General features: G+C 38.8%; 2 protein-coding genes across 2 annotated transcripts; both read left to right on the top strand.

Moving 5' to 3' along the window:
• Window positions 1–644: 644 nt before the first annotated feature.
• On the top strand, window positions 645–17,913 carry LOC109087281 (neuronal acetylcholine receptor subunit beta-2-like). Its single transcript, XM_042716179.1, has 7 exons — window positions 645–1,391; window positions 5,805–5,950; window positions 12,054–12,098; window positions 12,348–12,457; window positions 14,690–15,650; window positions 16,479–16,621; window positions 16,847–17,913. Exons 1-7 carry the CDS (start codon window positions 1,328–1,330, stop codon window positions 16,860–16,862), a joined length of 1,485 nt encoding a protein of 494 aa, XP_042572113.1. The 5' UTR covers window positions 645–1,327; the 3' UTR covers window positions 16,863–17,913.
• A 19,598-nt stretch (window positions 17,914–37,511) lies between these two features.
• Window positions 37,512–52,346, top strand: LOC122135832 (neuronal acetylcholine receptor subunit alpha-3-like). Its single transcript, XM_042716176.1, has 5 exons — window positions 37,512–37,975; window positions 44,596–44,640; window positions 45,928–46,037; window positions 46,210–47,269; window positions 51,131–52,346. The coding sequence occupies exons 1-5, from the start codon at window positions 37,730–37,732 to the stop codon at window positions 51,254–51,256; spliced, it is 1,587 nt and encodes a 528-aa protein (XP_042572110.1). The 5' UTR covers window positions 37,512–37,729; the 3' UTR covers window positions 51,257–52,346.
• Window positions 52,347–57,094: the final 4,748 nt, after the last annotated feature.

Genomic DNA, 57,094 nt, shown 5'->3' with positions numbered 1-57,094 from the left:
ACAAAATTTTCATTTTGGGATGGAGTATCCCTTTAAGGGGCTCTCTGACAAGCTTTTTAAGTAGAGATTAAAATTGAATCTTTCAGTAGGTAACAGAATATTTGGTTTATTTATTTATTTATATTTGTCTGTGTGTGTGTGTGTGTGTGTGTGTGTGTGTGTGTGTGTGTGTGTGTGTGTGTGTGTTCTCTGGAACTGAGAATGTCCAAATGTGAATTGGAGGACATTTTTGACAAGTATGTGTTGGTCAGCAACTAATGGAATGATAATACTTAATGTAACAAGCTTAGTTAGGCCTAATTGATTAGTTAATGCATTATCTAATGTTAACTATGGGACCTTATTGTAAAATGTTATACCACAATATTTTATGAACGTTTTGAAGCATCAAAGTTTTGATGGAATAGACTTTTAGTGGAGGGAAAGAAATCTCTCAGATCTCATAAAGATAGGCTATATCTTTAAAAATACTATGGATAACAGAAATGATAACATCATTAATATGGCATAGCCTACATCTGAATGAAAACGTGGGAATAAAACTCGGAAATAAGATAGACAGAATGGGTGAAATAAAAAAATAAATAAAGTGAAGCATCTTTAAATTATCATGCTAAATATTTAATAAAATTACCTGTTATTATGTCGTTTCCTTCACCTCGCTCGCGCTGTCTGTCACGTGGTCCTCCCAGAGCGATGTCCCATATGAGAATGTAGCTATTTCTCACAGATTATTGCACTGCATCCGAAGATCACTCTGCCAGGAATACACAAAATAACAGTGCAATAATCTAAAAATATTGTCACTACCTAAGCATGTGAGATGAAAATATCAGACGTGTGAGGGAAATTGAACAGTCTCGTCGGAAAAGGCAGTTATCGCGCATCATCGCTTAAAAGTTTGCCCGGAGCCGCAGTCTACTGTCATTTATTTTCTTGTTGTCGGGAAACATGTTTGCAAATGCAACAATGGTGTTTCTTTCTTGTTAAGACATGCGTACTTACTTGATGAATGTCTTAAACGTGCTTCAAATATAAGCGCGCGTAATCTGACTGGAGTCTGTGCACGGTTTTGCGCTTCTCTCGGCGGACTGGAATACTTTGTATTAACGCGAGCAAAACATCTGTCGATGACTGGGAGAAGGCTGCTGAATACTGAGGGAGGAAGAGCAAAGCCTGGAGCACAGAGAATAAGCCTCTGTAGGGTTAAACACGACAGTACCCGTCCCGGAGAGGGCGAAGGATTCTGGAGGGTGATAGTGGCTGTGGACTGGACATCACTGTGAACCTTCACCCGGGACACAGAGAGAGAAAGAGAGAGAGAGAAATGGTCTTCGTGATGGCATCAAAGTGGCTTTTATGTTTCTGCCTGCTTTGGCTGTGCGTGACAAGTAAGAAGCTATTGAATACTTGTATTCAGAAAAGCCTTTTTTTTCTTTGTTTTGTTGTGTTTGTTTTATGGTTTGTCAAATGTTCAGAAAATAAGCATGCAGTATTTTTTTGTTACTGACATTGGTAACAGTGCTCTCTCTCTCTCTCTCTCTCTCTCTCTCTCTCTCTCTCTCTCTCTCTCTCTCTCTATCTCTCTCTCTCCTAATGGAAGACTTGTTGATTAAGTTTATTTTTGTTCACTGTGTAATAAGTAGGTCAGATTCAATTCTTTCAGTTTCCATGTTTCTGAAAGGTCATGAAAGTCATATGTAATTTTTTACACTGTTTGAATCGCTCTGCAAATCTATCCTATTGCTTCAGAAGACTTGAAATATTGTGCTTGAGTTGTACGAACTGCTTTTGATGCTTTTATTATGCTATTTTTATTTTTTATAATTTTTTAATCTAGACAGTGCCTGGTCCCCATTCACTTTTTATTTTATGAAAAGGAGCAGCATGAACATTCTTTACAACTTCTTTTTTTGTTCCATGCTAAAGTGTTTCAAGTTAAGATGTTTTCCGAGCTGAATTATTATTTTTTTATTTATTTATTTCATTATTTTTTGGTAGTCCATATGGACATATACTTTTATTTTCAGTTTTAGAACGTGGCAGTAAATTGAGTTAAAATAGAGTTAAATGTAAGGCCATAGCAAAAAACTTTCCACTTGCTATTTCTAATGCCAGGGTTATATAACACAAAATACAGTGCTATAAAAATATTAAAAATAATATACATAAAGAGAGAAAACATGTTCTATATTTAAAGGCTAAATGAAGTCAAACTTTTAAAAGAGTCCATAGATTTAGATTATTTTACTGTAATTCTGTAGATACATTAATTTGGATTCACTTTATAAGCATTCTGTTTATTTTACTGAAATATTATGGTCCAAGTCTTTGTGATTGTTGGTTCCCACAACCAGGCAGAAAGACTAGCCTATATACTGTCAACATCAATATCTTGAAAATGATCAGCTGTATATGTAACAGATCCGAAAATACAGAATTAAGATCAATGTGAAGATATAATCTAATAAAGACAATGTAATTTGGATTTATTTGCTATTTTCATTCAATTACATCTGCACATTGAAAAAAAGATAATTGTAAATTAAACCAAAAGCAAGGGTGCAACAACAACCATGATGCCACAAAAATTGGCCATGGAATTGCTGTTAAAACACAGTATACAGGTACATTTTTATTTATATAATAATGATAATAATAATAATTATTATTATTATTTTTTTTGGTGTTGTGTGTTATGGTTATGCCTGTGTGATGTTATTACTATACAGTACTGTGGGGAGATAATGTGAGGGATGAGAGCACTTAACATCCATTAACATCAGAGCAAACATGACAAAAACACACAGCCTCTTCACAGGCAGTTCAGTCAAATGCACATAAATTACAGCTCAGCTGAATAGCCACAAACACACATAAAGTGTAAATTATAGCTTCATGACTTTTTTCAACTTTCAGCTCTTTTAAGAGTTGTTTCTTATGTTGATGTGTGTCTTTTACGCAGCCTTTTTACTAAAGAATTGCACAGTGTAGGAAAAGAAAAGGATCTACAGGCCTCATAAGTAAATATGAGATCACTGATGACATCAAGAAGAGTAAAGATGATCACTCTACTGTCTGTAGTATGATGTAAAGACTGGCTAACAGCCTAAAAGACAGCAACAGACTCCGTGTTCAAACTGACCCACGTCTTACTGGTCAATAAACTGTAATTGAAAGATACATATCAATAGCACAATACAATTCTAAAATAAACCTAGGTCTTGTATAAATAACCCAGATTTTTAAAATCAATTGAATATCAGAAATATTATCAATAATTTTGTAACATTTAAATCACAAAATTTTCCAATTCATGGCTACTTAAAACTAATTACTTCTGCCATTATTATTTTTGCTATTACTACAAATATATGAGGGCACCCCCAAGTCTGCTGGTGTATGTTAGGACATTGTGAATTCTCCTTAACATTATAGTAATAGCATTTAGTTCCAGGCTTTGGTCAAGAAGCGTTTTGATATACAGTCCAGTGTATCAGTCAGCTTGTCTGTGTTTGCACATTGTATAAAGCCTATCAGTCTGTGCAAATTTTTAGTGACACTTTCTGTAGTTAATAATAATAAGAAAATCATAGGATGACCTAGGATGACTTGAGGGTGAGTAATTTATGGGCTAATTTTCATTTTTGGGTGAACTAACCCTTTAAAGTATACAGTTTAGTATACTAAAAGTACAATTGCAAGGTATTTTTATTAAGTACATAAGCGTGTGAATGTATTTGTACTATAGTGTCTTTTAAATACATTTTAGTATATTTATTTTCATTATAGGGTAATTCAGATACAAAACACCGCTTATATTTAAACTACTGTTCAAAAGTTTTGCTTTGGTAAAATTTTAGATGTTATTGAAAGAAGTCTCATCAAAGGTGCATTTATTTGATCAAAAATATAGTTAAAACAGTAATAGTGTAAAATGTATTAAATTTTTTACAATTTAAAATAACTGTTTTACTGTTTTATCATACTTCAAAATGTATTTTTCCAGTGATGGCAAAGCTAAATTTAGCAGCCATTACGCCAGTCTTCAGAGTCACATGACCATTCATAAAACATTATTATTTGCTGATTTGGTTTAGCATTTCTATTGAAAACTGTTGTGCTGCTTAGTAGTTTTATTACATTTCTGTTGTGATATTGATGAATAGAAGTTCAAAGGAACAAAATTTACATGAAATAGAAATATTTAGTAACATTGTGAATTTCTTTACTGTCACTTTTAATATATTCTTGCTAATTAAACAATTAATTTCTTTAGAAAAAATACACAAGTTGATTCTGCCTCATGTTTGTTTGGAACAGTATTCACTGGTGGAGATAAAATAAATGTGGTCTAAAATGTAACATATTAAATTCTTGTTTATTTATTATAAACATTCTCATAATTTTATATGGAGATTTTGGTCTTTTGGTATTTATTATTTATTTGAGCCCACTATAGTACATATAGACACTGAAAGACTGACAAATAGATTGAATCAATAAAATGGATATTAGAGTCAGATGCTGCTGCAGATGTTTTTTCTGTCTGATGAAGCACTAAGCTGGAAATGGTGGTCACACACAGATGGGTCTGAGATTAAAGGTAATAAGTCAGACACACATATACTCACTCATTGATTGTCTTTAGACTTGGACAGATGAGAGTCATCTATGGCTTTTGCATGGGTATAACATCCCTGAGGATTGAGTTACGCTCAAACACAAACTGATATGAAGTGGATCTGGACCTTGCTTTGCTTAATGGGACAAGCCATGCAAAATGACTAAAGCTCAACACAGCCACAAAAGCTCAAAGGTGTGTGTGTCTTCCTGTGTGGAACGGATCACACCAATTGAGTCTGACACAATCTTGGATTCATGATGGAAACTAGGTGTGTGTGTGTGTGTGTGTGTGTGTCAGCATTCTGTTTTGAGAGGAGGCGGTCAGTCACTGGAGATCTTATCCCACATGCAGTGGGGAGGAAATGGCGTGTGCTTTGTGTGTGTGTGTGTGTGTTGCTACCGTCTTGGCAAGTCATTGTTTTGCCATGTCACTGGCACAGCCCCTCCACAGCATCGGTGAGCTTATGAGTTATGATGGGATAAGATGCAGAGGAAAATTATTCTGACATATTTGTGAGTTTTTGCTCTGCAGTGAAAGCAGATTACATGCAGCTTAGCAGACACTTCTGGCCTTTTCATGATATTCTCAAAAACTCCAGAACTATATAAAAAAAAAACTGCAGTAGATGGCACTGCTTTGTGACTTCAATGTCTTATTTGACATGTAATGACACAATTTCAAAAGGTTTTGGCAAACAGACGCAAGATACAAAGCTAAAAGAGATCATATTGTACACTTTAAAAAGATTTCTTGAATAGTCATTTATAAATAGTCTTGTTAGCACAATAAATAGTCTTGTTAACACAATAAATAGTCAACACAATAAAAATAAAAGTCAAATGTCGTTTGAGCTGTTTAGTCTGTTGAGTCTAAATAACACATCTTCAATCAAAGAAAGTTCTCTGTCAAAAATTCATTAGCACATTCATTGATCACAAAAAAAGGAAAATAAAATAATAATAATAATAAAAGTTTTTTTTTCTTTGTATGTTCCAGCCAACAAAACATAATACTGAAAAAGATTGGTATTGTATTTAATTTGAAATCATTTTAATTTAAAAATTGCTTGTAAATTTCACAAATATTTCCTCACAATATGACCTGTTAAATGTTAAAGGCATTTACCATGTGTTTATCTTTAAACATTTTTCAATCTCCATGTATGTGTGTGTGTTAGGGTCTCTTGCTGCTGATGCTGAGGAGAGGCTGGTAGATTTTCTGCTTGGTCCTGAGCGCTACAACAAACTTATCCGGCCTGCGGTCAATAAGAGTCAGCAGGTCACTATTGGCATCAAAGTCTCTCTAGCACAGCTCATTAGTGTGGTAAGTGTTCCCTTTCAGTCGGTCCTTTTCGACATCACGTCGGTGACCGATGAATTGGGATATCGGTTTGATAGACCAATCTAATTTGAGTGTAAACTAAACGAGCCAATGCACATTGGCATGCAATTATTGTATCCAGCTGCCCCTGATCACAGTGTGAGTATAATAAGGCAGCAGGTGCGATGCATACTAGCTTTTTGCTTCGGAGCCGAGCGTTAGTATCATTCTGCTCAAACTGTGTCTAGCTGTGAACTACGAGTTCAGCACGCTCTCGGGAACTTTGTGTGTTGGCGAGACGGTACTTCAGCGGTGGTCGTTCCCAAGTCAAATGGGTTGCGCACTTCAGGCTGCACTACCCCCTGTCGTGTTGCACAATTCCCCTGTGCGCCTCAGCACTAAAAGAGCATTAACCTAAAGAACAAATTTCTCTAAAAGAGCTTCATGGGTGCATCTTTGTTAAGACGATGGATCGTCCTCATAAGGATGCCGTTTCACCCATGTGTTTCTAGGTGTGGTCGTTACCTGGCAACGGGTGATGGTCACGATCCCTGCCTCACATGTCTGGGCATCAAGCATGCTGAGGTGGCCTTCTTGGATGATTCAATGTGGGAAGATCTTGAAGCTGCGAACCAGCCTCCTCTACCTTCAGGGGGGCGGAGTCCCATTGCCGCTGCCACAATCGGGGGCACGTTCTGGTGGCCAACAGATGAGAACCACTTCCAGCAGTAGTGAGCCGCATCCGCAGCAGCCTCCAGCAAGTGGTGCTGTAGAGCTGGGCTTAGGCAGGCCCTGGCAGTGAGCAGAAGAGCAAGAAGCCCAGAGAGAGGTTGGAGGAGGGCCGGGTGGAGAATCTGGAAATCTCAACGGGAGAGCAGTTTTCTCTATCTCTGGGTCCCAGGAGTGCATGGAGAGTTGCGGACAGCTAAGCACCAGACCTCACTCATCCTCCTCCTTCACCAGATGGCAGCAGCGGGTGGTTTGAGAGCGCCAACAAAGGCCCTACTCATGCACCCTCTAAAGGATGCATAATTTCATGTGTCGACAGTTCTGCGCCACAGACCTTTTCTGCAGTTTGCGTTCGAAGGACGGGCATATCAGTACAAGGTCCAGCCCTTCGGGCTGTCCCTGTCTCCCTGTGTCTTAATGAAAGTCGCAGAGGCAGCTCCTGTTCCCCTCAGAGAACATGGTGTTCGCATCCTCAACTATCTGGATGATTGGCTTATACTAGCACAGTCTTGGGATCAGTTGTGCGAGCACAGGGACCTGGTGCGCCGGCACTTCAGCCTGTTGTGCCTTCGGGTCAACTGGGAAAAGAGCAAACTCTCCCCAAACAGAGGATCTCTTTTCTCGGTATGGAGCTGGATTCGGTCAAACGGACAGTGCCTCACAGAGGAACGTGCGCGGTCAGTTCTAGCCTGCTTGAATATGTTCAAGGGCAGGACAGCGGTACCACTGAAACTTTTCCAGAGGCTCCTGGGTCATATGGCGGCCGCAGCGGCACTTACACCGCTCAGACTGTTACATATGAGACCACTCCAGCACTGGCTTTATGGCCGAGTCCCGAGGTGGGCATGGAAGCCCGGCACTCACCAATTGCCTAGACAACTTACAAGCACTATCAGGGGTTTGGACGGGCCTGGAGCTGCATTGGCACATCAATTGCCTAGAGTTGTTAGCAGTGCGCCTTGCCTTGAACCATCTCAAAGGGTGCTTACAAGGCAAGCATGTGCTGGTCCGAACAGACAACACAGCGACCATTGCGTACATCAGCTAACAAGGTGGTCTGCGTTCCCGTCACATGTCGCAACTTGCCCGCCACCTCCTCCTTTGGAGTTGGAAGGTTCTGAGGTCACTTCGTGCTGTTCACATTCGGGGCCTGCTCAACCATACAGCCGATGAGCTGTCTCAAGCAATGCTCCCAGGAGAATGGCGACTCCATCCCCTGACGGTCCCGCTGATTTGGAGGTGTTTCGGAGCTGCTCAGGTTGACCTGTTTGCTTCTCCAGAGACCTCTCACTGCCAGTTATTCTACTCCCTAATCGAGGGAACACTCGGCACGGACACACTGGCTCACAGCTGGCCACGAGGCCTACGCAAATATGTGTTTCCCCCAGTGAGTCTTCTGGCACAGACAGTGTGCAAAGTCCGGGGGAGGACGAGTGGCGAGTCTTGCTAGTGGCACCGTATTGGCCCACTCGTGCTCCCGAAGAGGTTTAGTGCTCCTCGTGACAGCCCCTCCTTGGCCTATTCCTCTGAGGAAGGATCTACTAACTGACTGCCGTGTGGCACCCGCATCCAGACCTTTGGAAACTCCATGTCTGGTCCCTGGACGGGAGGTTCTAGGTGACCTACCCCAGGAGGTAGTGAACACCATCACTTCGGCGAGAGCAACGTCTATGAGATACGCTTACGCTTTAAAGTGGAAACTGTTCGTCCAGTGGTGTTCTTCTCGCAGAGAAGACCCCCGCTTGCTCCCGAAGAGGTTGCTGCTATTGCTGCGTACCATGACCCTGTGAATGGGAAGTCTTTAGGCCACCATCAAATTCCAGGTTGCTGCTATTGCTGCGTACCATGACCCTGTGAATGGGAAGTCTTTAGGTGAGCATGACCTTGTCATCAGGTTCCTTAGAGGGGCCAGGAGGTTAAATCCTTCACAGCCCCCCTCCATACACTCTTGGGACTTGACTCTAGTGCTAAAGTCACTGCAGCAGGGCCCATTCAACCCTTTGCATTCAGTTGAGCTAAAGTTTCTTTCATTGAAAACTCTGCTCCTGCTTGCACTGGCCTCCATCAAGAGGGTAGGGGACCTGCACGCATTCGCGGTCGACGATTCATGCTTAGAGTTTAGACCGGCTATGTGCCCAAGGTTCCCACTACACCCTTGGTGAACCTGCAAGTGCTGCCCTTGGAGGAGGCAGACCCAGCCCTGCCTTTGCTCTGTCCCGTCTGAGCATTGAGATGCTACGTAGACTGGACACAAAGCTTCAGGACCTCAGACCAGCTCTTTGTCTGTTAAGAGAAGGGGAATGCCATCTCTAAGCAGAGGATGGCCCACTGGATTGTAGATGCCATCACCCTGGCTTATCAGGCACAGGGTGTGCCCTGCCTGTTCAGGTTGCGAGCTCACTCAACTAGAAGTGTTGCATCCTCCTGGGCGCTGGCTCATGGTGCCTCGCTGACAGATATTTGTTGTGGGCTGGGCGACCCCTAACACATTCGCTAGATTCTATAGCCTTCATGCAGAGCCGGTATTCTCTTGTGTTCTCACCTCAAACGGGTAATGGCACCCAGAGGCCCTGGTTAGTTTCGGCCTGCTAAAACTGCTACAGAGTGTCCGTACTGTAGACACTTTTGAGATCCTCCATCACCCTCGGCAGCCGGACGTGGCGGAATGTCCGGCACTGGGCCTTCACGATGAATCCATGAGAACCATGAAAAGCAGGTTTCCATATTGAGACCTAAGCGGTATTCGTATGTGTATCCCCGCAGACTTCTGCCTTTACAAGAGGGTTACAATCACCTCCAATTTCTCCATATACACCTAAACGGATGCTATATGTGTATTTGCTCCCGAAAACTCCTTCGGGAAGGATGGGGCTTCCGCAGCGTCCCTGTTCCAGGTGGAATGAATGGGTACGTTTTCCCAGTGTTATCCAATCTCACCCAGTGAGGTAGTGCTTTGACAATGGTGAGTGAAACTACTTGTTCCGAGCCCGGTCTACACCAAAAAGGGGCACAGGTGGTTCGCACAGGGCACTGGAAGGGGCAGCACCCATGGTGCTTTTGTAGGGATCACCGACATGACGTTGAGAGTGACCGACTGAAAGGGAACGTCTCGGTCACGTATGGTAACCCTTGTACCCTGAAGGAGGGAACGAAGACATCACGTCCCATCACCACGGTTGCTGTACCACCGCTGAGCGGCTGGGTCACTGGTTTCGGCTCCTCAGCGAAAACCTGGTATGCATTGGATCTGCTGCCTTATTATACTCATGCTGTGATCAGCGGCAGCTGGATGCAATAATTGCATGCCATTGTGCATTGGCTCGTTTAGTTTACACTCAAAGTAGATTAGTCTATCAAATCAATATTCCAATTTGTCGGTCACTGACGTGACGTCTCCGTTCCCTCCTTCAGGGAACGAGGGTTACCATACGTAACCGAGACGTTTTTCATATACACGCACACCAAACTCAAAATATTAGAGCAGAGGAGGGCAACTCTGGCCCTCAAGACCTACTGTACTGTACTGAGTTTAGGTCCAACCCTAATCAAACACAACTACCTGTGATTTTCAAGTAATCATGAAGACTTGGTTAGATTTTACAGGCGTGTTCAAATATCATTGGAGCTAAACTCTATATTAGAGCATATAATTTATACAGAATGTGTGATTTATTCAAATAAATGTGTGATATCAGCATCAGAAATATACAGTATATGAGAGTCAAATATATTTAAATGTCCGCATCAAAAGAAATTTTACAAAAGTGATTTTATACACATAGAAAGCACATTAATTGCAAGTAAAGTGTCTACTTTTAAGGTTTCAAATAAGTCTTGGGAGAATAAAATGTCAAAATGTGGGTGAAATGATGTTCCATTTTCATTCAGTGTAACACTTACATTTATGTAAAATATTTACTTATTCTGACATGTATGTATTAACATATATAAAAGGAAAAGTGAGCATGCTAAATTTTATTTTCATTTTAAGTGAGTAAAAAAATCATGCTGACAAATGGCCAAAATGGAATGGTGGCAAATTGTAAAAATGTAAAATTACAGGTAAGCAGTATTTGAGTTAAAAATAATAAGTCTTTTAATATGCCATAAACGTATTCTTGTGTTAAATATTCCTGACAAGATTGTTACACTGAATGACATTTTAGTGGCTGTTTTCTGTAAATCATGTTAAAAATGTATGATATTTATTACATATGACAGAAATGTACGGAAAAAATAATTAAAGATGTAATCAAACAGACGATGAACACTATTAAAAGCAATTATTATATGATGCAATCAAACTTATAGCAAAATTTGGTTCTGTACTATATGTTGTTTCAAGGTTGGCATCATCTGAGGTCCTCTGAAGGGTTGGCATCATCTCTTCTCAGGTGTTCTGGATCCAGACTGAAGCTTGTGTAAATCCTATGACAAAAACAGAGAAACAAATAGAGACATAATTAGCGTAGCTGCTGTTCCAACCAAGTAAAATTAATTTGTTTAACCCAAGCTAAAGAATAATGATGCGCATTTGATCAGATATAATATGTCATTCATTACTGTTTAAAAGTTTGGGGTTAGTAAGTTTTTTGGTAAAACTTTATTTTAAGGTGTCCTTGTTACACATGTTATATGTAGTTATTATAATAACAAAAAATTATGCATAATTACATGCAAATAGCCCCAATCCAAACCCTAAACCTAACCCTAACCATATAGTAAGCACACTAATTAATATTACTCTGTATTGAAGTGTATAATTATACTGTAACAAGGACACCTTAAAATAAAGTGTAACCAGTTTTTTTTTATGTTTTTGAAAGAAGAGTCTTATGTTTAACAAGGTTGCATTTATTTGATTAGAAATAGTAATATTGTGAAATATTCACAATTTAAAATTTTACACAATTGCATTAGAGTTATGGTGCAGCAGTAACATACCCTTTACACATTAGAGACTTAAGGTACATTCACAATGACAGGTAAAATCACATTGACACTGTGTTCTAACCAGACGCAGTGCCACTGCGTGACAAGCGACAAAACAATTTGGTACTATTTTTGTCATGTTGGACTGGGTAGCCCCGCCCACTGCAGAATCTCATTTGTTCAAATCTGTGCTTCGCACAGCTGTATATTAAACAGCAAATATATTCAGACTGACTTTTATCTTCAGTAATAACAGAGACGCTGGAACCCTGTCATGTCATGTCTGGTTTGAGCACATTGTTAGTGCTCACACGGGTGATGCAGGTTTGAGTCTGGATTGTGTCATGTCCTGATCTCATCATATCCCTGTCACATTGGCCAATAATTTTCAGTTCCCTTTTCACTGTTACGTACAAAAACATGCAATGTTCTGTTCTTTTTACAGAATGAGAGGGAACAAATCATGACAACGAATGTGTGGCTGACTCAGGTAAGCTCACCTGCTATGCCTGTGCGCTCATCTGGATAGTGTTATAAAACACAGTCAAATGAGCTTTCCCACATGAGTGCACTCACAGCACATGGAAGATTTGAGTTCTAATTCAATTATAGTTCACTTTAAGGTCATTTCTAAAAGCCGAGTGAATGCATTTAGCTGTTCTGTTTTAAATGAGTTTGGTACAAATACATCGTCTGACCCAATTTAAACAGTTTTAATGACATCCTACTTTCTTTTTAGGAGTGGAATGACTACAGACTGGTGTGGGATCCGAATGAGTATGAGGGCATCAAAAAACTACGAATACCATCGCGGCACATCTGGCTTCCTGATATAGTACTCTATAACAAGTATGCCATAACTGTGACCAGTACATTTATACTAGTAGCACATATACTGTCTAGAAATCTATTCAAAAGTTTGAGATCAATAAGAGTTAAAATTTTTATTTTTACAGGCTCAGCAAAGCTGCATTTATTTAATAAAAATACAGTAAAACAGTAATATTGTGAAATATTATTACATTTTAAAATAGCTGTTTTCTATTTTAATATATTTTAAAAATGCAATTTATTCCTGTGATAGCAAATCTTAATTTTCAGCAGCCATTACTCCAGTCTTCAGTGTCACATGATCATTCTAACATGATGGTAACTTTTGATCAACTGAAGGTATTCTTGCTAAATAAAAACAATTTCTTTCCAAAAAATTACAAATTTTATTAAATAGTACTGAGCCTATTATTTTGAATGATAATATGAGCATAATATGATAATATGATTTAAGTAGTACTATTGGTTGAGTACCAACATTACATTGACCACACCACAAAAAAAAGAATTTTTATTTTAGCAATTTATTTGATTACCCCCCCCCCCATGTATATATATATATATATATATATATATATATATATATATTAAATATTTAGATATTATTTTCTTTACAGTGAAACACTTTAAAACACTTTGGTCACATTTTATTTTAAGAACCAATTATCTGTATTTACTAACTTCTATGACTTTTGCCTCAATAAACTCCTTATTTGCTCTTATTTGCTGCTTATTAATAGTTAGTAAGGTAGTTGTTAGGTTTAGGTATTGGGTTGGACTAAGGGATCTGAATATGATCATGCAGAACCTGTGCTTTATAAGTACTAATAAACAGCCAGAATGCTAGTAATAAGCATGTAGGCATTCAGTAAGCAACTAGTTAATGGTGAGAATGGATCCTTTAAATAAAGTGTTACCTATAGTTTTGCTGGAAAATGATTAAATATGATTTAGGCCACTGATATCCTGTATAGTATATATATATATATATATATATATATATATATATATCCTGTATATTGTTATAAAGTCTCTGATGCATATCATAGCGTCTGATTAATGAATGTTTGATTTGGAATAGCTCAGAGCAGTAGCTTTGGAAACAGTTATTATTAGCACACTTACATGTGTTAAGACTTCATTTTTGCAGCTTTTATCATTAAGCTCTATTACTGGTCTTATTAAGGCCAAAAGCTTTTGTAAACTTTTGGGATGTTTTGAGATTTTGATACACAGTCAGTGTAGTGACAAACTCAATACAACAAGCAAGCTGTCACTGTTCCAAGAGACTGACTAATTATGCTAGAAAGTTGCCAAAAGCAAGAGCAGTCTCCTCCCTTGTTGCTGTTCTTTCAGGTCGTTCATGTCTACACTCTTGACAAAGCTCAGAAGAATGAAGAAAAAAATAAGATGAGTGACAAGCAAGAATGTTTAAACTGTTTGATCTAGGTCAGATGTGTGTGCCTAGTGGAAGCAATGTGTGTTATATAATCCCCAGTTTAGTTGATAAAAATGGAGGATGCACTTGTGCATGTTCATTGCTTAAATGGATAAATTGGGTGGGATGAGACTTTAATTTGCTTAAGAGGCATTTCCTCATGTAAAGAGACACTGGTGCATGTAATCCTTTGCTAAAATAAGCATTGAGTTTCTATGCTAATTTTAATTGAAAAGCTGTACACTAATAATTTTTCAAGGGCACAAAGGGAGAGAGATCCTGGATTAAAGATCTGTTAATTAATGCATACTAATCAGCAACTGAATGTGATGAGGAGGCGTTCTCAACATCTCATATAGATGGGTTTTTCAAACTGGGGGCCACGAGGAAGTGTATTGGAGAATTTGAAAGAAAAGATTTTTACAAAATGCTTAGAACAATCAAGGTTAACTTATATTATATACTTGTGATGCATGCAATGCATCATTATTACATTATTACTGCATGCAACATTACTCTTATAAAAATAGTTTTCAAATAGTGTAATAGTTTAATACTAATTAAGATATTAATTTTCATATAAATTAAAAAACATTTATCAAAATATAATTTTTTTTGGAAAACATTTATTTACATAAAAAAGGTATTTATAAATAATAAAAAAATGTTTTTAGCAATGCTGTGCTAACAAATTGTTTGAACATCCCTGTTCCAATGCCTGCATGTTGCTATTGTAACTCACTTTATACTCTTTAGCAATATACAGAATACATTTCATTGATATTTACAATGTATATTTTCTTGTCTTACAGTGCAGATGGTGTGTATGAAGTATCATTTTACTGCAATGCAGTTGTCTCCAACACTGGTGATATTTTCTGGCTCCCTCCTGCCATCTACAAGAGCGCCTGTGCTATTGAAGTCCGTAACTTCCCCTTCGATCAACAGAACTGCACGCTTAAATTTCGTTCTTGGACCTATGATCGCACAGAACTCGATCTTGTCTTGACGTCCGATTTTGCCAGTCGTGATGATTACACCCCAAGCGGTGAATGGGATATTGTGTCACTCCCTGGCAGAAAAAACGAAGACCCCAATGACCTCACGTATCTGGATGTCACGTACGACTTTGTGATCAAGCGCAAACCTCTCTTCTACACGATTAACCTCATCATTCCATGCGTCCTCATCACTTCTCTTGCAATTCTGGTTTTCTACCTTCCTTCAGACTGTGGAGAGAAGATGACACTTTGTATATCAGTTCTTCTGGCTCTAACTGTGTTTCTGCTCCTGATATCGAAGATCGTCCCGCCGACATCCCTGGCTGTTCCATTAATAGGGAAGTATTTGATGTTTACGATGGTGCTGGTCACATTTTCTATCGTGACGAGTGTGTGTGTGCTCAATGTTCACCACCGTTCTCCATCGACACACCGCATGCCCGAGTGGGTCAAGCGTGTGTTCCTGCATAAGCTTCCTATTTTCCTTCTGATGCGACGGCCCGGAAGGTCTAATGTACGGGAAAGGTTTCGACGGAAGCATCAGCGGAAATCATTCTCATCTGAAGCTAAGGGCATAAAGTTGGAAGGAGACTCATTCTTCTTAAGTGATGACCCTGGGCGTGTGTGTGGGGCCTGGAGGGTCGGTGACCTTCCTGAGGGTTCAGAGTTCAGGCAGAGAGTGAAAGTCAGGCATGACCCAGATGTGGATGAGGCCATAGAGGGTGTGAGGTTCATTGCTGAACATATGAAGATTGAGGATGATGATGAAGGGGTGAGAAGTATTTTTATGTTTTATTGATTAATTGATTAGTTGAGTTTTAGTAGATGAGTTTAATCAGTTTGAGATTTCAAAGTGAATCACTCTTAAGAACCAGTCTTTTTGGTGAGTCAAAAACATACTGAACAAAAAGTTTAGTCTGATTCTTGATCGAATGACTCTTATGAGCAGATTCTTTTTAGTGAATTAAAAAACATGAGCGCAACCTGTGTAGTTAGATTCTTGAATGAATGACTCTGAGCAGATTCTTCTTAGTGAATGCATTAACATTCAGGACTACCAGTATAGCCTGATTCCCAAACAAATGACTCAAAAGAGTCAGTCTTCATTAGTGAATCAAACACATAGAGATTGCACCTAACTATAAGATTACAATTTGTGTGTGTGTGTTTTGTCAGTACAATTATATAAAAATGAATGAATAGTAATGAATTAAATGTTTGTTTATTGTTTCAAATTATTAAGTTGCATTTATGCTGTCTCTTAAAAATGAAAAGTCATTAAAAATGGAAATAAATATAGTTTATAAATATTAATCGAAACTGAACTGATCAAATATTTCATTAATTAAACTGAATTCGTTTTTTTTTATATTTATTCATTTTAAATATTAAAAGATTCATTAATGGAACTGTTTGGAAGCTGGTTAATTCTTTACAATTCCCATGACCTGAAAAACTAAGTCTGAAATATAAAGTAAAATTGCAGTGCTGAATTGTATTAGTGAAAATACCCGGCAGGCATGAAAACACTGTGCTAAAGCCCATGACTCTGCATATATGTTGTAGTAATGAATATTTTTTGCTTGCATGTGCCATGCAGATCATTGAGGACTGGAAGTATGTAGCCATGGTGATTGACCGGCTCTTCCTCTGGATTTTTATCCTGGTGTGTGTCGTCGGCACACTCGGACTCTTTGTTCAGCCTCTCTTTCAGAGCTACAACACCCCCGTGGCAGAAGAAGTGTGAGTCACATATTTCTTTCTCTTCTCCTTCTCTTTAATTCATGATAGAGGAGTGTTTGGAGGCAAGTGCCTTCCGGATTTTTGTAAACTTTTTATGAATTTAACAATAGCGTCACCTCCAATGTGGAAAAGTTTACTGACGTTAACTGATGCATCTGGTTCTCTCTGTCCCTCCCTGCCTTTTCCCATAATATTTTTTCTCTTTCCTGTGTCTTCCTTTTGCAGGTATGGGGATTTCTAAAATATCTGCTGAGTGATCCTGTGACTTTTGGACGAACTTGTTGACCGAGCTTTGACATATCACAAACACATATCCACATTAACCTTCCGCAGAACAGAACCATTGTGGGAATTCACTAAACAGTTTGCATTAGTCTATGGTATTTTAGCACAAACATGTGAATCTTATTCGCAACCCAGTTTAAGCAGGCACAAAAATTTTGTATTTAAATTCATCATTTTCAGCACAAAATCTGTCTTTCTATGCAAATTAGGCTTCTTATATGTGTATTCAAAAAATGAATGCTGTGTGCCTATAGTACAATTTATGTTGCATTATTATTGCCCATGGAAAGCAGGCTGTAAACACAATTTTATGTAAAACTGATATTTGCTTACATTTTCTATTGATCATGCTTGCAGTAAATTATCAAATGATGATTAATTGGAGTAGAGCATTATAATCAGCCATAAAATCAGCCGTAACCTGATTTGCATAATTCTTTTAGATGCAGACAAACACATCAGCTGGTTCAGATGCTTCTTAGTGAATTCCACCTGTGTCACATGACAAACACTCTCAAAGCTATAAACCAATGATCCTGTTTCTTTAAGATTTTTTCATTTAAACAATAATAGCAATATATGACAGCTATCAGTGCCATTTAGTCATCATCTTTGCAGCCAAATCATTGTATAACTATATTTATATAGCTTATGTAGTGTTCACTTTTATTTTTTTATTTTGTAAGGCACACATTCACTTCTTTCAAAGTAGGTTTACAGGGTTTCAAGAGCAGATGATTATTGAAGACCTTGATGCAAGGACTGATTTTATAAGACATTTCTTTCTCCTCGCACACAAATGCATTGACAGACAAACTGTAGTTCACACAGTATTGCTTGATATGAACGTTTGATTAATGGCTGTGAGTGGTTTTCCTGAACTGAATCACATTTTAATTGCCTTAAAAGAAAGTTTCATACAGTGATTGAAAAGCACTTCACCACCACAACAAAATGATCAATATACTTTTCAAAATAAGAATTGTAATTATAAAAATAATACAATAAATCTTTTTTCCTTTCCTTTTCATGTGAAAGCAGTTTCTACATTTTCTGTTCCTTTCTTTTAAAGCACATTTAATTTTTATGCCCCATCTTTGAGTCTAGAGTGTCCATTTACAGGGTGCACAATTGCACAATCCCTAGAAGACAACCCTGCATTGTGGATATATGGTTTATATATTATATGACACTGTGGTGCATATCTGCTTGAATATGTCTATATGCCCATGTCCCCAGGTACCAAAACGAGGACAAACTTTTACCCTTTTAACTGATTCAGTAAAATGCAGGCGCTGGGTAAAGTAAAGAGTGTAGATGCCTTCGCTAATCTTTCTTCCAACATTAGCATGGAAGATATTCCATTGCCATGGAAACCACTAAGACATGGGTGTGTGTCCATTGTAAAGTGGCCTTCCCCATGTCATTCATATTCAATGTAAAAGGATTAATCTTTCAAGTGGTAACACTCAAAACTAGATCTTTGTCATTTATTCTTAAAAAATAAAACATTTTCCTTTTAAAACTGCAAGGCCTGACAAATGACTGAAAAATCAATGAGATCTTTCTTTTATAGCAGTGTAATAGACTACTTACATAAAATGCATATAAATATATTTATTTATTTCCCATTATTTCCCAGTAATGTCTTAGCAAGGTGATATTAAAATGCTTTTTTTAAATGAAACTCTAGTTTTAATAAAGAGGGGCAAAACATATAATGCAATGCAATACAGTAATGACTGAGAGATGTACAAATGAACATTCCTCAAAAGACTCATGTGTCATGTTTGATACATTTTAAATATATATATAAAAAAAATGATATATGGATAATCATGTAAACCTTTCTTCAGTCCTTTCTCCAGTCCTCTCAAGTGCTCATCTTAAAATATTACTAATAATCCAAAGTTATTCTTACTTTTTTCTTTTCTTACAAATCATTAAAGATTTTTTTAAAAAAAAAGAAAAAAAAGACATGCATACCACAACCTAAAGGGAGAAGCTTTCAGAATTATACTTTTACTTGCTAAAAAAATATACACCATCAATCACAACAGAAGGCATGTAGTAGTTTGCTATCATATTGATAATTTAGAAGGCTTTAGAATTTTGCATATAAAATATGATACAGGAGGCTTTATAAAGTTAAAGCACATAGAATATAAATGGAATATGGAATTTTTTCAAGGTCTGTCTTCCAGGAATAATTGGTGTTCTTACCGAAATGCACCTACAAATGGCGGTTGCTGAGCCACTCAGTGGACTCTGAGTAGTGATGCTATCTGGAGTGTAGCCATTGTTAGTGAAAACTGTTTTGCCTTGCTAGGAAAATGCCTAAATGTATTTCTAATGATCCTTGAATTTGCGAGAATGCAATACTGGGATCCCTGCCATGAGGCACCATGCAAGACAAATGAACCATCTTAGTGAAAATTGGCACCAGCATTTGACCCAATAAAACAGAGGCCAAAATTGGACTGTAATGCATCAAAGCTGTCCTCACCTTCAGTTTAACATTTTTTTCCCTATAAATTGAAACTATTCTCTTCTTTTGTCACCCTTGAAACATTCTAAGTGTGTGTGTGTGTGCTTTTTTTTTTTTTTTTTTTTTTTATGTAAATTAATTAGTCTGTGTGTGTGTGTGTGTGCGTGTGTGTGTGTGTGTGTGAATGACATTCAATACTTCAGTATTTCATAAATTAATTAGTCTTCTTTAGAATCATGCTTCCATGGTCACAGATCTTTTTCCATCTGTAGAATCCTCAAAGTATTCCTCTCTGGTATGTAAATGAGCATGAGTAAGCCTGTCTGCACATGTCTTTTCATTACTCATTTCACTGCGAGTCATTAAATGAGCACATAAAACATATAAGACCTAATCGAATGTCCTCTTCTCAACAAATTACACCCACTTCTCAGAGTGGACATAAAACATTACTGATGTGTTGTTTAAATCTCTGTCAGGTTTACATAACATCTAGAGAAGTGTCACAAGAAGCTGTTTTGTGGTAAATACGCACTTAAGCGGATCTTAACTTGACTGACTAAAAATTATTTAAAATGAGACAATTAGAGCTATATGAGAATATTGTGGCTGTAAAGTAAGAGGAATGAATGAAAATCCATGAAATATGTTATTTGTCGAGAGCTGAAAGACCATATTTTGTATTGCCTGTCGGGTCAATTTATATATTTATTTTTTTATTTGCACATATATTTTCAGCTGCCCATAGTGATGATGTCAGGGGTGGGGGGGAAGATTTAACATGGTGGAAACTTCATTGCCTCAGCAGAGACAGCCGCTGTTGTCTGCAATGCTGCTGATCAGCAGAAATACCCCTCCACTGCTTATGGCGTGCTGAGATATTGACGTCTCTCATATTTACTGTCAGATTCTCACATATGCACTAGTGCATTCTGAAATGTGGAGAAAGGAAGGACTGCGTTTGTTGGTTTCAGTGTATATCTTTAATACAATAATATTGTATAAATGGCAATTATAAAATAGTAATAATAATAGTAGTAGTAATAATAATAATAATAATAATAATAATGATGATGCTCAAATAGTGTGTTTATTATCTAAACAGAAAGACTAGAAGTGTGTGTGTTGGTGATATGGCCTTTAAACAAGGTCCATATTTTTTTGAAAAAAAAAAAAAACTATAATTTTTTGCTGAATTTATATGCACAATTAGACTTTAAGAAAAAGAAGAAATAGTTTGACTTGACCTTTTTTTCAAAATATGTTTGAAAATTTGTCAATTTAGAAAATGTTTTTATTACAGGATAAAATTCATTTTTATGGAATACTTTCACTAAGTTTATAAAAGTTCACAAAGCCTCCAGAGCTCTTCAGATTATTCCAGAATGTTTGCTTTGGTTGAGCATGGCATTTCTGGGCTTGTTTTGCCAGAATGATCAGTGCAAACTGCTTGGCCCTTTGGCCAAACCAGTCTTCTGCACATTTGTCAGACGACTCTTTGCCTGTTGTTTTGTTCTGATTTTACAGCTGTTATACTGCCCATCTTAAATGTTGAGGGAGAGAGAGGATGAGAAAGAAGGAAAAAATTAAGAAAGCATGTGACAATGAAAACTATAAATACCATTAGAAAGGGGTAATGTGAGGAGCCTATACAACACACACACACACACACACACACACACACACACACACACACACACACACTGAGAGAGAGAAAGAGACACACACACACATACAAACATAATTTCATTAGCTTGTGAGCCTCTCCCAGATATCTCTCATAAAATATTGTCTTAAGGTCACATGTCCCCAGAGGCTTATGGAGAGACTAGCTGTGCTTGCGTTTGATCACTCTTGCTGCCACTGAAGATTAAAAATAACAGAAAGTAGTGACTTTAAAAGGATACTCCATCCCAAAATGAAAATTTATTCAAAATACAACAACCCACTAAAACTTACAAACCAGTAAAAAATTCCATAGAATTCAAAAAACAACATAATACAGAATATATTAAAACAGGGAGGCTTGAGACTCTCCCATAGACTGCAAAATAAATAATACTGTCAAGGTCCAGGAAAGTATGAAAAGCATCGTCAGCTATGCTGATTTGGAGAGACACAGAGGAGAGCATTTGTTGAATAAAGTCATTATTTTTGTTTTATTCGTGAACAAAAAGTATTCTCGTAGCTTCATAACATTACGGTTGAATCACTGATGGCAGATGGACTATTCTGACAATGCTCTTCATACTTTCCTTGGACCTTGACACTGTTATTTATTTGGCAGTCTATGGGACAGTCTCAAGCCTCCCTGTTTTCATCCGAAATATCTTAAATTGTTTTCCCGAAGACAAACAAAGCTTTTACGGGTTTAGAACGACATGGGGGTTGTTAGGACTCTATACTCACAAGGTCAAATTTGCAGGAGTAACCCTTTGACTGCTAACACTAACCACACACAGCTGTCATTTCAAAACAAGCATAAGGACTCCTTAGCACTCTGTTAGGACTCTATACTCACAAGGTCAAATTTGCAGGCATGCTTTGATTGGATAATTGCTGCCATTTTGCTGCATTTCTGCTTGATTAAAAAACATTTTGATTCAGGAAGAATCATTCAATCAAATTCAAAATGAATCCTGTCTCCATTTAAATGTCATGACTCATGTGGGTGTATCCTGTGACTTATCAAAAAACAATGTTCAACAGTGGACACGCTTGCATCATTTATGTAATTTCTACCAGTGTCATTTTCACCGCATCTCAAATAATGTGTTGTGTTTGGAGACCTGTTATGCCCTTTTTACAATATAGAATATAAATCTCAGGTGTCCCCAGAATGTGTCTGTGAAGTTTCAGCTCAAAATACCCCACAGATCATTTATAATATCATTTTTAAAAAATATAAACAGAAACAGGCTGTTTTCGTGCATGTATCTTTAAATGCAAATGAGCTGCTGCCCCCACCCTGTTTTTCCAGAATAGGGATAAAGGGTTCCTTTACAGCTCATTACTCAGATACTCTGAGAAAAAAAAAAAAACATCTGTTTGGTTTTGATTATTATGTCTATTGCACAGAAATCATGCGTTTTAAACCATGTAAGTTTAAACTTCTGATTTACGGTTTCTGAGCGCACACATCTGGAGCACGCACACAGAAAGCGGCTGTCACATGGCATGTGAGTACTAAAATAAGTTATTTTTATGTCTTATTACGCTTAAACTGTCAAATACACACAAGTTTATGTTAAAAACACTCATGAGTTACAAAAACAGTTATATTTGTGAAGGTAAACAGCTGGGAATGAAATTACATGTTTATATTAGATCTGTGTGGCAGCAGAGTAATATACAGTAAATATATCAATAAATCCACTGCTCTCCCGTCTCCTCTGAGGCTGAGACTCCAAATAGTGTTCTATGATTGTCAATGCAGCCAAAGACAGAACAGTTAGGATGCTTTGCTCTAACTTTCACCATGGTGTTAGAACTGTTACGTTATTGGTGGAAACTTGCAGTTTAAGGGGCGGTCATAATAAGATCCCCTTTCTACGTCACTTTTCACAAGTAATTTTTTCACAAGCTTCCAGATAAAGGCTTACCAAAAAAAAAAAAAAAAAAAAAACTGGGTTGTCCCTTTTCATGTTTTCTGGGTTGGTAAATGTACCAGGGACCTGTTTATAGCACCTAAACCTTAAATATCCTTCTGTTATGGAAATGACATTTTAAACATTCTTTCAACTCCACTTTTCTTGCTTAAGCTAATTTCATAGCAAGAATATTCCTTGCTATAAATACACAGAAATGTATATATCATAAATGACAATTGTCACACCTTTTGCATTATTTGACAAAATTACATCCATCCATCTATTTTCCACCACTAAACCTGGGACCGGGTCATGGTGGCAGCAGGCTAAGTAAGAAGACCAATATGTAATTTTCCCTGGCCAATTCCTATATATAATATATAATGATTCCCCCAGAGTTCTCTTTCTTCCCCGGGGCGTCTTCCCAGTTGGACCAACCACCAGAAGGCATCCAGGAGGCATCCTTACCAGATACCCGAACCACCTAAACTGGCTTATTTCAATGCAGAGGAACAGAGGCTCTACTCCGAATCTGGGTCTCTCCTGAATGTCCAAGCTTTGTGCCCTGTTCCTCAGTTTTAGCTCAGAGACCCTGAGGAAAAAAACTAATTTCAGCTGCTCATACCGGTGATCTCATTCTCTCGGTCATTGCCCAAAACTCATGACCACTGGTGAGGGTTGGAACAAATCTACTAGTAAATCACCACGACTGCCCAGCACAATGACCACATTACTGCTGCTCCACTGCTTACATGCTCCAGCCTACCCTCACTTGTTAACAAGGTCCTGAGGTACTTGAACTCCTCTACTTGGGGAAGCAACTCAGTCCCTACCTGGAGAGGGTAATCCACCCTTTTCCAGTTGAGAATCATGGCCTCAAATTTGGATGTGCTGACCCTCATTCTTGCCACTTCACACTCGCTGCAAACCAGCCAAGTAATATTTTAAATATATGTAATATATTTGCCATGAATTATCATATTGTAAGATTACAAGTCAGTGTCTGAGCCAAGGATAAAACAACAAAATCTATACAAAACATATCTGAAAAGAACAGTAGCAAAAATATGTTGAGCACATAGAAAATTCTAAGACAGTTTTGCAATCTTCAGAAAAAGAAAGGAAAACGAATCTGTTTGTTTTAATAAAAATTGTCTGAAGTTTAAAAAAAAACTAAATATTTTGTACAACTAGCATAAGCTCTCTTTCACCTTTAAAGGGATAGTTTACCCCCAAAATGAAAATTCTGTCATCATTTACTTACCCTCATGGAACTCCTTGTATGACTTTCTTTCTTCTGCAGAACGCAAAAGAAGATATTTTGAAGAATCTTACTGACCAAACAGTTTTGGTTATCATTGATGTCCATTGTATGGACAAAAACATTTAGACAGTTCTCAAAATATCTTCTATGTTCTACTGAATAATATCAGTCATACAGGTTAGAATGACATGAGGAAACAAATAAATAAATTACATTTCATCTTTAAGCGAATCATTCAATAAAAACTAAACATAAAAAAAAATAACAAAGACTTAATTCATACATAATATAAAATATAATAAAAAAAAAAAAAAAAAAAAAAATTTGTGTGACTTCCATGCAAGCCACTACCAGTTCAAAATGTCTTTACAGGCTATTTCACTGTCTATAAAACTTTTATGGCGATTTGGTTCTCTCCAGTTGCCCATGGCAAGAAAAAAAAAGGGAACAGAAAGTGGAAATCCACTTCACACTCTGAGCTTCCTGTAAGCTGGTTAAAGAATAGCAATACTTGAGGCAACAGACTCCGAGTCTCACTCTATTATGTAGCTGCAAGATTGCATTTGTCTTTGCATGTCTTAGTATGTGTGTTTGTAGTGTAATGTTGTTCTCCACTGACTAAAGAGATTTGTTATTCAGAAATAGTTCTGGTCTTTAGGTCTTAATGTGGTGACTGGTCAAAAAATTTTAGTGCCTGTGAGAAATTCTAAATTATGGGATTTGAAGACAGACTTTTTTCTAACAAACACAATGGACCAGGTGAGTTTTCTTATTACCAATGCTAAATGATGTTAACAATGTTTATGGCTTACCTGGAACACAGTTAACTGAAAATTACAGGATTACTTTGAAGTTGACAAAACCAGTCCAATCAGGCTTTGTTGGTACCATGATGTCAACTTTCTCTGTCAACTCAGGGTTTGATCCTGAGTTCATGAATAACTATGGAGCATGTGCTCATGACATGATATTCATTTCCTGAAAATGTACTCACTCTCTGGCCATTCAAGATGTAGATAAGTTTCTTCATCTGAAAGATTTGGATACATTTAGCATTACATTTAATCACTTGCTCACCAATGGAGTGGTTCACTGCAAAGGATCCACTGGTGAGCAAGTCATATGATGTGGAATGTTTAGATAATTTGAGAGTCACACCTGTTATTAAAAATGCCTTTCAATTCCAAACATTGACACTGTGAATGTTGCCTAAAGCAAACAGGACAATATCAGTAAGTAACTGGTATCAGTGTCATTCAAAAGATCATTGTATTTACCAAGATCTTGACAGGAGCAGCTGGATTTGTGGGTCTGTCTGAGGCTGTGACGATGGTCTCTGCTTTTTCCGGTTTTCTACCCAACACCAGGCAAGCAGTGCACCCATAATGGATGATCGTGATTCCAGATATTCCTGCTGTACTAGCAAAGAATAAAAACACTCAGGTATAATAATCTAGGTATTTGTGAGGTGAATAATTTACAAAGCCATAAAAGTCCTTTTGGGGAATGCAGCTTTATTTTTCTATTTTTAATATGCACTAGAAGATGGCAGTCCTGTTTCAAAGAGAGAAGAAGCTTTTAAAAGAGTGTTTGGGACACGGAAGGGCGGGTGGAGAGACAGGAATAGCAGTCACACAGATTTAAAAGAGAAGGACAGCGAGAGACGAGAAAAGAGTGAGACATTAATGGCTTTGTGACTCACTACGTCATGCTTTTAGGAAGCAATGAATTAAAGATGCAGAAAATAGGAAAGGAGGAAAGAAAAAAAAATCATGGTGAGATTCTAGTTCCACTGCTGATTTATGATGCACACATCATCCATGACCTATTCACTCTGTCCACCTCTGAATCCTAATGGCAAAGGATGAAAATCACTCAATCCTAAATAACACATTATTTATACATATAGTAGACCAACTCCTTAAACTCCAGTGTTAATATAGTAATATTTATGTACCATTATACTATTTATTAATATTTTTAAGCTTTTTGATTTATTTATTTTTTTATTTTTTTTAAATTTTAGTTTACAATTCAGTCATTTTTTGTGTCCTTTTGTCATGTTTATTATCATTATTACTATTTTAGTATTTCTTTTTAGATGTAATTTCATTTTATTTAAATTTTAGTCATTTTATTACTTAATCCCATATTATTAGTTAGTTGCTAAGGCAACATTTCCAATTTCCATTTTTTAAGTTTAGGTTTGTAATTTAATTATTTAAATTTAATTTTCATTTTATTTAATCTTATTTTAATTAATGAATTTTTTTTTTATAGTTTTACTTTCACTTTTACAGTTCACCCAATATTGAAAATTCTGACATCATTTACTCACCCTTTGTTCCAAACCTAACTTTAATTCTTTTTCAGAACTCAAAATACATTATTTAAATAATAATAATAATAACTGGTAACTAAACTCGGTTGCCAGTGATTTTCATAGTAATATTATTTTTTTGTCCATAATGCATATTAATGGGGACCATTTGGTTACCATCTTGTTTAGAGGTTACAAGTTTGGAATGACATGAAGGTGAGTAAATGATGACAGAATTTTAATTTTGAATGGACTATCTCTTTGACAAAAACAACACTGTGCCCACACTTTTTCCTCCATTAGTTGTGTCCTACTGTAGCCAAAAAGAAATATGGGACATGATTATTTTTTTTAATGCTTTAAACACTACAGACATCCTGATAAACTATGTAGTACTTTTGCATAATAAAATTAGATTTGAGCTGTCATTATTTTGAAGGAGCTGAAGTGCTCCTGGAGGGTGTCATATTCTGACCCCCCCCCCCACCCCATTTCCAGGCACCACTCACTTTATTGTCTAATTAAAGGCGAAGAGCTGAAAATATAAATATAAAAAGTATCAATAGTACCCCAAGGTATTAGCCAGTTTACATTAACAAACACATAAATATTCCTTAAAAAAAGGAAAGCTTCATGGACACTGCTTTGATCACAAATCAATGTTTAGCACCATGGACAGCGACAGCACCATAGCCATAAATTGGTCTAACTCTCCCAAAATATAGACAAAATATTGACCATCTTGCATGCATACACACAGTGATTCCTTAGCAACACACACATTTTCTCTCATACAGTTTTTCCCCATTTCAAAACCATGGACAGGGATTTTTATGCTGTTGTATTGCTAACTACTGTATCTAAATTATTGTGTTATGTTACTACCGCAGATTACTAAACAACAAAGGATTGAATTAAGTAACATGCATGTATTTACAAAAGATTTTGTAAATATTTACGACTGTTTATAGTAATGGGGATGGGGAATATATAAAAGACTGTGTAATTACATAAAATTATGTACAGTTTCAGTTTACTAGTCATATCCATCTTTATATTCTGCTGAAATAATTACTTGAACTAAATTTGAACTGATTTGTTTAACTGAAATGAAAATAAGTGTGTGAGGGAAAAGACAAAAGCTCCTGATTGAACTAACAATTGTGTAAAGACTGATACAGGCCTCCAAATTGCTGCACCTGCTCCCTCTAGTGTACACACACTCAGAGAGAGAGAGAGAGTGAGAGAGAGAGAGAGAAAGAGAGAGAGAGAGAGCTACCAAATGAAGACAAACTGTTCCCCTACTGCACACAAATTGAGTTAGAAACAGAATTACACTTTTTAACCTTGCACCCAAACTATACACAAATTAGGAACATCTTTTTCCAATAAAGAATTTCAATGAAAATTCAACACAAACAAACCCCCAACACTTGTGAAACACCGTATTGTCAAGATAATCAAAGCCAAACGAAAAGGGGTGGGACATCCTATAAATAAATACCTTTATTCTATGTGTACATTATTATAATATTACTGTTATATTATATTATAATTATTAATGTTTAGCCATTTAGATCCTGTTATTAATCTAATTAAAGGAATATTGAAATTAAAATTTAAAAAAAATTTAGAATGAAATTAAAACTGCAAAAGATTGAAAGTAGATGTTAGGTAAAAAATGTTAGTTTGTAAATGTAAATGTAGTTTGAATGCACTGTAAGTTGCTTTAGACAAAACGTCTGCTAAATGCATAAATGTAGAATAACAAGAACCAGAGTATGAAATTATTATGTTTTAATGATGGATTTGTTTCTTACAAAACACATATTTCTTGCTTCACGAAATGTTGATGGACTGGAGTCATGTGGATTATTTGTGGATTATTGTGATGTTTTTTCAGATGTGTGAACTCTCATTCTGGTGGCACCCATTCACTGCAAGGGATCCATTGGTGAGGAAGTGATGTAAAGCTAAATTTCTACAAATCTGTTTCAGTTAAACAAACACACTCATCTACATCTTGGATTGCCTGAGGGTGATTTCTATTAGCACTTTGATGGATGAATTGAACATTATATTTCTGTGTGTCCTGTTATAATGCAAAGATTTAATTGTAAGGTCAAATCTCTCTCTCTCTCTGTCTATTTTTTCTTTCTTTGTGTAAGCATTTGCACATGGATGGTTTTACAGTCTCTTTGCTTTGTGCACATGTACTGAAACATCAAAATGTTTCTCTCCCATTATCATCACAGCACACATACACATATAAACACAGCTGTTTGATGGTAAAACAATAGCAACAGCTGCTGAGCTATGTGTGTCCTTCTGGCCTATACATTTGTGTTTAAGGTTTAAATGTTAAATATGGATTTACACAAATGAAAGACCTTCATTTTTAACTCCTGTGATGTCTTTGTGTTTGCTCTGTATTATTAAATTGAGGTTTAAACTATATTTTCCTAAACACTGTTTGATGATGTCAAAGGCAAGGCTTTTATAATGGGAAGCTAAATTTAATCAATATTCCTGAGGCTTTTCCAGAAGCACTTTGTTAGTCACCTGCTGTAACCCGGAACCCTTTATCGACTGCTCTGCTTTTAAAACTTTACAAAAAAAACTTTATGTAGCCTACCTCAGAAAGCCTCTTCAATGTGCAATTAAGCGAAGATAAACCTCCTTCATAGAGGTCACATTTCTGTCTGATTTTCTGTGATACCTATGGTGATATGAGAGTTTTATTGTGATAAAGGTACAAAGGGAAGAGAATGTGTTTTAAAGAAATAGTAAGTAATTCCGTTGACATTTTAAATTACTGTGTATTTGTTAAAGTGATAATTCCAACAACAGAGTATGTATAACAATCGTTAAATGGAAAAACTTGTTGTTGCGTCACAAACAGCTGAAATAAGTATTTTAGATGACCATTTTATGAAGTAAACATATGTAAAAAGATAGTCCCCCCAAAAATGAAAATGCTGTCATCATTTACTTAGTTCATACTCATCCTGTATGGCTTACTTTCTCCTGTGAAAAGCAGAAGAAGATATGGTTCATTTAACATCGACTTTCTATTTAATTAATAAATTAGTTTATTTATTTTGACCATACAGTCAAAATCAAAGGTAACTGAAATGGTTTGATTAGCAAAAAAATAAAAAATAAAATAAAATAAAATAAAAAATCAAATTTTTTTACTTTCATACACTTTTTTTTTTTCCATACAGAAAGTCATACAGGTTTGCAGCAACATGAGGGTGAATAAATGATGACAGATTTTGCTTTTTGGATTGACAGGTTATTCTGACAGCATTACACTGTTCCAAAACTATTTGTTTTTGTTTTTCTTCTGTGAAACACAGAAGGGGTAATATTGAAGAATATACTGGTAAGCACAAAGTAGAATTATAAAAGTGGTCCAAATTAAGTCTTCTGGAGCCATACCAAAGCTAAAATTTAAGTTTCTATTCACTGAAAAGTTTGGTGCCTTGATGAGAAAGAACAGTGATTTCTGAATGAACCAGCTGAAGGAACAGTTCATTTGAGCCGGATCGTATCAATGAATCGATTGAGCCATTTCACAAAACTCTCAGTGATTTGTTCATGAATTAGAATTTGGGACTGTTCATCACACAAAGCTATCGTATGGCATTAGAAGTCAGTAATTATGCATGGACTACCTACTTTTGTTGTGATTTCGCATTTGCACCATTCATTTGCAATACGTGCGAAAATAAACAAAGAGGACATTTTTCAAAATGCCTCCTTTGGTGTTCTGCAGACAGTCTAGCTGGACAAGAAAAACGTCAAGTTGAGTAAATAATGACGGAACTGTCATATTTGCAAGAACTACCTCTTAAAATTGCTTTTTTAAAAGACACTGTAATTGTGTGGCTCATTAATAACACTTGCTTGAAGACGCGCGTGGGGAAAGATGCACGCGCCCAGGGGGAGGGACGAAATCAAATCCACCTCACGCGCTTCTTCTGCTCGCGGAAAGAACACAACTCCAGTCACACAACCGGGATCCACAAACATCCTTTCTACAGTTTGCTCCTTTTCGACTCTTTCACGAATTTGTTACTTTCTTTTAAAAAGGCAGACACACTAACTTCGACTCTCCATTAAATCTTCCTGAAAACTCAATTTAGTTTCACAATATATTTGACATGATAACGCAAGGTAGGTTCAACTGTATTCAAGATATTAATAGATTTTATGAACACAAAAACTTTGAAAATATTACTCGCTCTGTGTCTTTTGTGCCCACTGACCTCAATAGTAGCCTAGTGAGATCAAGTGGGGAAAAAAGTATAGATCATTACTCATACGCTGGCAGTCGTGAAAAAATGAACAATCATATTGTAGCCTACTGCCCTACCAAGTTTGTTTAAGGGCATTTTCTCAGTTCGCATGTAATACAAATAAATAGTGCGCACAAAATGAAATTTCTGTCACCATTCACTCTGATGTTGTTCTAAACCTGTATGACTTAGCCTATTTTCTTCTGTGGAAAACAAAAAGATGTATTAGGCAGAATGACAGCTCCAGTCATTTACTGCACTAGCATATGCAAAAAGATGCAACTAAAGTGAATGGCAATCGATCGCTGTCAGTCACGGATTTTCTGCCCCTTTTGGTGTTCCGCGTAACAGACTAAGTGAGAAAGGGTTTGAACAAAATGGTAATAGATAATTAATGACATATTTTTTGCTTTTGTTAATGTGAAATATCCTAAGTTGACAGGTTTGTGCATTTAAATTAGTAATTAGTCTGTTTGCGTGACCGTGGCATTCAGTCCGTATCTGTATATAGGTGAGTTATTTTGCTTTGATAATAATCTTAATAACGATTTATGCCAAAGCGTTACGTTTTAATATAGTCAAATCCGTTCTTCACGCTGTTGGCTTGGGCGCATATTCGTCTCGCTCGGGAGACACTAACTGCGGGGAATCCGAAGGCTATTTTAGACAATGCGATAGCACAATTTTGTTTAATCACTTTAAAGCCTTTTATCGGCAGAATGAAACCGGTAGTTGAGCCCAGTGGCATTGTTGTAATGAAATGCGTGTTAATCACTTCGTTTTCCACTTTCGTCAACACCCGCTTGTGCGTCACAGCGTTGAAATATTTAGTCTTCTCGACTCAGAGAAAGCGGTTTACGTAAAATTAGCAACAAGTCCACGTATGGTCGTGTTCACTTGTCACTGAATTAAGTGTGCTATAATTCGTTCTCTTCTTGTTTGGTTTAGCTGGTAAATCTGAATCTAAATAAGAAAGAGGCTTCACTTTTTTGTCACTGCCATGCAATGTGTCACTCAAGAGTGAGTCATACGTTTTGGAGATAAACTTAGAAGCAGGCAAACACTCAGAAGAAAGACACTGTTTCCATCCTGTTGAGTTTTCACAATGCTAAATTCCTTATGCTGTTCTGGGGTTGGAAAAGAGGAGCTGTCTGAGGATGAACTTGTGTTCAACTCCAGCTGTATGCCATTCTCGCTGCAAGCATTCTCTCCATGCTGGACTGATCACAAAGCCACCGCATGAAGTGAGGAGCAGGGAAGAGACAGAGAGAGATGTTTGGAGAAAGACACCAGAGGGTCTAGGAAAGGTTTCACAGGAGATACGCACAAATATAAAGTGAAAGTGATGTGACATACTGTACAGCCAAGTATGGTGACCCATACTCAGAATTAGTGCTCTGCATTTTAAGCATCCAAAGTGCACACACACAGCAGTGAACACACACACCCAGAACAGTGGGCAGCCATTTATCAGGAGTTTGGTGCCTTTCTCAAGGGCACCTCAGTCATGGCATTGCTGGCCCAAGACTGAAACCCACAACCTTAGGGTTAGGAATCAAACTCTCTAACCACTAGGCCATGACTTCCCCCTAAAAAGTTTGATATAGTTAGCATTATAGTTAGAGCAAGGGAGAGGCGTGTTTACTCATATCATTTGCAGTCATTTGTGTACCAGTGATTTGCAGTGGAATCATCGTTAAATTGTCTATTGATTGTCATCAGTGAGGGTGGACTTATATAATATGAACTATAAAATATAATAAGCAAATATGAAAGTACCTTTGACAGTGATATTTTTAATGTATTTGTCACTTCTGCAAAAACAACACTTATAGTAAATAAATATTAATTGTAGTTTTTTGTGCATTTTATTGACGTTCACACCAGGTGTTACAATGTATGATACTGGTGTATATATATGTGTGTGTAAAATCATACTGTAGGCTTTACACATATATCCAATGTTAGATCTCTCCCAGATCTCTGGGGAGGAACATCCTCTGGGGAGGATTGCTCTTTTATCCACCCAAGCGCTATTTTTTTCTATAGCTTCACATCTGTGTTTTGGTGCTGAGGAGAGAAATCAATGAAGTTCCAGCAGGGAGAATGGTTATGGGAAGTAAACCCCTCTGCTCCAAACGAGAAAAAGAAAGAAAGCTAGAGAAACTAAACAAAAGAAAAGCAAAAATGATTCCCCTCACCCCAAGAATGGGTGTAAAGACATTTAGAATTGTTTCCAATTCGTTTTCTTTCTTATTCATCCAAGCTTTGCCACCTCTCTTTCTTCTGCCTTCCTGAGGCTGGTTCATATAGATGATGTCAAAGGTCTCAGAGCCCCAGGACCCTGCAGTTGCACAATTTGATATGTTTCAGTGTGATATGGGGTTATGCTCCAATTCATATGTAGGGTGAACTGAGAGAAGAAGAAATTCTGATTGCCCTAAGTTTGCCTCACGACTATCAGAGAAGCTTACCTCTTAAAGAATGGATGACAGTGCTGAAAATATGAAGATTTCCAGGTGGCTTAGTGTCATTCTTCCTGCATTTGGAATTAGTCACAAACTCATATAGACACACATGTCACCCATACTCTTTGTTCCAGATAGCGTGCACACACACATACACACTACATGCGCAGACAGTGACGCATGTCCTGACAGCACCTCACACACATACAGATGCACACAGTCTGCTGTGGGGAACAGGCATGTGTGTGTTGCTGCAGGCTCAAGTCTCTGGGCAACAAGAACAGCTCACCTGTCTGATTCTATCTGTAATGCCTTTCCTCCACTGACAGAGAAAGACTCTTAGTGTCCCGCTCACTTTATGAGGAAGAGCTCACTCTCTCACTACTTCTAAATGAGGGCATATGTGCTCAGCAGCAGTTCACAAGTGACTTACACACATGGCTTTATATTATCACAGATAACTCTTTAGTCTTTCCAACCAACTGAACATTCTTCATAGTCATTGCCTCTGCTTGTGTGTTTCTCTGATCTTCAGCAAACCAGTTTCTGGAAACATTAATGTATTTTGGATAATATGTTATTGTACTAGCAAGGTTGGGTAGTATTGTTAAAACATACAGTATATAGCATTTTTATGATATTCAAGATATCTTGAGATTGATGTATTTCTTCTAAACTTGCTTTAAAAGAGTAACTTTAAATGAACCAAAATGTTTAATTCAAGAAAAATCCAGGGTAACACTTTATTTTAAGGTGTCCACGTTACATGTACTTACTATTATAATATCAATAAATTATGGATAATTACATGCAAGTAACCCTAGGCCAAACCCTGATCCTAACCCTAACCATATAGTAAGTATGTGTAGTTAATTAATATTACTCAGTTCTAAAATGTATAATTACACTGTAAGGAAAGTGTAACCAAATACAGTTATAAATAACTAACTATTTTTGCCACTGAAATTTAAAATACTGAAACATGCACAAGTTGTGAGATATGGAAGGATTACAAAACAAACTGAATGACTTGCTCTTTTGTAAATTTAATGACCAAAAATTCCACAGTGACTCATACCTTTTTTGGATGTAATTGCAATTTTAATGGGCTTCAGTGCTGAATCCAGTGGACCAAATCAAATGTGATGGGTTTAACTGTTATGAACTGTAATTTCAACATAAGTACCGCTGCTATTTTTGACCAGCCTACATCCTCATTGGCCACTGACAGCTCTCTTGCAATTATGATAAGGTCTTCTCTGCCCCATTCTTACGTTTTTATGTGAATTGGGCTCTGAAATGAATAAATACGATGTAATTGACAGATTTTGTGAGTAGTATCTTGGACATAAAATATGGATTCATCCTGTTTTATTTTAGTTTTTGACTGAGAGTGTTAATCCAACATATTATCAATTGGCAAATATTTTCCTGTTTTGCAAGTTTTAGTAAATACTCATCATCTCAGTTACATACACAATCTTGTTTGGGAACAGAGATGTTATGTTGAAAGGGAACCTCCAAACTCACCAAACTCACTTCACAATAATGTATAGTTAAAACATTCCTTAAAGAGATTGTGCACCCAAAAGTTTACTCACCCTCATGTCATTATATACCCTAATGTGTATATTTGAAAGATATTTATTTTGACCATACAATGGAAGTCAATGGCAGTAAACTTGGTTATCAACATTTTTCGAAAATATATTCTATTTTGTGTTCTCACAAGGTTTGGAACAACATGAGGGTAAGTAAATCAAAAATCATTTCATTTATGGTGCACTATCCTTTTAAGTTTCCCACAGGGTCTGTTTAAAAGTTCAACTTTAAGGAGACGTTATGGTCCATGTGGACAATGTTCTACTTTAATTTAAAAGGGTTATCTTAAGCTTGATGGGGTTCAGAAAAACTAACTCTAAACTTCAACTCTCCACTTTGTATCTTATGTATTTGAATGAAGGTTAAGTCTGTTTAATTAATGGAAGCAGGGCCTTGCAATCCTTGGCTAAACCCATTAACAGAGGGGGCCATTGGAGAGTTAACTAGTTGAAGTAATTAGAAGAGGAAAGTAAGAGCCATACACGTGTGAGACAGCAGAACTGAACTCTCAGTGCACATGAATGTGTCTGGGTGTTTAAATTCACGGCACATGATTTTATAACAGACTCACTGCATGCAGTCCTATTCTGTTTTTTTCTAGAAGTTTACAGAGGTCATAACTGCAAAGGATTGTTTACAAAATGCAACTGAAGTCAGTTTATGGAGCAGTTATGTCGCCAAAGCTTACAGAGGGCATAATGCCACTTATTATGATTACATTATTTCTTGAAAGCACATATAATACAATTTAGTATACTGTCTCCACACATCTTGTGTTTTTCACATGACAACTATGGTAAACCATAAGACTTCATAATTCTTAACTTAAATCTTAAAGGAACAGTTTACCCAAAATTGCTGAACGTTCATGCCAACCAAGATAAAGTTGACTTTCTTTGTTCATTGGAACAGATTTAAAGAAATTTAGCATTATATCACTTACTCACCTGTGGATCTTCTGCAGTGAATGGGAGCCAAAAAAAAGAGAGTTCAAACAGCTGATAAAAACATCACAAGTTGGCGCCGATAGCCTCATGGTTAGTGCGCTGACATATACAGCACAACTGCGCTCACGGCGACCTGAGTTCAATTACGTCTCATCTGACTCAGGAGAGAAATATGCACAGATCAAGCACCATTCTAAACAGATATGATGGTGGATTTTGATGTGAAAGCACAACAGACGACTGACTTTTTCACCTGAAGGAAGCATTATTATTAATTATTATGTATTTATTTATTAAATTATTATGTATTTGGCCAAAAGTGCCAGTAAAAAATTCAAATGCTTTAATAATAGATTTGTTTCTTACAAACACAGATTTTTACTTTACAAGGCATTCATTGATGGACTGGAGTTGTGTTGATTACTTGTGGACTATTGTGATGTTTTTATCAGCTGTTAGGACTCTCATTCTGATGGCACCCATTCACTGCAGAGGATCTATTGGTGAGCAAATGATGTAACTTACATTGCTTCTGTTTATACTTTTTGCATCAGTAAAATTAAATGTCATATGTGATTGCACGTTTGACCAGCATATCCTATTAGATTTGCCTTAAGAGAAATTGGTGCAAACAAGTTAAGTTTAAAGTTGCAAACTAACTAGTCCTTGCACTGTATGCATGGAAATTTTATATCCCGTTTGAAGTAAACGTTTGACACTAACCTGTTCTTGACTTCTCCCGTATTATTTAGCATTCCTTCAGACTTGTCTAGCTCCATCAGAGTGCATTATTTTAAAGTGATTCCATTTTCCACTTGACTACACCTGGTCTCTTTGGTAATAGTTGATGATGACCTCTAACCTTGAGAGCTATGTTTGGTGCACTTAGAGTGTCTGCTAGGACATTGGCTCTGACCCTGAGGAATGTGCTAAAAGCAACAGAGTGCACACACTCACATATTTACAAAAACACACATTCAGAATATAAAGAAAGAAACAGAGTGTGGACATAGCCTCAAAAGCAACACAATTTTGCCTTGTTAAAGGGTTATTTCACCCAAAAATGAAAATTCTCTCATTAATTACTCCCTTATGTCGTTCCAAACCTGCAAGACCTCCGTTCATCTTCAGAACACAAATTAATATATTTTTGATGCATCCCGCGAACTCTTTGACCCTCCCATAGACAGCAAGGATCCTTACACGATCAAGGTCCAGAAACGTAGCAATGACATCTTTTAAATAATCCATGTGACATCACGGGTTCAACTGTAAATTTACAAAGCTATGAGAATACATTTTGTGCACAAAGAGAGAGAGAAAAAAAAAAAAACTTTATTCAACAATTTGTATCCTCCGCGTCATCCCCTGATGTCACTTGGATTATTTTACAGGTCTCCTTGCTACGTTTCTGGACCTTGATTGTGTAAGGATCCTTGCTGTCTATGGGTGGGTCAGAGAGCTCTCAGATTCCATCAGAAACAACTTAATTATATACCCAAACACAAAAGACTGATTTTAGGGTTTAGAACAACATTGAGTAATTTTCATTTTTGGGTGAACTCTCCCTTTAAATGCATTATTAATATAGTTGACCACATAATGCTGATTGTTTGAAATAGATGCTTTTCAGTATATACAGGTATACAATTATTTGACAATTTTTAGATTCTGACTGAAACCAACAACTGTTGTTGGATGACTGGCAGCTTTGTTAATGGATAGTGCACCGGATATCACTCAACTACTGTTGCTGATGTATGGCACTCCTGATACTGTATGTTATATTGCAAGCTTCTCGTTCTCTGTAGTTCCTATTTCGCCACCCACTGTATTATGAATGAAGTCTATCCCTGGGTCCCACCCAGTGCACTATATACTAAGGTACATTTCTATTCCTTTGTGTGTGCATGTGTGTTTATCTCTGTATGTGCATGTTTGTGCAGATTGTTTCTCATCTAAAGGAGAAGACAGGCTGTTTCGTCGTTTATTCAGGAGGTATAATCAGTTCATTCGGCCAGTGGAAAATGTGTCTGACCCCGTCACAGTGGAGTTTGAGGTCTCCATCTCACAGCTTGTTAAAGTGGTAAGAAAACCAGTGTCCACTTCCTCAAAATACTTAACCTGCTTCTTGTCCAAACACTGGGTGTGAGATGAGATTTAAGCCTGTAATTTTTTTTTCTTGACCTGAATTGCTATTGTTATTATAAGGGTTACACAATATATAACAGTATCAACCAATATTAGTGTTTTTATAGTATTAGCCATTATTAGATATTTTTTTTTTTTTTTAATAAAAATATGGGATATTGTTCACATTTTATTTCCTAGTTTTACATATAGAATTCAATCACAATAATCTAACATAAATCAGAGTCAAAAACCAAAATTGTGTGACGGCTGGTAAAAGAGGAGGAAGCAATTGCAGGCAATCAGAAGAAGTTTATTGAAATCAGAGTCCAGAATGTAGGCAATGGCAACGAAGGTCTACGGTGGCGTGAGAAGAGCTGGATGGTGAAGTCGCAGGTGAAGGTGAAGACGGTCAATGGATGAAACCAGGAACAGACCGGAACACTGACACGAAGACGACAACACGAATACAATCCAGCACACGAACACGGAAGACGGTAAACCAACTAGGCAGTGGAGACATGAATGAGGATCTGACAACAGACAGAGAGATGAGTGAGTATATGTAGCTGAGTGGAGATGAGGATCAGCTGGAGCGAGACAATCAACACACAGGTGACAACAATCAACCAAACGAGCACATGGAGACTACGTGAGTACAACAACAAACACAAAACATGACACGGAGGAAACAATGGATTTCCTACCGTGACAGTACCCCCTCCCCTAGGACGTCACCTGACGTTCCCAGCCTGCTTTACCTGTAGATTGTAATCATCAATAAGGCGGTGATCCAGTATGTCCCGAGCAGGAACCCACCTTCTCTCCTCCGGACCGTAACCTTCCCAATCCACCAAGTACTGAAATCCGCGTCCCCTCCGTCTAGAGTCCAGAATACGATTAACCAAATATGTGGTTTCCCCATTAACGATACGAGGCGGGGGGGGAACCGGGGCAGGCGGGTTAAGACGGGAAAAAAATCACCGGTTTAATTTTGGACACATGGAACACGGGATGAACCCTCCTGTACACCGGAGGAAGGCTAAGACGCACTGTTACCGGATTAATGATTTTGGTAACAGAAAACGGGCCAATAAATCTGGGAGCAAGCTTATTCGAAACGGAACGCATCTGAATATTCTGGGTAGAAAGCCACACTCTTTGACCGACGACGTAACGGGGAGGCTTCGACCGGTGGCGATCGGCCTTAGCCTTGGTGCACGACCTAGCCTGGAGCAGAGCTCTGCGAGCTCTGGTCCAGGTGCGGTGACACCTCTGGACTAGTGCGTGTGCGGACGGGGACCGAAACCTCGGATTCCGTACTGACAAAATTAGGTGGTTGGTACCCTAAACTACACTTAAATGGAGACATGCCCGTAGATGACACTGGTAAAGAATTGTGTGCGTACTCCACAATTGAGAGTTGCTGACACCAGGACGAAGGATTATTGGAAGCCAAACATCGCAAAACCCTTTCGACATCCTGATTGGCTCGCTCGGTTTGACCATTGCTCTGGGGATGGAACCCGGAAGAAAGACTAACAGTCGCTCCTAACAATTTACAAAATTCTCGCCAAAATTTGGACACAAATTGGGGACCCCCTGTCAGAAACCACGTCTGTCGGAAGGCCATGTATACGGAAGACATGGTCAATGACAGCTACCGCTGTTTCCTTGGCTGATGGTAATTTGGGCAAGGGAATAAAATGAGTCGCCTTCGAGAACCGGTCCACTACGGTTAAAATCACCGTATTGCCCTTAGAGGGCGGGAGGGCGGTAATGAAATCTAGCGAAATGTGGGACCAGGGTCTCGAAGGGACAGACAGCGGTAAGAGTAACCCATCTGGAGGTCGATTGGAAGTCTTACCAATAGCGCAAACTGAACAAGCCAAGACGAAGTCGTGGACGTCACGAGCCATACCAGGCCACCAAAATCGTTGCTTGACTAGAAACCTAGTTCTACTAACCCCTGGGTGACAAGCAACACTGGAACAATGACCCCACTGGAGAACGTCTGACCGTAACCCCTCCGGCACAAACAATCGGTTCGGTGGGCAACGAGCCGGGGGCGTTACCCCTTCTAAGGCAGTCAACACCTTCGATTCGACCTCCCATCTGAGCGCGGAGATAATGATGGTCCCCGGTAAAATGGGCTCGGGAGTAGCAGTACGATCGGAACGCTCAAAAAGACGGGATAAAGCATCGGGTTTGATGTTTTTGGAACCCGGCCGGTAAGAAAGTGTAAAATCGAAACGACCAAAAAACAATGCCCACCGAGCCTGCCTGGAGTTAAGTCTTTTGGCGGTTCTAATGTATTCGAGATTCCTATGGTCCGTCCATACAATGAAAGGTACACCCGACCCTTCAAGCCAGTGACGCCATTCTTCCAGTGCAAGTTTGACTGCCAACAACTCTCGATTGCCAATGTCATAATTAACCTCTGCAGGAGATAAACGGTGAGAATAATACGCGCAAGGATGCACCTTTCCGTCTGAGGATGCGCGTTGGGACAACACTGCTCCTACCCCCACCTCTGACGCGTCGACCTCCACTATGAATTGACGTGAGCGATCAGGGGTGACGAGAATGGGAGCTGAAACAAAGCAGCTTCTCAGTTTGGCAAACGCAGCCTCGGCTGCGTTTGACCACCTGAACGTCAAACTAGGGGAGGTCAAGGCGGTCAGAGGAGCGGCTAGTTGGCTGAAATTGCGAATGAAACGGCGGTAAAAATTGGCGAACCCCAGAAATCTCTGCAGGGCCTTGCGAGACTCTGGGGATGGCCAATTTACCACAGTCTTAACCTTCTCAGGATCCATGCGAACACCCTCAGTCGAAATGATGTGTCCTAGAAAAGAAACAGACTGTGCATGAAAAACGCATTTCTCCGCCTTGACAAACAATCCATTCTCTAGCAACCGCAGAAGCACTCGTCGTACGTGTTGCACGTGTTCCTGGAGAGACGAAGAAAAAATCAATATGTCATCCAGGTAAACATATATGAACAGATCGACCATGTCTCGCAACACGTCATTAACGAGTGCTTGGAAGACTGCCGGCGAGTTCGTTAGCCCGAAAGGCATCACGCAGTACTCAAAATGGCCTCTAGGGGTGTTAAAGGCAGTCTTCCACTCATCCCCCTCCCTGATGCGGACCAAATGATAAGCATTACGTAAGTCCAATTTAGTGAAAACTGACGCTCCCTGCAACCTCTCAAAAGCTGAAGACATAAGCGGCAAAGGATAGGTATTCTTTACCATTATGTTGTTCAGCCCTCGGTAGTCAATGCAAGGTCGCAAGGATCCGTCCTTCTTTCCCACAAAAAACAACCCCGCCCCCGCTGGAGAAGAAGAAGGGCGGATGAACCCCGTTGCAAGAGAACTGGATATATATTTCTCCATGGCCGCCGTCTCTGGAATAGACAAAGAATATAACTTGCCCTTAGGCGGAGAAGTTCCTGGCAATAACTCTATCGCACAGTCATAGGGACGATGAGGAGGAAGAGAATCAGCCCGAGACTTACTGAACACCTCCTTCAGGTCGTGGTACTCCGCGGGCACGTTAGCCAAATCCACTGCTTCCCCCTGAAACACAGACTCAGAAACATTAACAACAGCAGACAAAAGACAAGACAAATGACACTCCTCGCTCCAGCTAACCACAGATCCGAGGCGCCAATCGATCCTGGGGTTGTGTTTCTGGAGCCAGGTGTGACCTAGAACAATGGGGGATTGAGGTGAGTCCGTGATGTAAAATGAAATCTCCTCCGTATGGTTGCCAGATGTGATGAGAGAAACCGGTACAGTGGTCTGTGTGATGACTGGCAGTCTGTGTCCGTTGAGTGCAAAAGGTGCAATGGGGTGTTTGAGGGAGGTGAGAGGAATGTTGAGTTTAGTAGCCAACTTACAGTCCATAAAACTACCCTCTGCCCCAGAATCCAACAAAGCGTGATGATCGAGTGCGTGGGTGGACCACCGTAGACTCACCGGAAGGAGTGTCGATGTAGATGAGGTCTTCCTGGCAGAGATCCCACCCGATAGTAGCCTCCGTTTTACTATCGGGCTTGGTCTTTTACCGGACAGCGCTGGATGTGATGTTCTTGGCTGCCGCAGTATAAACATAGTCCCAGGGATCTCCGCCTGATCCTCTCCTCCCGGGAGAGCCGAGCTCGCCCCACCTGCATGGGTTCAAGATCTCCCGGTGGGCTGACCGCAACCTCTGAGCGCTGACGCTGAGCCTCCGGTCTGGTCGCGAGAACTGCTCTCCCCCTCCGTCTGGCGGCTTGGTCGAGTCGGTTGTCTACTCTGATGGTGAGGTCGATCAGGCCATTGAGAGAAGTGGGGAGCTCGACGGCGCGGATCTCCTGTTGGATGCGGTCAGCCAACCCATGCAGGAAGTGATCCCACTGCGCCTCTTCGTTCCACTTACACTCCGCCGCCAGGGTGCGGAACTCAATAGAATAGTCGGCTACGGACCTGTCTTCCTGACGTAGGTCCGTGAGAAGTCTAGCCGCCTCCCTCCCGGCGACGGAGCGGTCGAAGACCCGTCTCATCTCCTCCGAAAGGGCGTGGAACGAGGCACAGCAGCTGTCTTGGTTCTCCCACACCGCCGTCCCCCAGAGGGCAGCCCTCCCCGTCAGTAGTGACAAGACGAATGCCACCTTCATTTCCTCGGTGTGAAACGTGCGGGGCTGCAGGGCGAAGTGCAGAGAACAATGAGACAGAAATGATCGACAAAACTTTGGCTCACCCGCATATTTCTCAGGGATGGGGAGGCGTGGTTCGGACTGGGAAATCCCTCCGGAGACGATCGGCGGTGTGGGGTGGCGTGGGAGGCGCAGCGGGTGGCGGTTGTTGTTGTCGTTGAGCCTGGAGAGCGAGCTCGGACACCTTCGTCACCATTGCTTGGAAAGCTCGACCCATCTCATCTATCGCCTTGTCTTGGCGATCCATGCGATCAACGCCTCTCTGCAAAAACTCCTCTAGATGAGATGGGGAGCGATCGATCGCCTGCTGCTTCCATGATGGTCAGATCCTACTGTGACGGCTGGTAAAAGAGGAGGAAGCAATTGCAGGCAATCAGAAGAAGTTTATTGAAATCAGAGTCCAGAATGTAGGCAATGGCAACGAAGGTCTACGGTGGCGTGAGAAGAGCTGGATGGTGAAGTCGCAGGTGAAGGTGAAGACGGTCAATGGATGAAACCAGGAACAGACCGGAACACTGACACGAAGACGACAACACGAATACAATCCAGCACACGAACACGGAAGACGGTAAACCAACTAGGCAGTGGAGACATGAATGAGGATCTGACAACAGACAGAGAGATGAGTGAGTATATGTAGCTGAGTGGAGATGAGGATCAGCTGGAGCGAGACAATCAACACACAGGTGACAACAATCAACCAAACGAGCACATGGAGACTACGTGAGTACAACAACAAACACAAAACATTACACCCATTAAAAAAAAAAATACATTACATAATAAATTGAATGACAATGTTAAATGTAATCTTTAGCAAAACTCAATATGAATATATATTTTTTTCATATTGTACTGTACATTATAATGGTGTGATGCCTAAATTCACTTGTAGCATTTAAAACAATGGATTGTTTAGGATTATTACTTTTTATTATTTTTTGTAACATTTATTTAGAAAACAAATGTGGATATTTAATATTGACTATTGTCTGACATTATATAAAATTATCAGTAATGGCCAGACTTTTATTATTTGTGCATCTTCGTGAATTTTTATTAAGAATGGACTCTTATTATTTTATGCTTGTGGAAATAATCAAGCAAAGCTGAGACAATAATGTCAAACACTAGAGAATCTTAGTCCACATTAGTTAAAGTGTACAAATTTAAGCTCAAACAAATACAAGCACACAAGCACTTTTGACCTCTTTATAAAAATAATAGTGTGTGAGGTCTTTTTTCTTTTTTCTAAATTGAAGGAGATTTGCTCCGCAGGTGGCTTCCTGTGAGTAGAATTCTGTGCTGTTTTCCGTTATTGTGAGGGCTTTTTGTTTCATTTACTGTGGTCAGGGAGAGCAATTGAGTTAAAAGCCTTTGTGCCCCACTGTTACAGGAAGTAGTGCCGACTCTGTGCTTTCCCCAGCATCATACAAATCAGCACTCCTCTTAAAACTCCTGGATTAAATTTCCACTTCACCAGGGAAAGCGGCCAAGATTAAAAGCACACTTTTTTTTCTTGCTTCACAGAGACAGACACCTGAGAGATTAACAAGCCATAACCCACCACTATAGAGAACACAATCCTGGATTATAGATTATAGATAACAGGCATTTTTTCATATTTTTCTTGTAAATATGCAGGACCTATTAGTACTGTTGAGGGTACTGTGATGAATGAATTGAAGCTGGTAGATGAAAGTACTCTAAAGTACCTCCAAACCCCTTTTCTTATCAGACCTGTCTTTCATATTAGACAAGAACTGTATTGATTTTATTGCCAGAACATATTCCATTATAAACAATAGAGGATTGCTGTCTTTCTTTCTGACTGTTTCTGTCTTTGCCCTCTGCCTGTGTCGTTCTCTCTATAGGATGAAGTCAATCAGATCATGGAAACAAATCTTTGGCTGAGACATGTAAGTAATTTTTGTGTGCAGCATGTAGGCCTTGTGCACATGTTTGTGTTAACACAAAGATCTAATCTTCTTTGTGTCTTGTACCACTGTCAGTAAGAATGTAACAAGAAAATGTGTATAGCAAAAACATACAAGGCATGGGGTTGAGTAATGCAGGGAAAGAACAATACAGTAAATATATACATGTAGAAGATGAGTAGGTGGAAACAGGACACCATGAAAAAGAAAAGTTATATAAATAATAGAAAACTTAAAGGTAGCACAGTAGTTATCTCCTAAAACGAATGGAAAGAAAGAGGTTAAAAAGATGATAATATATGTGCAAAAAGTAGCTCAAACATTTCACTTTTTTAATAACCAGCAGAATAATAATAAACTACTGTTATTTCACAGTCAGCAAAGATTGTTTTGTTAGTTATTTAGTGAACTTATTCATTTAGCAAACCTATTTTTCATCCTCCAAGCATGAAGATACATCCAGGAAATGAACTTGGCTTTATATGTCTGAAGTGCTATGTTCTTTTTTCACACTGAAAATATTTTGTGCTTTATTATTCTTTGTGACTGTCTGCTTAGATAGATATTACTTAGATACTGTACATGTTTTCAGCGCTACAATAATGAGTGCAACATGCTCCAGCATTACTACTGAACTTATTGCTTAAATCAGCATATTGTGTTTATAGTTGAAAGTGATTTTTGTGTGTGATACATTGTGTAATGTTGTTACAAAGAGTGTGTTGCCCTAGCTTGGTTCGGGATTGGGGAGGGTTCTGGATTTGGATGAATATTTGCTGAATTTTTCTGAGAATGTCTGTGCTTTTGTTAAGCCCTGTAGTATTGTACAATAAGTCTGTGCAATGCCTGATAGCAGGATGCTTGATATCACTGAACACAGACAGATCAGCAGTCCTAACAACATATCTCTTCACAGATATGTCAACAAACCAAAAAATGAGACAGAAATGGGCACAAATACACAGCTCTGCAAATACACTACTATACACATTACACATTAGTATACACATTTGTTAACAAACCTCAATAAACAACATGCCTACTCAAGCAGAAAATGTGCTTTCTTTTTTCACTGCTGATGGAGAAATGCACATACAAAAATAAAGGCTGTGACAGGGCACAGATGACACATGTAGATGTTCTGTAGATAGTAGATTAGAACTGTGTCACTTGTATGGGCACCAAAGCTTAATTTTTAGCCTATGGCTTAAGCATAAAATAAAGAAAAAAAAAAATATATATATATTTTTTTTTGCGATATTATCATAGATATGGAATGACTACAAGCTGAAGTGGTCACCTGCAGAGTTTGATGGAATTGAGTTCATCAGAGTCCCATCAAATAAAATCTGGAGGCCTGACATTGTACTTTACAACAAGTGAGTGGAGTCTTTTTTACCTAACTTTCAACTTCAGTGAATTTAAGTTTATAGTAATTTTGGTCCTTTTTGATTTTGGGCCAAACGAACATGATCAGAGCTTGCAGTCTGAGAAAATGAAATATGAATGCATTAGCAGTCATAACATTGAAACATTCTTTTTCTGACATAGTGCTGTTGGGGATTTCTTGGTGGAGGACAAAACCAAAGCTCTTTTGAAATATGATGGAACCATCACTTGGGTCCCTCCTGCAATCTTCAAATCATCCTGCCCTATGGACATCACGTACTTCCCCTTTGACTATCAGAATTGCTCTATGAAGTTTGGTTCCTGGACCTATGACAAGGCCAAGATTGACCTGGTACTTATTGGCTCAAAGGTAAACCTTAAAGACTTCTGGGAGAGTGGAGAGTGGGAGATCATTGATGCACCCGGTTATAAACACGACATCAAGTACAACTGCTGTGAAGAGATCTACCCAGACATAACCTACAGTTTTTACATACGGCGACTGCCCCTCTTCTACACTATCAACCTTATTATCCCCTGCCTCCTCATCTCCTTTCTGACAGTACTTGTCTTTTACCTTCCATCAGACTGTGGTGAGAAAGTGACATTGTGCATCTCTGTACTCCTCTCTCTCACTGTGTTCCTTCTTGTCATTACGGAAACCATCCCATCAACCTCACTCGTGATCCCTCTGATAGGCGAGTACCTTCTCTTCACAATGATTTTCGTCACCCTCTCCATTGTCATCACCGTCTTTGTATTAAATGTGCACTATCGCACCCCTATGACCCACACTATGCCTAGCTGGGTCCGTTCTGTCTTCCTCCGAGCTTTACCCCGCATTATGCTCATGCGCCGGCCTCTCGATCTATCAGAGTCTTCTGGAAAAGGAGGACTAGAAAGTGGGGGCTCGTCCGGGACTGGAGCAGGACGAGGAGGAGAGGGGAAGAAGAGGAAAAACAGTGGATCTCAGCAGGGAGCAATGAACTCTTTGGAATTTGGAGAAGGGAAAGCAGCATTAGAAGGCAAGAAAGGCGGATGCCCATGTCACCCAATGAAAGAGGCAACTGAGGGGGACTGTGGGAAAGTGAGTCGTCAGTTGAGTCCACAGGCTATAAACACAGTTGTGGCTTTCTCTGTGGTGTCACCGGAGATCAAACAGGCTATTGAGAGTGTGAAGTACATTGCTGAGAACATGAGGAGCCGCAACAAAGCCAAAGAGGTAAAGTGGTTCCTAGTCTGTCAATCCACTTGGTACAACACATTGACTATAAGGAATTGTGCTCTCTGGATAAACACACTGCCAAAATTATATTCCTTGACATGGAATTTGGATCCACATGCAGAGCTTTTCCATCCTAGCAAAGATTAGTCACATTAGTGTCAGCTGGGCAGCAATCTGCACTTGTGTGTCTGCTTGGACTGATTGCCCCTATGATAGTAGAAGTCAAATTAGGCTTCATGTTGGTGTAAGCTTTTCAGTCCTCAGTTTTTTCCAGCCATCTGCATATATCCTATTCACAGGATGGTGGGAGTGACATCTCTAGTCCCACGGAAGGATTCCCTTTTTACACTGGGAGTTTGGCAGGGTTCTGTTTTGCCAAATAGTGACAAAAGGCACCAAAACAGGGAACATGTAATGTCTCCTAGAGGGGTGTGACTAATTACACAAGCTACACTTCCTAGAATTACTGGTGGTCTTTGTCTCCCATTATAAAGGTCAGCATGTTCTGACCAGAACAGACAATAAAACTGTTGTGTCTTAAATAAGCTAAATGAGACCTCTGCGCCAAGCAGGGGCGTACCTCCTTTCCAGAGGAGGACCTTGTGTCAGGGAATGGCATCCTCAATGGTGGACACAGATCTCCTCTGTTAGTATAGGTCTCTTCGAATTGTGTGGAAATGTTAGGTGTGCTATGTTTTTATACCAACACATATTAGTGTGCTTCTCTAGGAAATGATGCATCCGTGCATCAGTGGCCCAAGGCTATTGATTTATGCATTTCTTTTTGTACTTTCAAAAACATGGTATGCTGACATCATCAAACTTCTAGTAGAACAGCCTTGGTGTTTCCTATTTGCGTACAGATCTGCTCAGCCAACCAAAAGGGAAATTATGCATCCCTGACCAGAGCTGTGGGCTTTTGAGGTCAGTGTTGTGGGCTGAGTGTTGTTTCTACAGTTCATAATGGTAAAGCCTTCTCTACAAAAAGTATTTATTTCCATTATTTTTAACATCTGAAAGTCTAGCAGAACTATCAGCATGTCATAAGGAAGTCTGTGGGGTTCATTTGAGAGATGTGAGGTGCATCAGACTAACTATTCAACTATATGTCTAGGACCTTTCAGATTGTTTGATCAACTCTGTCTGTTTTGCCAATCTGGCTCATTGTACGCTGCAGCCTAAGAAACGTCTCTCTCACTGAATTGTGGAGGCTCTTGGCATGTAACAGCCCGAGGGAGTGCACAGTCATTCAACTCGTGGGATGGCTGTTTCTGAGCTGTCGTATTAATTCCTGTTCTATATTTGCTAGATTCATTGGGCGTGAGCATTGGTCCTGTAGTCAATGTGTTGCACAGAGCAGAGCAACTATATATAACTATGAATACATAACAACTGTCCCAGAAGCAGGGGAACAATGTTCAACACATCACTGTCCCTTTCTACCTTAGCTACCATGAAACGCCTCCTAGAACGATAGGCATAACGTACACAGCAGTATTTGTATTCCTGCCTGGTGGATGTAGCTACCTGGCATCGCTGTGTGTTAATGGCTTTTCAGGCATGCATTTCTGGTCTTATTTCCAATAGTCAATGTGTTGTACCTTGTTTCCCTCTGGGAAAAGTAATTTTTTGCTGAACTGTACCTTTACTCACATGACAAGGCATGCACTCAATCTGTCAGTCATTGTTCCATCCTCTTGTCCATTCACATGTCAAATGCCCATTGAATAATGGATATCAATGAATAATGACTCAAATTCCAACATCATGTCATGCTTTGGTTGTAATGCCCTCACAAGGACAGGTTATACGTCACAGACATCTAGCATAAGCAGGAGCGGTTCTAGGGGGTGGCCAGTGCCCCCCTGTCAACAAGCTTGCCAACAATCATTTTGGGTGAAATGCGCAGTTTGTCCTGTAAACTATATATAAAAAAGAAAAACATCACCAGCTGCTAAATTCAAATCTGCATTCGCTGGCTGGCACAGAGACACATACATTTTTAAAGCACTGCACATTATAACCAATCACCAGTGTTGGGGAAGCTACTCTGAAACTGCAGCTTGACCAGCTACAAGCTACTCGTAAATTAAAGCAGTTAAGCTACATTCAAGCTACCCTTCTGAAAGAGTAGCTAGCTACACTACAAGTTACTATCAAAAAGTAGCTAGCTAAATTGAAACTACTTTAAATTTCTTTGTTATTATTAATTTTGTTTTACAATTAACATTACAAATAACTAAATAATTATTAATGAAAAATTATAATGAAGTTAAAATATTTGGGGTTTAAAACAAAACAAAGTGAAGATGTAAGAATATAAGTAAGATATTAATTTCACAGTGTAAACAGCTTTAGAGATTATTATGGGAGAGTGCTGGAACTCGCTGGACTGAAGTGAAAATGTTCTTTGCTCTCTTTTTGTACAATGAAAGTGTTACATACTGATTAGTAACTTACAATGTTTTCATTAAATTCACATTAAATACAAAGTCTTTCATATTAAAAAATATTTTATGGTATGACACCCATATCTGGTACTTAAGTAAAAAGACAGATGTTTATGCAAATTTAATAGATTACACTATTAGGCTACTTTGCCCATCGCCCATTATAGAGCAACTAACATAATCCATAAAGGTGCAAAATGCATTTACATATTTGAGAATCAAGATATATTTTGCGAATATTTCGAATAAAATAAAAAATTATAAAACCCCTGCTGGAAGAAAAAACAATAGACACAATTACAAAATGTTTAATGGTTTTACTGGTTATAATGGGACTGGAAAGTGGAAACTGTAAAGGATCCTGTTGGTCTCTACTGGTAATTGGTTGCCTTCTATAGGTGGCTTGTTAAAACCAATAAATCCTAATGGAATATGTTCCAAAGCTCACTACAGAAAACCATTTTTTAATGGTTTTAATGGTTAAAAGTTGATGGTTTGTAATGTTTGTAATGGTTATTTATAGTGAAAACCATTAAAATTTTCTGTGATGGTTTATTCTTTTGTTTGTTTGTTTTTTCAGTTGGGACGCAAGCCTGTATCAGTTATATAGTGGTATTGTGGCTGCTGTGTGTCACTTGACAAGCATGAGAGTCCCCCCCAACCCTTCAGTTGTGCCCCCTCAAAAATAATAGTTTGCATGATTATTTGTAAAATAAATGAAACATGATGAAACATTCATTTTAATTGTCATCAAATTGTTATAGATTACTTCTAGAGATTGCAGTGATACATGACATGATGAAAAATGACTGAATGAATAATACTTAAAGTAGGTTAAGATGAATTTTAAAATTGTGCCCCCTAAATGTACAAGTGGCCCCTGTCTGGCCCTCCTATTTACTTTGGTCTAGAACCACCCCTGAGCATAAGCTTATGAAAACTACTTGGCTGCTCTCAGTGGGAATGTTTACTGAGTGCTTCATTGACAATAAGTGCTTTAGATCCCTCAGTTGAGACACCACACTTTGATATGGAAAGTCTCACCACTTCATCCTTCATCTTCACTCTTGGCTCAGAGCCTCACTACTGAATCACATTAGCATTGTAATGCACCCAGTGCCTAAATATGTAGAGGGAAAATGTTTCGCATAGCTCCGCTTATAGTAGCACAATCTAATTAAGCTTATCCCCATGTAGTGTGAATAAAGCATTTTGGACAGTCAGACCTGCTTGTCACTCATTCTCATCGTCTCGTTGCAATTTTCTCCTACCTTGCTTTCTCGTGTTCAAATTTTCCGTCTTTCTCTCATTTTCTTTCCCTGTTACCTCTAACTTCTCTTTTCTTTCATTTATTAACCTTCCATCTCTGCTTTTTTCTCTGCTTTATTGTGTGCCCTTTCTTTCGTAGGTGGAGGATGATTGGAAATATGTTGCCATGGTGATTGACCGCATCTTCCTTTGGGTCTTTGTGCTGGTGTGTGTGCTGGGAACTATGGGCCTCTTCCTGCAACCTCTGATTGGCTTCTTCTCATAATTAACTGTGCCAGCTTGCCTGTTCTAACCAATAATTTTCTGAGTCACTGACATGCTCCATATTTAATTAGTACCAAAAGTGTTCTGTCGCTACAACAAAACTCTCCTAAACTATATACTGGTGTTATTGCGCAGCAAATAAATAATCAGGTATTCTGTTTTTCTCTCTGCCACTCATCAGTTGGAGACTTAAAGACTGCTTTTTGCCTTTTTAACAATCAATCACTCCAAGTGAACTTTCTAATCACCATCCTGAAGCACTGAAATGTCCATAAGAAGACTAATCAGACTTATTGTTGTTCTGTGTCCACTGCTCAAAATTACATTCCACTTACAATATCTGATTACACACACAATATGTGGCACTTTATACTAAACAACATGGCCATTTGCTCACAAATTCCCGGCAGTCACTCAGGAAAAACTGCAAAAGACAGTGATGGTGTTTTTCTTGCCAGTGGGAATAGAGTAGAGAAAATCCTGTTTAAACACAAAGAAATGTGTTGTGTAGATTAGTTCACCGAAATCTTCGAGGATAAACAGTGAGCCGTGAGATTATGGGATGAAGTTAGTCAAGAATATGGGTGATCTATAAATAACTGGTTGTAGCATGGCTGCACTCCAGAATAGAAATGACTAATCAGGTCCCATTTATGCCAAATAATTTGTGTTTAGAATGAGATTAATTAATCAGTTTTTTCCTCAGTGTGTCTGATCTCTATGATACTGCATGGTAAAGATTTTATTATTATTATTATTATTATTTTTTTTTTTCATTTAAAGCAGATGTATTGACCATGATGTCTAAATCCTTAACTGTTTTTAGTGGTGTGCAGGCTATTAAGATGACTGCTTTCCCTCCCTCTCTTACGCTCATGCTCTCTCTCTTGCTCCATCAGCAAGAGACATAATCCTCTCTTTAATATCACCATTTCAGTTTTTTTCCACTTCTATTTGTCAGCTTCTGACACTTTTGTAAAGCATTTTTTAAACAGATGTCTTTCAAATAAAAATAAGTTTTTGTTGTTGTTGTACACACTATGATCTCTGTCTTACTGCCTCTGTGTTAAACTCAGCAAGCAATGAGTGTATTTATGAAACGTGTTTCATGCAAACGAAACGCACATCCTTTAAACTCACATTCTCTGCTATATCACAGAAATATCCTACCTATAAAAGGCACAACAGATTTTATGATTGGTTTTAGTAGCATTAGGTCTTTTGAAGTAGCAGCTTATAATCATTTCCTAAGTGTAAAAGCGGTTTCAGAACTATCTGACTTAATTCTAGCACAGCTGTAATCCTGTACCACTGTTTATGGTGTGTGGGAATGACAATTTTTGCAACTTAAATGCAACAGAGATTTAGCAGATGAGTCTGCAAAGATTAATCATGTGCTATATTTATATATGCTACAAAAAGAAAACTCTTCAATATGACTTTAGAGCAGTTCAGAAACTCTAAACAAATAAAAAAAGATATATAATTAGATAAATAAATTTCCCCAGTATATTATGTTTAATGTACATCTTGCAGCAATTCATTTATAGTTTCATTTTCAAATTCTGCTTGAGAATGATTTTTTAAAAATAGTAAATGGTTAATTGAGGGCACCCAAGTTCCTACACTGCCATCATTTGAGAGAGAGAGAGAGAGAGAGAGAGAAATGAATTGAGGTAGAAACACTACGACTATGCTGTGTCTGCACTGGTTTATGTTCAGGAATGTCTATTTTCTTCTTTATATCAGCAGAATGTCTTGAATCAATAGCATCTCAAGCAATACAGACTGCAGTAGCATCTTTGATATGTTCAGACGTTCAGATTGATGTAAATAAATAAACTAAATACCAACAATCAGAAATAATTAACAAAAAAGAAAATTAATAATATAATTTCTTAAAACCTTTAATCTGCAATTTTGCACACAACTGCTCATTATTGATATAATGGCTTCAGGCAGCAGACGCTTTATCATAGGTTTTCTGAAAATCACAGAATAATGCAGAAAAAAAAAGACTTTCCTGAGTTTATTTGTTTGTTTGGGAATTATAGGACTATCAAGGGGAAAATGTACCTCTCTGCCCTAGTGTATGTGTATGGAAAATCATAAAGTGTATATGAAAATACACTTTAAGGTATAATACTAGTATAACACATGGGGTATAAGTGAAGTGCTCTGTCTTGCACTTGATAACTCAAAAAAACAAAACAAAAAAAAAAAAAACGGTAAAAACAAACAAGTATTCATTGTTGTAGTCTCTCATATTACAGTCTAGTGGAATTTGGGACACAGATAATAGTCTGTGTTTATTCAGTGATCGTAATAAATGTATTTATTCGTTTAGATGTCTTCTTATGAAAAGATGAAATAAAGGATTTAAGTTTTCTATTTGTGCATGTTTTTTTAAATGTATGAACATTAAGTTCATTTTCTTGATTCTTGTTTGAAAATAACTTTGCATAAAAGTGCTTATCAAAACCTCTTTCTCTCTTATCGTCTTCCTTTCTGTTTTCATCTGATTCATTATGCTGATTACTGTGGATGTGCTGCCATATCCAAAATTAACATTTGTTTGTGCATTTGCATGTTTTTGCATTTGTATTACTCTCCCTTTGTAATTTTTTTCAGGTTGCCTGCAAAACTGGATGTGTGTGGCTGTGGCATGGAGAACGCTAAGATCCTCAAATAAATTGCACACATTTACTTTCCTGCAATCCTCTCTCTTAGAGGATACTACTTTTAATATTGTTCTCTTACTTTATAGTGCTTAAATTCTGAGGCCAGGCTTACCTCAAAATACCGCATTTATGTCTTTCCTGTTACTCTTGTTATTATAGTTGTTTTGAGCTCTTTGGATTAGATTAGATTAGATTCAACTTTATTGTCACTGCACATGTAAGGTACAAGGCAGCGAAATGCAGTTAGCATCTAACCAGAAGTGCAATAAGCAGTAAGTACAGAATATACAAGGTCTACAATATGTACAATAACTATACAGATAAGTATTATGGACAAAATTTACAGATTTTAAATACTATCAGCATGATATACAGATAGGTGTACTATGAACATATTATACAGATGAATATGTGAAGTGTATGTACACTATAGGCAGAACTATGAACATATGAACAATTTAAACTATTGCAATGGAAAGTAAAGTGCATAGAAAAATTCAGTGTGCAATGGATTATTCAGTGTTCCTGGATGAACAGACAGTAGTGCAAGTAATAGCAAGTTTGTTGTTTTTGCTTGTTGTAAATAAATAAATAAATAAATCAGTCAGATGTAGTGATGAAGTGTGGGAGGAGTCTGTGTGTATGGTGTGCGGGGTGTCAGAGGGCAGAGTTCAGTAAGGAGACAGCTGTAGGGAAAAAGCTGTTCCTGGATCTGCTGGTCCTTGTCCGGAGGCTCCTGAAGCGCCTCCCGGAGGGCAGGAGGTTAAACAGTCTATGGTCAGGGTGAGAGGAGTCCTTAAGAATGCTGCGAGCTCGACGTACACAGCGTTTCCTCTGGATGTCCTCAATAGCAGGAAGTGGTGTCCCTGTGATGCGTTGGGCAGTTTTCACCACCCTCTGCAGTGCTTTGCGGTCAGCCACCGTGCAGTTCCCATACCAGACTGTGATGCAGCTGGTCAGGATGCTCTCGATCGCACACCGGTAAAAGTTCACCACTATGGCTGAAGACAGCTGGTTCTTCTTCAGTGTTCTGAGGAAGAAGAGGCGTTGGTGAGCCTTCTTGACCAGGCTGGAGGTGTTTGTGGTCCAGGACAGGTCCTCCGTGATGGTGGTTCCCAGGAACTTGAAGCTGGAGACACGTTCAACAACCATCCCGTTAATGTGGATGGGGTCATGCGTGCTTCCTTTCTTCTTCCTGAAGTCCACAATGAGCTCCTTTGTTTTACTGGTGTTAAGGAGCAGGTTATTGTCAGCGCACCATGTGGCCAGGTGCTGTACCTCTTCCCTGTAGGCAGTCTCATCGTTGTCACTGATGAGGCCAATCACCGTGGTGTCGTCTGCAAACTTAATGATGGAGTTGCATCCATGCACAGGCTTGCAGTCATGGGTGTAGAGGGAGTAGAGAAATGGGCTCAGCACACAGCCCTGTGGTACGCCAATGTTAAGTGTGATGGTGGAGGAGCAGGTGTGGCCAGACCTAACATGCTGAGGCCTGTTGGTCAGAAAGTCCATGATCCAGTTGCAGAGGGAGGTGTTAATGTCCAGGTCTCCAAGTTTTGTGGTCAGCTTGGAGGGAATGACGGTGTTAAATGCTGAACTGAAGTCAACAAACAACATCCGTACATATGTGTTGTTACTGTCCAGGTGTGTGAGTGCAGAGTGCAGCACTGTGCATACTGCATCCTCTGTGCTCCTGTTTCTGCGGTAGGCAAATTGATGTGGGTCCAGTGTGGGTGGGGAGGCAGTCTTTGAGGTGTGCTAGGACCAATCGCTCAAAGCACTTCATAATGATGGGTGTGAGTGCTACAGGGCGGTAGTCATTTAAGCACATCGGGGAGGAGTGTTTCGGTACTGCCACAATGGATGTGGACTTAAAAACATGTTGGAACAGTTGCTTGGGTGAGGGACAGGTTGAAAATGTCTGTGAAGACCCCTGCAAGCTGCTCTGCACATGCTCTAAGCACACGTCCAGGAATGCCATCCGGGCCAGCAGCCTTGTGTGCATTGATCCGGCTCAATGCAGTGTGGACATCTGAGGAGGTGAGTTTGAGAGGTTGGTGGTCTGCTGAGTGTGTGGTTTTGGTGGCCGTCTCCTTGCTGTCGCTGTTGAAGCGAGCATAAAAGTCATTTAGCTCGTTAAGGAAGGAGACGTCCGTGACCATTGGAGTGGAGTTGCTTGGTTTGTAGTCACTGATGGCCTGGATGCCCTGCCACATGCGTCGTGGGTCAGAGTTGGAAAAGTGTTCCTCTACCTTCAGCTTGTAGCAGTACTTGGCCTTTTTGATGCCCCTTTTCAGGTTAGCCCTGGATTTACTGTAGGCCTGCACGTCATCTGACCTGAAGGCAGTGTTGCGGGCTTTCAGCAGAATTCGCACCTCCTTGTTCATCCATGGCTTCTGATTAGGGTATGTTGTGATCTGTTTTTCTGATGTAACACTGTCAATGGTGGTGTTGATGTAAGTCAGTACAGAGGAGGTATAGGTATCAATGTCCGTGTGAGAGCCACAGGCAGCCTGAGAAGCAAACATACTCCAGTCCGTGTGTTGAAACCTGTCCTGAAGTAAAGAGTCTGCTCCAACTGGCCACACTTGCACACTGGCCACACAAGTGTGGCCAATAATATTGGCCACACTTGTGGGCTATATTATTATTACTCTTGTTATTATAGTTGTTTTGAGCTCTTTGTTGTGGTGTGCCTTGGTCTCCATGGTCCAGGCTATAGCCTCCTTGTCACTATATATGGAATCTGAAGCTTTTGTCACAGCAACAGCAGCCCATAATCCAATAGCGACGCCACCCCCCCCAAACCAAATCGTATATTTTATCTAACAAAAAAAACACACCATGTAACTATGCAAATGGTCAGACCCTGCTGTTCCTGTAGTTTGTGCTTTTTTTGAGAGTGTTCTTGTAGCTCAAACAGTAGGACATAGTGCAAGCAATGCCAAGGTCATGGGTAAAATGCATACTTTAATGCATTACTTCACTGTAAGATGCTTTGGATAAAAGCATCTGTCAAATGCCTACATTTCAACAGGAATAATGCAGTTTTTACAGAACTGGTCCCAGGAATAATTCTGCAAAAATACAGTAAAAATGTTGAACAACCTGTGCATAATAATAATAATAACAGCCCCCTTCTGGTAAATAGCAAGGTC

This window comes from Cyprinus carpio, chromosome B1 (genome assembly GCF_018340385.1).
Source record: "Cyprinus carpio isolate SPL01 chromosome B1, ASM1834038v1, whole genome shotgun sequence".
Lineage (NCBI taxonomy): Eukaryota > Metazoa > Chordata > Actinopteri > Cypriniformes > Cyprinidae > Cyprinus > Cyprinus carpio.
Note: the sequence above shows the minus strand (reverse complement) of the source record. Positions and strands in the feature narration are given on the sequence as shown.

Excerpts from the sequence above, each read along its gene's own strand:
- LOC122135832 (XM_042716176.1), top strand. The coding sequence starts at position 37,730 with ATGAAGTCTATCCCTGGGTCCCACCCAGTGCACTATATACTAAGGTAC. Across the intron at positions 37,976-44,595 it reads TCTCACAGCTTGTTAAAGTG|GATGAAGTCAATCAGATCAT; the intron begins GTAAGAAAACCA and ends TTCTCTCTATAG. Across the intron at positions 47,270-51,130 it reads GCCGCAACAAAGCCAAAGAG|GTGGAGGATGATTGGAAATA; the intron begins GTAAAGTGGTTC and ends TTTCTTTCGTAG.
- LOC109087281 (XM_042716179.1), top strand. The coding sequence starts at position 1,328 with ATGGTCTTCGTGATGGCATCAAAGTGGCTTTTATGTTTCTGCCTGCTT. Across the intron at positions 12,458-14,689 it reads GATATAGTACTCTATAACAA|TGCAGATGGTGTGTATGAAG; the intron begins GTATGCCATAAC and ends CTTGTCTTACAG. Across the intron at positions 15,651-16,478 it reads TTGAGGATGATGATGAAGGG|ATCATTGAGGACTGGAAGTA; the intron begins GTGAGAAGTATT and ends TGTGCCATGCAG.